Source organism: Anguilla rostrata, chromosome 3, assembly GCF_018555375.3.
Source record: "Anguilla rostrata isolate EN2019 chromosome 3, ASM1855537v3, whole genome shotgun sequence".
Lineage (NCBI taxonomy): Eukaryota > Metazoa > Chordata > Actinopteri > Anguilliformes > Anguillidae > Anguilla > Anguilla rostrata.
The window spans coordinates 4811134-4879453 of NC_057935.1; the positions used below are offsets into that span (position 1 = coordinate 4811134).

At 47.3% G+C, this 68320-nt stretch overlaps 8 protein-coding genes across 27 annotated transcripts in view; 7 read left to right on the top strand and 1 right to left on the bottom strand.

The window, feature by feature from the left end:
- nlgn2a (neuroligin 2a) overlaps positions 1 to 8557 on the top strand; it is a 131999-nt gene extending 123442 nt beyond the window's left edge. For both annotated transcript variants that reach the window (XM_064325606.1, XM_064325607.1), the window contains 2 exons: positions 545 to 911; positions 1546 to 8557. In XM_064325606.1, coding sequence (XP_064181676.1) covers positions 545 to 911; positions 1546 to 2380 — 1202 coding nt within the window. In that variant the 3' untranslated portion in view covers positions 2381 to 8557. The remainder of the gene's footprint in view (positions 1 to 544; positions 912 to 1545) is intronic.
- Positions 8558 to 14487: 5930 nt separating this feature from the next.
- LOC135249917 (endonuclease domain-containing 1 protein-like) lies at positions 14488 to 16642 on the top strand. The gene is made up of 2 exons (XM_064325608.1): positions 14488 to 15334; positions 15986 to 16642. Exons 1-2 carry the CDS (start codon positions 14987 to 14989, stop codon positions 16640 to 16642), a joined length of 1005 nt encoding a protein of 334 aa, XP_064181678.1. The 5' UTR covers positions 14488 to 14986.
- Positions 16643 to 19569: 2927 nt separating this feature from the next.
- Positions 19570 to 22094, top strand: LOC135252014 (endonuclease domain-containing 1 protein-like). The gene is made up of 2 exons (XM_064329914.1): positions 19570 to 20172; positions 20999 to 22094. The coding sequence occupies exons 1-2, from the start codon at positions 19825 to 19827 to the stop codon at positions 21587 to 21589; spliced, it is 939 nt and encodes a 312-aa protein (XP_064185984.1). The 5' UTR covers positions 19570 to 19824; the 3' UTR covers positions 21590 to 22094.
- A 2209-nt stretch (positions 22095 to 24303) lies between these two features.
- Positions 24304 to 26704, top strand: LOC135252015 (endonuclease domain-containing 1 protein-like). The gene is made up of 3 exons (XM_064329915.1): positions 24304 to 24644; positions 25496 to 25741; positions 26174 to 26704. Exons 1-3 carry the CDS (start codon positions 24339 to 24341, stop codon positions 26504 to 26506), a joined length of 885 nt encoding a protein of 294 aa, XP_064185985.1. The 5' UTR covers positions 24304 to 24338; the 3' UTR covers positions 26507 to 26704.
- Positions 26705 to 28610: 1906 nt separating this feature from the next.
- On the bottom strand, positions 28611 to 31383 carry ufsp1 (UFM1-specific peptidase 1 (non-functional)). 4 transcript variants are annotated; one of them, XM_064325620.1, is made up of 2 exons: positions 31242 to 31383; positions 28611 to 29755 (listed from the first exon to the last, which is right to left on the bottom strand). In XM_064325620.1, the coding sequence occupies exon 2, from the start codon at positions 29691 to 29693 to the stop codon at positions 28917 to 28919; it is 777 nt and encodes a 258-aa protein (XP_064181690.1). In that variant the 5' UTR covers positions 29694 to 29755; positions 31242 to 31383; the 3' UTR covers positions 28611 to 28916. The 4 variants fall into 4 exon arrangements, with proteins under 4 accessions (XP_064181690.1, XP_064181689.1, XP_064181688.1 ...); XM_064325619.1 differs by having other exon boundaries at positions 31131 to 31270; XM_064325618.1 differs by lacking the exon at positions 31242 to 31383 and adding an exon at positions 30468 to 30806.
- On the top strand, positions 30859 to 35163 carry LOC135249918 (zona pellucida sperm-binding protein 3-like). 11 transcript variants are annotated; one of them, XR_010328824.1, is made up of 9 exons: positions 30860 to 31440; positions 31669 to 31796; positions 32065 to 32168; positions 32535 to 32712; positions 33501 to 33618; positions 33981 to 34089; positions 34365 to 34477; positions 34704 to 34962; positions 34998 to 35163. XR_010328824.1 is itself a non-coding variant. In XM_064325612.1 (8 exons), exons 1-8 carry the CDS (start codon positions 30916 to 30918, stop codon positions 34881 to 34883), a joined length of 1452 nt encoding a protein of 483 aa, XP_064181682.1. In that variant the 5' UTR covers positions 30859 to 30915; the 3' UTR covers positions 34884 to 34985. The 11 variants fall into 11 exon arrangements, 7 of the variants coding, with proteins under 7 accessions (XP_064181682.1, XP_064181681.1, XP_064181679.1 ...); XR_010328823.1 differs by having other exon boundaries at positions 34704 to 34958; XR_010328825.1 differs by having other exon boundaries at positions 34704 to 34952.
- Positions 35164 to 37385: 2222 nt separating this feature from the next.
- On the top strand, positions 37386 to 56615 carry epoa (erythropoietin a). 5 transcript variants are annotated; one of them, XM_064325625.1, is made up of 6 exons: positions 47814 to 48704; positions 50715 to 50874; positions 51829 to 51959; positions 52313 to 52399; positions 52595 to 52759; positions 54449 to 56615. In XM_064325625.1, the coding sequence occupies exons 3-6, from the start codon at positions 51849 to 51851 to the stop codon at positions 54593 to 54595; spliced, it is 510 nt and encodes a 169-aa protein (XP_064181695.1). In that variant the 5' UTR covers positions 47814 to 48704; positions 50715 to 50874; positions 51829 to 51848; the 3' UTR covers positions 54596 to 56615. The 5 variants fall into 5 exon arrangements, with proteins under 5 accessions (XP_064181696.1, XP_064181691.1, XP_064181692.1 ...); XM_064325626.1 differs by lacking the exons at positions 47814 to 48704; positions 50715 to 50874 and adding an exon at positions 37386 to 37463; XM_064325621.1 differs by lacking the exons at positions 47814 to 48704; positions 50715 to 50874 and adding an exon at positions 44053 to 44146.
- Positions 56616 to 62057: 5442 nt separating this feature from the next.
- gigyf1a (GRB10 interacting GYF protein 1a) overlaps positions 62058 to 68320 on the top strand; it is a 36062-nt gene continuing 29799 nt past the window's right edge. For both annotated transcript variants that reach the window (XM_064325627.1, XM_064325628.1), the window contains exon 1: positions 62058 to 62326. The gene's annotated coding sequence lies outside the window, so the exon portion shown is untranslated. The remainder of the gene's footprint in view (positions 62327 to 68320) is intronic.

Genomic DNA, 68320 nt, shown 5'->3' on the forward strand with positions numbered 1-68320 from the left:
GGTCTCACGCTGCTGGGCCTGAGCGCGGGAGGGGGCTCTCTGTGGCTGTGGATGAACGATGCCGCTCGTCTGCGCTGAATTACCTCGCTCTCTCGCTCGCTCGCTCTGTGAATCTGCGCCGGGCTGTTCCGGACGTCGGGTGTATTTCGTGCACTTTTCTCGCCACGCAGGGAACACGGTGTTTCAGCAGCGTTATGGTGGAGGGAGCGTTCTGTGCTGTGAGGCGTCTGAAGCACCTGTTTCACCTTTTCACCTGCTTCCCTTTTCCTGTCTCTCTCTCTCTCTCTTCCTCCTACCTCTCTCCCCCTCCCCCCTCCCTTTCTCTCTTCCTCTCTCTCGCTCTCCCTCCCCCACTCCCCCTCTCTCTCTCCCCTCCCCCTCTCCCTCTCTCCCCCTCCCTCTCCCTCTCCCCCTCTCTCTCTCCCTCCCTCTCTCTCCCCCTCCCTCTCTCTCCCCCCTCCCTCTCTCCGCTCCCTCTCTCCCCTCCCTCTCTCTCTCCCCCTCTCTCTTTCACTCCCCCCCTCCCCCCTCTCTCTCCCCGCAGGTAAGGACATCCTGCGGGAGACCATAAAGTTCATGTACACGGACTGGGCGGACCGGGACAACGGCGAGATGCGGCGCAAGACGCTGCTGGCGCTGTTCACCGACCACCAGTGGGTGGCGCCGGCGGTGGCCACGGCCAAGCTGCACGCCGAGTTCCAGTCGCCCGTCTACTTCTACACCTTCTACCACCACTGCCAGACGGAGGCGCGCCCGGAGTGGGCGGACGCCGCGCACGGCGACGAGATCCCCTACGTGTTCGGCGTGCCCATGGTGGGCGCCACCGACCTCTTCCCCTGCAACTTCTCCAAGAACGACGTCATGCTCAGCGCCGTCGTCATGACCTACTGGACCAACTTCGCCAAGACCGGGTGAGCCGCCCCTCTCTCTGCGGTGCGGTGTGGCGTCCCCCCCGTTCAGCCCGGGGGAGGCGGGGTTAGAGAACGTAACGTTACGGTACTGGCGTTTAGCAGACGCTCTTATCCGGAGAGACGGGGTTAGAGAACATAAGCGCATAACTCTTACCTGAAATACATGAGCAACAGTACCAGACCTGGCTAACAGCTTTCCCCCGTCCAGAGAGTGTGTGTGCAACATCACTAAGTTAACTACATTACATTACATTTATCCAGAGCAACGTACGATAAGTGCATACCGAAAAGTCATTGGAACAACTACAAAACACAGGTTCCGATAAGGTACAATACTCTTTTTGTACAGTTATTCATAGCCGTGAACACACAGTTCACACAGTGAACGTTACTCTGACCTAACCTATGCTGTGACAAACTAGGAGGCATTGCAAGCTGGGTGTTAGCTAACTAACGCTAATCTAGAAACTACAAATCCTGAATTGGGCTTTTTGACCGTTCTCCTTGTAATGTTTCCCCACATCCTGTGTGGGTTTTCTGCATGCCATGGCGGTCTGGACTGCTGCGCTGTTGTTCGGTAGACGTGGTGCCTCTCTGATCTGGGTCGTGGGGCTTCTGGGTTCTGTTCCTCCAGGGACCCGAACCTGCCGGTCCCGCAGGACACCAAGTTCATCCACACCAAGCCCAACCGCTTCGAGGAGGTGATCTGGACCAAGTTCAACTCCAAGGACAAGCAGTACCTGCACATCGGCCTGAAGCCGCGCGTCCGCGACAACTACCGCGCCAACAAGGTGGCCTTCTGGCTGGAGCTGGTGCCCCACCTGCACAGCCTGCACGAGGAGTACCTGAGCTCCACCACCACCCGGCTGCCCCCGGACACGCCCCGGCCGCCCCACTGGAAGGGCCCGGGCCCCCGCACCATCCGCCACCCGACCCCCACCTACCCGCCCGACCCGGACCCTGAGGGCTCGGACCGGCCCGCCGTCCTGCACTTCCCGGGCAACACGCGGGACTACTCCACGGAGCTGAGCGTGACGGTGGCGGTGGGCGCCTCCCTCCTCTTCCTCAACATCCTGGCCTTCGCCGCCCTCTACTACAAGCGGGACAAGCGGCACGAGCTGCGGCGGCGGCTGTCGCCCCAGCGCGGGCCCGCCAACGACCTGGCGCACAGCCAGGAGGAGGAGCTGATGTCGCTGCAGCTGAAGCACTCGGAGCACGACGCCCACCACGACCTGGAGCCGCTGCGCCCGCACGACATCCTGCGGCCCGCCTGCCCGCCCGACTACACGCTGGCGCTGCGGCGGGCGCCCGACGACGTGCCGCTCATGACGCCCAACACCATCACCATGATCCCCAGCACCATCACCGGCATGCAGCCCCTGCACGCCTTCAACACCTTCCCCTCCCCGTCCCCCGCCCCCGGCCACAACAACACCCTGCCCCACCCCCACTCCACCACCCGCGTATAGTGGGGGAGTCCCCTGAGGGGGGGGCGGGGGGATGGGGGGGGGGGAGGAGGTTTCTCTCTCTCTCTTCGAGGAAAAAAAAAAAAAAACTCCAGATGCCACGCCCCTCAGCAGTAGGAACCCCCCCCACCAATCACCAGCAGCGCCCCCTGCTGGTGTTCAGTAAGAGACGCGCAAAAGAACAGTCTTTTTTTTTGTTTTCTTTTTTTTCTGAAAAGACACAAGGGGTCCAGTCAAAACCCAACACTCACCATCTTCTTCTGTCTTTTTTAACTCCTGCTCCTCTTCTTCTGCTCTGTTCTCTTCAGCGAGGGCTGGGTGCAGTGTGGTGGGCCGCCATCTCAGACAGGTCTGAGCCAGTGGGAGTGATGTTTTTATAAATATATATATATTAATTTTTCTCTGGCGTGCGACCGAAACTTGACCCCGCCCTAACGTCCGCTTTATGGCGGCTGCGTCTGTCTTTGCGCCGGCGATCAGCCCCTTTACAAACCCCCCCACTCAGATATGCTCTCTCTTTTCCTTCTCTCTCTCCTTCTTTTCTTCCTCTCTCACTCCTCCCTCTCTCTCACTCTCTCTCTCTCTCTCCCCCCTCCCTCTCTCCCTCTGCCCTCTCTTTCTCTCATTCTCTTCCCCCCGTCTCTCCTCCTCCTCTCTCCTCAAGCACAGTGTCAGTCTTCCATTTGCCTCTTTACCGTAGACTCATGACCTCATTTCCTTCCGTGTTTCCTTATCTCTCGGTTCTTTGGTTCCCGGAGTCTTTTACATTACGTTTAGGTTTTTCTTTCTTATCTGCCTCGGTTTGATTGTTGCTGTTTTCCTTTTCTCTTGGAAATATTGAAAATATATATATATATATATATATATATATGGTTTCTCCTGTAGGGAACTATGCATGAAATATTTTTCAAAATGAGAACGATGCCGGGCAGGAATGCTCAAAATTGAAAATCTTTTTTAAACTGCTCGTTTTGTTCTTTTTACAGAATTTTTTATTTATTTCCCGTAACAGTGGTTTACAAAAACAAAAAGAAAATTTCAGCCAAACATCACAGAAATTTGTCTTTTTCAATGGGGACGTTTTTTTTTTCCCGTAGATATTTCAAAAGCAAAACATGATACATAAAACGAAAAAAGATAATAAAGGAATTTGCATTCTTTTATATTTCACGCTGTATGTCTGTTGCACCAGAAGTCCTTCTAGGCCTTCACTAATACATGAAAGCAAACCTCCCTCTCCATTACTTTAAAATATGTGGCAGATCACTTTGCTGCCATCACGTCTGAATCTTTGGGATTTTTTTATCCTGTATTTAAAATATTTCTTCTTAATTTTTCATACCTCACTTTACTTTCCATACCTTCAGGGTACAAGACCGTGCTTAACTCTACAGAACACTGTTTGAGGATCAGTCTCTTAGTTCAGCTAGTCAGAAACTACTGATCAAAGACCACAGTTCCAGTTTCCAGAACTTTCCGGATCCCAGGACTAAGTTTTTTTTTTTTTTCTTTTTTTTTCTTTTTCTAAAAATAAGGGGCAAAAAAATCTTGCTGCAAAAATATCACTGGAGATTTGCTCAGGCATGCAGAAGACAAAGTGCGGCTCTTTCTCGCTGAGTCTCCCCAGACCGCGTCTGCGTTGGAGGCTCAGGCTCGAGTCGTTCTGATGAAGGAGACTCTCGCTGTAAGCCTGTAATTAGCAGCGGGCGACGCGAAGCTGTTTCGGCTAACGTGACGACCGCAAACACTGACCTCCTGGCCGGGGTGAGCAGCGACGCAGAGAGCGAATCCGCCCAGGGAGTGTAAATGTCGCATTTCCCCCCTGAGCAGAGCAGCATCTCTCCTGCCCCCCCCCCGATGAGAATTATTCCTTCTCTGGAAACTTCTCTGAACTGAGTCCCTTTCTTTCTCTTTCTCTCTCTCTCTCTGTCTCTCTCTCTCTCACATTACATTACATTACAGGCATTTGGCAGACGCTCTTATCCAGAGCGACTTACAACAAAGTGTATAACCATAACCACACACTGCCTTTGTCAGCACCCCATTTCAGTGCATGCATATTCTCTTGATGACAGTGTGTTTCTGTGGGTGTGGGTGTGTACGTGCGTGTGTGTGTGTGTGTGCGTGCCTGTATACGCATGTGTGTGTGTGTGCGTGTGTGTGTGCCTCTGGGCATGTGTGTGTGTGTGTGTGCTGAGCATGTGTGTGTGTGTGTGTGTGTGTGTGCCTCTGGGAATGCGTGTGTGTGTGTGTGTGTGTGTATGTGTACATGTGTGCGTGTGTGTGTGTGTGTCAGCACTCCTTCACAGGGCTGTGGGTAGTTAGAGTGCGGATAGAGGCAGGCCTCAGGTCTGTATGTGAGCTCCATCTCTCCTCTGCAGAAACAGAGACTCCAGAATCAGAGTCCTCCCGGCTGCTCCCATAATGCACCCCGTTTCTGCATCACACACTTCCCATCCTCGTAAACAAGCCTTTGATTCAGCACTGCTGCGCTCGCAAGTCTGCGTTGCATCTTACACCTCGACTAAAAGAAAACCTGCAGAGAGAAAAAGTAATCAAAGAGCCTAGACCAAGAAAACAAAATCACTGTTTTAAACTCACAACTTTTGTGAGCAGATTTAATCCAGCCCATAACCATGCCTCTCTTCCCCAGCTTTTTTAAATATCTCACCCCCTACACCCCAAATCATTCCTCTCTACACTGAAGCTCTCTTCTGTACCCTAAAGTTCTCTTCTGTACCCTAAATAACTCCTCTGTACCATAAATCATCCCTCTGTACTATTCTGTACCTCTCTGTACCCTTCTGTGCCTCTGCGTACCCTAAAGCAGTCCACTGTACCCTTCTATACCCTCTGTACCCTTTTATACCCCTCTGTACTTTTCTGTATCCCTCTATACCCTAAAACACTCCTCTGTACCCTAAAGCACCCCTCAGTACCCTTGTATACCCCCTCTGTACCCTAAAGCACTCCACTGTACCCTAAAGCACCCCTCTGTACCCTTGTATACCCCCTCTGTACCCTAAACCACTCCACTGTACCCTAGAAGGCAACCCTCTGTACCCTTGTATACCCCCTCTGTACCCTAAAGCACTCCACTGTACCCTAAAGCACCCCTCTGTACCCTTGTATACCCCCTCTGTACCCTAAAGCACTCCACTGTACCCTAAAGCACCCCTCTGTACCCTTGTATACCCCCTCTGTACCCTAAAGCACTCCACTGTGCCCTAAAGCACCCCTCTGTACCCTAAAGCACCCCTCTGTACCCTAAAGCACCCCTCTGTACCCTAAAGCACCCCTCTGTACCCTAAAGCACCCCTCTGTACCCTAAAGCACTGTTCTTCTCTGCCCCTGTGTGTCCCACGGGATGTCTGTGAATGGCAGGTTCTTCAGGAGAGAGAAAAACAGGACGGTGAGGTTTGGATGGACAGCCTGGTCAAGATGCCAGCAAAGTTGATAAGGCAGAGTGTTCTGGGAGAAGACTTTGGGAGGAAGGGGCGGGGCTGATAGTTCAGTATTAATACAATAAGGGGAATGGGGGGTCAGAGGTCAGTGGGTGTGGCATCTCTATACAAACTTTCTGTTTGCGGCGTTTGTTTTTTTTCCAGACGGATCTCCTCGGCCACCTCTGAACTGTACAGCCCCCACAGTAGCCCGGCCTCTGCATGCCGGTGTTGGGGGGTGGTGCTGGGGGGTGAGCACCGGGGTTTTGGGGGGGGGGGGGGGCGTGAGCACGGACATGTAAATGCATTTACCCCACTGTTCCGAATGCCTGCAATGGTGTCGATGGTCACTACATTGTATCTGCTTGTTTTGCTTGAAATGATTTTCCTTTTTCTCTTGGTGCATATGGGAGGTGAGGGGTGAAGGGTCAGGGGTCGTGGGTGGGGGGGGGTGGGGGGGGGGGTCGGGGATCATCACATGAGAGTGATCCTTTCAGCTGCACAAACGTAATACAATAAGACTGTGAGGGCCAAGAGCGACAAGGCTGGAGAGAGGGTGTGTGGTCTTGGATATACAAACTGAAATATCAGGACACCGGACCTTAAAAATGTGCGGATTCGACCGGACAAAAACAGGAGCCTCATCACACTTGCTGTGGCCGTGGAAACCGTGGCAACCAATCAGACAAGGCGATGGGAGGGAGTGGTTGTCCCGCGTGGGTCTTTGTGTCATTTTGACCCCTGTTGAAAAGAGCTTCAGACTCCTTCACGCGAGTGAGTAAATTAACGCTGCATTCAAAAATGAAAAAAAAAATAAAACCAACGAAAAACAAACGAAACGGAAGAGATCGGCGACAGAGGCCATTTTCCTTTTCTTTTTCAGTTCGATTTCTTGTCTATTTTGTATGCTCACACACTAGAGGGCGCCATGATGACAAATTGTGATTATTACCCTTCTCTTCTGTCCGAGCTGCAATCCTGAGCGGAAACCGGTGGAAACCAATCGACGAGGCGCGAGGGAAATGCTAAACTGTACATTTTTTAAGTGTAAGAACAAACCGACAAAAGTAACTATTTGTAAATATCAGTTTCTTGTTTTTTCGAGTGAATGAAAAAAAAAAATGCTTACTTTGTGACAAAAGACAACAGGTGCAAGTTCAGTAGTGGCTGTCGGCTAGTTTTGTTCACTGTAGATTTCGGTTGTCAATGTCGCTGTCGCCGTTTCCTTTTATATGATTTTGTGAATTCACGAAGGTGCACAAAATCGCATTTTTTCTGTGAATTTCAATCCTGCGAAATCCTTTACATTTGGTGGCACGTTCAGGATATGATTAATTAGCATCGAGACACTGGACAATTTCAGCGGAAAATCAAATATTTGTCATACCGTGTACTATACTGACACACTAACCATCAAGGCGAGTGCAGGAAGGGTCGACCTAACGTTAGACAGTCTGTCGAGTGGGTCTGTTGAGAATGAATTGTGTTCTCTCTGTCACACATCTGATTGGTCCTGTGCTTGTGTGTTCAGGGACTGCTTGTGTGTTCAGGGACTGCTTGTGTGTTCATATTCTTGTCCATTGTCCTGCTGTCTGGTCTGTTGACCAACCGCTCACAGCACTGTGTTGAGATGCTTTTAAGGTTTTTTGTGTTAGAGGCTACTGTACCTGAGCTTGCCTTAACTGATGGAGTGGCTAGCATCAGCAGCCCCCCCTGGTGTAGGAGGGTGAAACTGCATGCGTGTGTGTGTGTGCGTGCCTGTGTGTGTGTGTGTGCGTGCCTGTGTGTATGTGTGTGTGTGTGTGTGCATGCGTGCGTGCGTTCGTGAGTAAGTGCGTGTGTGTGCCTGTGTGTGTGTGTGTGTGTGTGTGTGTGTGCATGCGTCCATGCAGGTGTGACTGCACGTGTGTGAATGGAACACAAAATTTATTCTTAGAAATTCTTAGAAATTAATCAACACTAAAAAAAAAGAGAAAAGAAGATAAATGTACCTCTATTTATTGCCGGAACAGTGTAACAGAAATTTTAAATATTTTCCTACATTTCTGTGTACCCATTTTTTTAAAACCTTGTGCGACGGGCCCAGATTGTACAATGTATATATAAATATATACTGACCCTGTATCTTATTATCTACCACTCTATGACAAGTTATCTGACAAGTTAAGGATCTTATCGTCTACCACTATCTTGACAACCGGCAAGTTTTCTTATGCATAATTCGAGACTTACTTTGTGGCGTCCTTCAGACGGAACGGGAGAACAGAAAGAGTGCGTGCGTGCGCACGTACGTACGTGGAACAGAATTCAGGAAGGGATAAAGCTAAGGGGGAAGGGAGGGGAGGGGGTATAGAAAAAGAGGTGAAGAGATTCTTTCTGTCTTAAACGGTGTCTGTCAGACAGGACACGCTGAAGCACAGGCCCACCACCGCAGGACTTCTGCTGCTCCCTCCGGCGCCAAAGAGCTTTGCACCTGTTGTTTCGTTCCTTCTTTCTTTGTTGAATTCCAAGAAAACCCAAGACCTTGAGATGATGAAAAAAAAATGTTAATAATAATAATAATTAATAATAATAATAATAATGGATTTCAAAAAATAACGATTAAAAAAGTCAAGTAAAAAAAAAAAGAGGTGATGATGATGATGATGATGATGATATTTCTGTTTAATTTAGGAGTTACTACACACTGTATGCTGTGATTCCGATCTGGGGAAAATTAAAGATATTCATAGCCAGATGGCCGACTCCAGCTCTTTTCTTACGTTGTTGGATCCTGTCGTCCATTTTATTTGGTTGTTGTTTATTCATGACTTTTGCCCCAGTTTTTACAAACTCCTCTCTGTACCTGTGCCAGATGTAAAGTATGTGTCAAGTGGCTCTCCGGTACTGGGAGGGGTCCAGTGGCTCTCCTGCAGTTCAGTGGCTCTCCATCAGTCCAGTGGCTCTCCTGTAATCCAGTGGCTTTCCTGCAGTCCAGTGGCTCTCCTGTAATCCAGTGGCTCTCCTGCAGTCCAGTGGCTCTCCGTCAGTCCAGTGGCTGTCCTGTAATCCAGTGGCTCTCCATCAGTTCAGTGGCTCTCCATCAGTCCAGTGGCTCTCCTGTAATCCAGTGGCTCTCCTGGCGCTGGAAGCGAGCGCTGCGCTCTGCCGCGGCCCGAGGCTGTTATGAGTAAAGAGCTCGGTTTCCTCTTCCCGCGGGTTTGACCCAGAGCGCCGCTTGAGCGCGCTCTCCAGCAGCTGCCGGCCTCAAACCAACCGCGTTCACCGCAAACGTGTTCTCAGTTCTCCTGCTTCTGTGAGTTGTGGTGGTGGGTCAGTGGGTGTGTGTGGTGGGGGGGTGGGGGTGGGGGGGGGGGGGTGCAGATGGATGTACACCTAGAGCACTGCGCCTACGCGCGGCGCGGAGTGTGACACCGACAGCACGTCGTCACGGTAACTCTATAAACGTTGTTTTTGTCCGTGTTTGTTTATCGTGCATATTGTTGAAAGCAGTGAGTGTCTCTCACTGAGAGAGAGAGTCATGTGGGATGGCCTGAATTGTTCCTTTCTCTAGTCTGTGCAAGTTTCTTCTGCTCGTGGTGAGGAGCCCTACAAGGATTCGGGGACAAACTGCCACAGAATGTTCCATTGTATATGAGAGCAGCTTTGATTGTAGAGGGGGAAAAAGGCACATTTTCATGAATATGGTGAGGTTTCATTTCAAATCAGAAGATGTGTTTTATCGAATGTCTATTAATACCGTGTAACCTGAGTGACCTTGCTTTTAGAATATTCCAGCAGGGAGATTTTTCTGTCCTTTATCGCTTATCGAATCGAGATCATTTGAAAGTGTGCAGTGCGCACTGTTTGTAAGAACTCCAGGAGCTGATCCCCAGTGTGTAACTTAACTCATTTTTTTTATTTTCACAAGAATTACAAAGCAGCCACCTTGAAACCACCGAGTAATATTAACATATTTCAATATTTCACTGAAGCTTTGGGGTTATCTTATTTGAGAGTCACTTCAAAAGTCGTAAGTGGGTCCAATTTACTGTGTCTGCGGAACAGATTAAAACACATCTATTCTGTGGAGAATAGCCCTCTGTAGAACTGACAAGCTATTGCAGCCATTAACAACTCTGTGCGGCAAACGCACTCACTGATATCGGCGCAAAAAATATATACCTGTCACCAAATTCCACCTTTAATCCATTGTTCTGCCGACAGAATTTAACCTTAAATGTCTCGTATAATCTGCTTCATTAATCCCCTGTAAAAAAAAAAAAACAATGTAAGAACCTCAATTAAACCCAGCGGTGAAGCTGTTCATGCTCAAAAGACAAAGTGTCTTAAGTCTTTTGATACTTTTAAATTTGACACCTGGAACCAAATTACTTGTCCTGCCTTTTTTCAAAAAAATTTTACTTATTTTTTTTTATTTGACACCTGGAACCAAATTTGCTTGTCCTGTTTCCATTGTATCCGGGCCTGCAATGAGGGCTCCAAATGAGGTGTTATGAAGGGGTTTGGCCTTCGCTGGAGTGGCTGAAATCCTCTTCTCACCCATTCATGTTGTCATTGTGCCCCGCCCATGATCGACCTTGAGCCGAATGCAAAGTGTGGTCATTTTGCATTTCATGTGCTGAGCGTCTGCCCAATTCTGGACTCTCTTTAAATCCACAATCAAAACTGTTTGCTTTAGCCTTGAAATTAAAAATTTTTTTTATGGAACTGCGCACTGCAGTACACGAGCAGGATTTCATGCACGCGCACACACACATGCACGCACACACGCATGCGCACGTGCACACACTCAGACACACATACATACATATATATATACACACACACTCACATACACACACTCACACACAGTGATTTTGGCACATCTGTTCCCATTCTCAGCTCTCTTTCTGTTCAGTCATAGTAGCAGTATTCCTGCCAAGTTCATTTGTTTGAAATGTTTTGACTAATTTGGCAAGAATACCACTTTTCTTCCCTCCACATTATATATGTTCATTGTCCGCTTCGCTAATGGGTGTACCTCTAGTCATTTCGTTGCGTTTACTTTCTGTTAAGATTTCTGACCTGAAAATCCATGAATTGCTGGAGTTGATTAAATGGCTTCAGTCCCTTCTCGTCGAACAGCTGGTGCCGTACACTGAGGCCCTTTGAAGTCCTTTTGAAAAAGATCACATTTTGAACTAAATGTCTCATTCATTATTTTTAGTGCCCCATAGCAGTAAATGGTCTTAATTGAGCTCGGTAATAATATGATTGTAAAGTTTGGGGGAAACCCAGTCCCCGTCTCTGCTGTAGGTAATTAAATAAGTCGTTTTTAATCTTGGTTTTCCCCCAGTCCAAAAATGGAACTTCTCATCCGACTCTTTTAAAATAGTTTTTGAAATTGGTTTGTTTGATCTGGAAATAAGAAAAAAGAAGTATATACTGATTTCTGTTGTATCTATTCTTTCAAGCATAGTTAGTTTCCATTCATTTAAATGGTGTCTTGTTCTATTATGTAATGCATGAAAGTACATTCAAATGATTCTTTTTTCTAATTTCCTTGGGACGTTAAATACCTAATTATTATTATTATTTTTTCTGCTCCATTCCCACAGAAGGTTGTGTGTAATTTGCATTTAATTTGTAGCCATGTGACTGATAACCATAATTTCCGACCTATTTGCATGCAACGTATAGCCTGGGAGCTACACCATATTTGTCTGCTTATTAATGCGGGGAAATAATTTTGTGGAGTGAATGCGGAGTGAGCTTAAGGGAGCACTTCGCCGCTCTTTCTGGTATGCTGAATATTAAATGTTTCGGACCGTGTCCCGTCCGCTTTTTACACGGTGCCTGCAGCCAATAATTTTAACTTCCAAAGAAAAAATTCTTTTTTTTTCTGATTTAAAAAATGAACGACCGAGAAATTTATCATAAGCTCCTCTACCCACCCATCTTATGCTATAATGGTCATCGTGGTCGGTTTTCATTTTGTGCCATTTCCAAGGTATTGGACTTATCTTGAATTATCTAACACTTATCCTGTTTGGAAAGAAACCGCTACCTGGTCCCTTACCTGTCGTCTGTGATATAATTTTGAGATTAGCTCCGTTAGCTCAGATTGCCGATAACAATTTCTGGTCTCTGCTTAGAAGGCAAATGGGTCTGTAGCGACACGGGCTAAAAGAGTAATGCACTGATTAGGGAACTGCGTTTGGAGCTTAGAGGTTATGGGTTCGATCCACAGTGCGGGCGCTCTACCCTTGAGCAACGCACTTAACCTGAAATATTCAGCCGCGTAAATGGATTTGTGTAAAACTGTAATCTGGCTAAGTTGCTCCGGATAAGAGCAGGTGCTGAATGTAGAATTTAAATATAATAATGGGGGAGCATTCAGATGAGCCGTAACCCTCCTCAGGCTGGAAACATACTTGAATTTTCCTCATGAAGTGGTTGCATCCCGGGCGACATAGTTCACATACTTACTCGTCCGCGTACTGTTGTCTGACTGGAGGTTTAAAAGGTGTCTCCACTAGGGGGCAGATCAGGGCTTCTCTTCCAACGATTCCGCCAGCCGTCCTGGCTTCCTGGCGTCAGTCAAGTCACTTGGCATTTTACACGGGTGTCGCACCTTGCACACTCGTTGCGTACATTTTTGAGGATGTGTACCAAGAACGCTCTGAGCAACCTCGGGATACGCGTGACGGCCATCTTGCGTGCACGTTCACGTGATTTATGGCACGTACGTTTCCAGCAGTAGGGAGTGTTCTGGCATAAGGTGCTGCCGAAAGGCTGTCAGCGCCATCACCAATGGCACCCCGGTAGCGACTCGATTCCAGACGGGATATAAAGAGTCAGGACACCAAAAAACCCCCGCCCCAACCCGTTTTCCATCATTTCACCAATTTGCATACATTAGTTGCTGATTTGTTTATTCTTAATTGCATCAGATTTGGAAGCTCTGCTTTCTTGGGAAATAATTTGAGACGGTCTTTTTTTTTTTTTTTTTTTTTTCCGAAGCTGACGTTAAAAAAAAACATTCTCCCGACTCGTTGCTGTAATGACATTAGTGTAATCCAATCTTTTGTGATAATTAATGTTTCCTTTTAAAAGTGCCGGGGAAATGGCGTAGCAATAAGGCCGAAATTGATGAAAGCCAGCCAGCAGCCATTACCGTGGCTTATTCGTTTAAAAGTTGAGAAGATTGCAAATTGTTTGCTAATCCTAGAAAACAAAGTCCCGGAGAATTACTGAAGACTAAGTTCTTATCACTGTGTATTATTTTAAAGGAAGTTCTAAGACACTTTGACTGTCAAAGTGAGCCAGGCCAGTTGGGTTGGGCAGCAGCAGCAGCTGGTGATTTTCTGACTGGGTTGAGCGTGGGACCTCCTGAGCTCTTCCCAGAATGCATCTGGAACAGGACGTTTGGAGAACGGCGTGGGGAGAGGTGGGCTCCCTCTTATCGTGATGGAAGGTCCCACACACCGTCCAGACCCACCTCCCAGGTGTCCTCCACCTGAGTCTTGGCTGTTGTTGATGACATCATTGCTGGGCTGGCACACGGCACTGATGGACTGGGTCAGGCCTCACCAGTCTACCCCAGCCTGCGTGGGGCTCCCTGGGTCAGGTTTAAAACCCCTGCCTTACAGCATGTCACTCTCCCGTAGTAACTATCAGTTTATTTGCTTGCATTGTTAGTCCTTCATCACTAGATGGCAGTATTTCACCTCCATAGCGCAAACGCATTGTTTGACCAAAAATGTAACAAGACTCGTGCGTTCAGGACGTAACCCAAATTGCATTTCCAAAATGTAACTGAAACGCCTGCATTTAAAAAAACTGCTTAGTTGCCGTGGAAACAGCCGGCACGCCTAGCCAGCCAGTGAACGCGATGACACGGCACATTTTTTGGCTTCTCCACGACAGGTACCGGGTTATGAACAGTCACCAAAGTCACCGGGTCAGGTATTAAAAATGATCTGTACTGGGCTAATCTATTTTTTGTTTCTCTATTTAATGATCGTTTTCTTCCATTAATTATTTTTGTGTGAAGTACATGACGATGCTAAAAGTTGTATAAAAGAAAGGTGATGATGAACAATGGCATTAGGACAAATTCCCAAAAGCCATCCTTCACTGAAATGGTACTTTCACGAGAGCGAATTATTCGCGAAGGAGAGAAAGCAGGAAGTAACTCCCCTCCCCCCGACTCCCCCTTGTCACTCTTTATGCTGACTACATTTCCAGTAAACGATTTTGAAAGAAAATGAACAGGGAGCCACTTTGGTTAGGAAGTGAATGCAAATGGCGCCGTTGCAGATTGAGGCCCTGTTCACAGCTGCTTCTCTCAGCTGACTGTGTAAAAAAAAAAAAAAAAACATTTCATCAGTAAAAAACTACTCAATGCTGCAGGGTGCTGTGACTGCAGGCTCACCTCACCCTGGGGTTTTTGTCTATTCTGGGCCTTCTTCGCACAGTCCAGTGGAGTTCCTGGAAATATAGCACTTTTTAAATTTATTTCTAAAGGGAAGTGCGTCTGCTGTATTGTACATATGCCTCTTTTATAACCATTTCCTCTTTGTAAATGTATTTTTGATAAGAGTTGGAAGGAAATCAATAGACTGAAAATGAAGTGAAAAGAGATCTGTTCCTTTTTTTTTTTAATCTCATAGCATTTTGTGTGCCATTTAGGCCCCTGGGTCAGGATCCATGCAGGATTTCTTCCTTTTTCTTCGGGGAAAGAGTTTTTCCTGGGAAAAGAAGAGTAACACAGGAAATTGAGAGCTATAATGCAAATCCAAAAACTTTTATGGCTAGCGAGAGGCAGTCATGTCAGTGTTATGCACACCGAACATCACCGTCCACTGAGTTTGGTAACCATGGACACAGGAGCGCGGATGCCTCCACTGTTGACTTTGTAGGGTTCTTATCTCAGGACGCCAAGTGATCCCTATTGGTCGGTCACTTCACCCCCCCCCCCCCCCTTCAGCCAATCACAAGCGCGGCCTGCTTTGCATACAGGAAGAGTTCCGGAACTTTCGGTGTCATTCTGCTCCCGTGGCTGCAGCTGTCCGTCATCCCCCCCCGGTCCCTGCGGCCAGATCCCGCTGCAGCCTGAACTGCCACAGGGCCTCCCCCCCCTCCCTCTCTCCCTCCCACCGCTCACCTCTCCGTCGCCTGGATGTTCCCGCGAAGCGGCTGCCCCCCCTCGCCGCGGCCGCTGCCCCCGCTGCCCCCGCTGCTCCTCCTGCTCCTGCTGACGGGTGCCAGGCTGGCCCAGGCCTCGGTGGGGGACACTTTCGGGGAGTGCAGCCAGTTCCTGTACATGCGGACCCCCCCCGCGGGACTGCCGGGCGGTGGCGGCGGCGGCGGCGGCAGCTTCCGGAGGATCTGCCAGCGATACGGCGACAAGCCACGCTACGCCACGCTGTACGACCGCGCCCGCCGCCTCCCCGTCTACTCCGCCTACACCTTCAAGAAGTCCGACGGGCAGCGGAGGGTGGACACGCCGTGGATGTACGAGCCCCAGGTCAGTGCGCTGCTGTCAGAGTGGACACACACGCACACATATGATGTACGAGCCCCAGGTCAGTGTACGAGTCAGTGCGCTACTGTCAGTGTAGACACACACACACACATGCACGCACAGACACACACGCAAGCACACAGACACATGAAGAAACACACATACACACACACACACAGACAGACACACACGTATGCAGACACATGAAGAAACACACATACATACATACACACACACAGACAGACACACACACTCACACACACAGAAACACACAAACATTACCACACACCCACACACCCCCAGACAGACGCAGACATACACACGCAGACACACGCACACACACGCATACATACACTCACACATTCACAGACACAGAAACACACACACACACATACATACCCCAGATCGGCTTTAGCTATGTTTACAAAATGGTTGGGTGTGGGATGAAGGAAAGCAGCTGTTCCTTGTTTTTGGCTGTGATGCCGAATAAATCCCAAAGGGGTGTAAGAGCAATTTAAACAATAACACAATCCAGCGCTGTTTCTGCCTCTCTCAGTCATCCGAAATGTCCTCCCTCTTCCCCAACACCCCCTAACCCAAATCCCCCCCACCCCCTAAAACAAATACCCACCCACCCCACCCCGGTTCCCGCAGCTGGTCTCTGAGGAGGAGGGCGGGAACATGAAGGTGCTGCCCCCCGACGAGGAGCTGGACCCCCTGCTGGAGGAGAGCCAGGTGGTGCTGCAGGACTTCGTCGACGCCACCCTGTACCAGCGCAGCACGCTCAACCCGGACCAGCACCAGGCGGACGACGACGACAAGGCGGCCACCTACACCCTGACCAACGTGGTGCCCCTGCTCGCCCCCTTCCTGGAGGAGTCCTGGACGCCGTACCTGGACGTCCTGCGCCGGAGGCTCAACAACTTCTGCCGCGGGACGTCCTACGTGGTGACGGGCGTCGCCGTCTCCGGCGGCCCCACCATCCGCCGCGGGAACACCGACCGGCTGGCGGTGCCGCGGTACCTGTGGTCGGCCTACTGCTGCCCGCGCTTCGACAGGAACTCGCCGTACGCCGTGCGCTACAAGTTCCCCTCGCACGCGGCCTACGGGCTCAACCAGCCGCCGGTGGGGGCGGCGGGGGCGGCGGGGGGGCGCGGCGGCGTCCTGGAGGTGCCGCTCAAGACGCTGGAGGGCCTCCTGCGGAACCGGACCGACGCCGGCCCCGGCCTGGCCCTCTTCCACCGCGACTGCGTCTCGGAGAACGCCGCCAAGAAGAGGAGGAGGAGGGAGAGCGTCCCCGCCACGCCGTGAGGGTGTGTGCGCGCTTTTCTGCACGCCTGTGTGTCACACGCTTGTGTCCTTGAGCCTGACTCTGGCTTGCGTGTTGAGGACACGCATGGGTCGCGTGTCACGTGACTGCGCACGATTTGTGTTGTGTTGTGCACATTCATACACTGCGTGCCTTTTAGGTAACCCGTTCTTTACAGTAGTTAGTAGTTAACAACTACATTAATGTCAGTTTATGTGACCTTATTGTTAAGAGTTATCACACTTTCTATGAATGGTCTGACATAAAAGCTGTATAACATCTTCCTAAGCACAGAACAGACATTCAAAATGGTTATGTCAATGAACAGAAATGGTACTTCTTGCATCAGCAGTGACATGACATTCCTTTTGAATCGTTGGGGCTATTGATTTATGTCATTATTATGAAGGGTTACGCAGTGCTTTTGAAGTGGCTCTGTAGTGTTAATATGAAGGAGTTTTGTATGTGGGTAATTTCCGGCTAATGCATCGAGCGTATATATTCTTCCTTTGAACAGTTGTTTTGCGTCGGGTTGTTCAAGCACAGTTCGGCACTTCACAAAAATAGAATTAAGAAAAGAGGCTGTTCATCAGCAGTGCCAACTGAGCAGTACCCGCAACAGAACCAGCATAATGGTTTTTATTACACTATTTCCTCAGCGGTCGGTGTCCTGCAGAATCATTTTCTCATTATGGTCCTTCCGTGCACAGCCATTTTCTCATTACAGCATGTTCCCCATAGGATTTCCCCTTTAGTTGTCAAAGAATGCTTTCTCCGCCTCTGTATCTCGCGCGCGCTGACTGTGTGTTGTAATCTGGGGCAAACACGAACAATAAACGCACGTAAGCAGAAATGTTTTCCGTAATTTTTGCTTCTACAGTAGCTGATTTCACAGTCTTGCTGGGCCATAAATCGCACATCTCACATCTCAAGTTCCGTTGTCCCCTCTCGCTGGTCCGCAAATGTTGTACATTAATGTAAATATAAAGACCGAGTTTTCCAAAAAGGTCACATACAGGGTTCACGGAACACCGATGAGCACATTGTTGGTAGGAGCTAATTCAATAAGGAACCCTGACTAATTTAACCGTTTAAAGAGTATGTTTTTTGTAATGTTTTTTTTTTTTCTTTTTCAAAATTCAAAGTCAGTGTTCTAGAACTCCATTGCTTTCAGTCACCAGCAGTGATTGTGACATCAGCATTAGAATGTTCAGTGAAGAACATTCTAATCACATATTTGTGACCATAGGCCTTGAAGGGTTAAACAGCCGTAACTTTGGTGGGAGTACCAGTGTTACCCGGTTATCGCATACTCCAGTCCTGGCAGTAATGTGACCGCAGTCTTCATTTACGCGGCCCGGGAGACACTTTCTCAAACTCCACGCCTGCAATTTCGGCGAGTGCATTTTATCAGCTGAGCAGCTTCGCGGTCCCATAAAGTGTCACCTTCTCTAATGGCCCTTTTAAATAATTCTGCCCGCGGTTTGGGGAAATAAACTCTAGGTCTGTCTATTCTAGAGCGTCCTGAACAAACCCGAATCTTCGCACACTTTCCCCCGGCCTGATCCATCAAACGTTTTCAAATTATTTTTAAAGCCCGACAGGCAACCGAGATGCATTTAGAACGCCCGGAACGAAAAGAATCAGGGACTGTAGAATGCACGCAGAATACATATGGACTGATACCACCTTCAATAGAACTGCATTACATATGCATTACATGTGCCTGCATAAAGGCAAAGCCACAATCAAATTCATTCAGATACGACATGCATGAAGTGCACCATAGATATTGCCTCTCAAATTTCCAGACCTTTTTTTCCCCCCTCCCGCTATCTAAGCAGCCTGATGGCTTTATTATGCGAGACAGAATACTGCCCTTGTTCTGTTCTCCGCTTCCCGAGATACTGCAATAAAACACACCGAATTGCTCATTCAGATGTCCAACAACTGCGGCGATTCCATTTCCTGCGACGAAGTGGGCCGATCGTTATGGCCCGGGCGGTAACTATGGCAGCCAGGGAGACGACACCTCCGGAATTCATTCGTTCGTCATTTTGGTAACCGTCCGGTCCCGGCGATGTCATCACTTCGTTAATCCGAACACATTTTCAGATTCTGCATTTCGTTGCTGCAAAGGGTTTCATACGGTGATGAAATCCAACAGCATTACCACGCCTGGATACGTTACTGCGGCTCACCCGTTTGCAGTCGCCTGCACTGTTCAGTATGCTTATCTGACACTTCAACAGTCTGTTCTATGATGTGAACATAAAGTGGAATTCCTAATAGCGGCAATGGGGGGTCATAAGGGGGACAATCTCATCCTTCAGCTTGTCTTGTTTCCTGGTACTTTATTGAATCTTCAGAGAACCATTTACACCGTTCACTATCTACAGAAACCAAATTACTAGAACTGTATAGTATATATAATAAAGTTTATTAGCGGATAGCCCCTTGAGATGAATCATCTCATTTTCGAGGGGGTCCAACACAAAACATACAATTCAATACAACAGACACTATCACATACAACATACATAGAGGCTCTCATTTACCGACCCGACCACACGTCATTCCCATAAACCCACAACACCCACACATATATAATTATATAGCTACTTGACATTTTGAATATTGAGCTACAGTAACTGTTGACTTCCATCATCCCACACCTAACATTCTCCTCATCACCGTAAAAAATGTTTGCAGCCTTGTTCTGATTGGCTGTTCGATTTCACACGTGGCACAGAGCCGGGCGGCCAATGAGAAGGCGCGTGTGTCAGGTGCACACCTGGCTTTGCATAGATGACTCTGATTAGAGGAGCAGCAAAAGCAGCGAATGTGTTCTGAATGATGACACGTTCTTATCGCCGTTGACCGCAGCTCGACCGGGGACCAGCTGGGCCTGACAGGAGTCTGACGGGGACACACGGACACGTTTGACCATCTCTGCATCAGCCGGTCTCTCTCTCTCTCTCTCTCTCTCCATCTCTCTCCATCTCTCCGGCGCATTTCTCCTTCGTTCCCAGCCGTAGCTTTGTGCTCCTTCTCGCTTCAGCGTGCGGACGGATTCTTCCTCTTGCGCTCCTCCTCCTCCTCCTCCTCTCTCCTCTCTTTCTTCCACACCTTTCCCTTCTCCCTCTTCTCTTTTTCTGTCTGCCCGCTCGGAGGCCCTCTCTCCATGACGTCGTCGCGGGCGCCGGGCCGGGCGCTGGGCCTGGCGCGGGCACGGGCACGGGCGGCCCTCCCGGCGCTGCTCCTGCTCCAGGCGGGCGCGCTGGTGGGGGTGGCGCGGGCGAGCGTGGAGGCGCACCTCTCCCCGGAGTGCCGGGCGTTCCTCTACAGGGGCACGGCGCCCGCGGGCCTGGAGTCCCCCTCGCTGCGGAGGATCTGCCAGCGCTACGGCGGGCGGGCGCGCTACGTCACCCTCTACGACACCGCCGGCCGCGCGCCCGTCTACTCCGCCTACACCTTCAAGCGCTCCGACGGGGAGAGGAGGGCCAACGCCCCCTGGATGTTCGAGCCGCAGGTACGGGGGGGGGCCGCCAGATTTACACGATATGCACCGCACGGCTAGGAGCGCGATCGGGAAGGGGGGGAAGGGGGCGGGGCTTTCAGATTTGATGGTGTACTACCGAGGAGGGTGGTGGGTGCTGTTGGGAACCAGTGGGGGACCGAGGGGGGGGGGGAGGTGGTTGAATTCATTACAAACTGACGATTTTTTCAGTTAGTTACATCGGACATTATATTGTCCAGTCGGAACCACCATCTGGACCTATACAACTATTTTGAAAAATCTGGCAACCCTGCACAGGTAGCCATCCAAAGACATATGGGCTGTGTTTTCCACAGGCCCTGTGTTTTAAGGGGTGTCCAGCTCTCCATAGGTCAGTCGTGTGTGAAATACCTTCTGTGTACCTCGTCTGACTACACAGCAAAATGTCCAGTGTTAAAGCAACTCTAACAGAATGCAAATGGTCCTGTACTGCTCCAGAGAAAGGCCATATGTACTCTGTTTGGAGTTTAATTAACACTGGACATTGTGCCGTGCAGCCAGCTTAATTTGTTTTGCATGTTTTCCTCTGTCTCTGCGCAGACATTCTGAAAGATACCACTGACTGACATTTCACTAGAACACACAACAATGCTTCTGTTTCTTTTTTTAGGTCAGTTTTGTGGATATAATCTGTATGTACTGAGTGAGGAAACCGGATATCCGGAGGAAACCCTCGCAGACACAGGGGAGAACATGCAAACTCCACACTCCGCAAGGCCCCAAGCCGAGATTCGAACCCGCAACCTCTATTTTCTAACACATTCATACTTTTTCCTCTTTTTTTCGCTGGTTTCCACAGCTGTCCGCGTCTTCGGGAAGCCGGGAGATGCAGCCGATGGGGCGGGGCGAGGCGAGCCGGAGCCTGGAGGACGCCCAGGCCGTGCTGGAGGACTACGACGACGCCGCCGGCTACGAGCGCGGGCAGCTCAACCCGGACGAGCACCAGGCCGACCCCGGCGACAAGGCCGCCACCTACGCCCTCACCAACGCGGTGCCGCAGGCGCGCGAGTTCCGGGCGGGGCCGTGGGCGGAGCAGCTGCACGCCGTGCGCCGCCGCCTCAACAACTACTGCCGGGGCGTGGCCTACGTGGTCACGGGCGTCACCGGCGCGGGCCACGCGATCCGCCGGCAGAGCGCGGACCGCGTGGCCGTCCCCGCCTGCATGTGGTCGGCCTACTGCTGCGTCGACTTCGACCGCAGCGCCCCCTACGGGGAGCGCCACAAGCTGCCGGCCTTCGCCCACTACGGCCTCAACGACAGGCGGAACAACCAGGTCTCCGAGATGCCCGTCGGGAAGCTGGAGGAGTTCCTCAAGGGCTCCACGTACGTGGAGAAGAGCTTCCGGATCTTCGCCGACGACTGCGTGCCTCCTCCCCCCGTGCGTCCGTAGCTCGCTCGCCCGACGGACCCTGGGTCAAATACGCATTTTGGTTTTGGATTCAAGTACTGATCTTCTGTGCTTTGCTGATCTTGTCTGGTGTATTGGAACCAATGAAATACTCTCAAAAATCCCCTCTCAAATGATCTCAAATGGCAGGCTCAATTACACCAGGCAAGATCAATAGAGCACAGAAAAGTATTTGAATCCAAAATAAATACGTATTTGACCCAGGTCTGCTTCCCAAAAAAAAAAAAAAAAAGCCCATGAGGCTGTACTCAAATTCAAGGGTCCAGTGCTGTTAAATACATTTCACAAGTCTGGCATAACTTTACAGCCAATTAAAAAATAGTTCTAGATAACTTTCTGAGAATTATTACATTAGTTTTTTTCCTCCCTGGTACTGAATCTTTTATTTCTCCCAGAAGATTGCAAAATAAAAAAAACAAATAAAAACGGGATTGCTTATTGTTTAAACAGAAACACATTTGGGTTTCTGCAGAAAATCAATAAAAACATCGCCGCACCAAATGTGTAGCTTTTTTTGTTCATTTATTTCCTTTTTTTAGAAACAAAGTGCATTCAAATGACTTAGAACTGTCTGTGTTCACCACAATTACATTACGCATTATGCTTATCACCTTTTGTGTGTTATTTTCTCTAATGAAGAGCAGAGTCCGGCAGATTTGACCTTCAGTTACAATTTAGTCACTGGCAGATGCTTTCAGCCAAAGAGACTTAGGAAAGAGCGAAAGTGCTTTTTTCCGATAGATATGTCAAATTAGCATTTTTTGGACAATTGCTCTTATTAGTCTTTTGCATACATAAAGTATCCAAGCAGAAAAAGAAAAACAATAAATATGATGTCCTGACACAGGGTACGTCCTTTTATGTCTTTTTTATATTAAGATATGTCAAAATTGCATTTGAATGTGGAAAAAAAAACTCATGCAAACGATTGAGAACTTTCGATGAAACGTGTTACAAACCACGATGTACAGTATCACCTGAAAGAAAGGAGGGGGGAGGACTGTAGCCTATCCCAGAATGCATTGGGCGAGAGGCAGGAATACACCCAGCACAGGTCTCCGGGCCCTATTGCAGGGCCCAAACACTATTCCCTCACACATGCATACCTACGGGCAGCTTGGGTCCATTCAGTCCTCCCAGTACCCCAAACTGACTGTACCCCAAAAACACCAGGCCTGGGATAAATACACGTATCAATATAAATTTGTGAAAAGAAAAGTTTTATTTAAAGATTTTGAAACGCATATATCATATAAATAGAATTTAAATGTAATTAAATACCCTTCGTAAGCACAATGATTGAAAAGGCGTAAAGAAGAATCACAGAAGTAGCTCTGAACACAATCCAAAAAATATTTTTAAATATTCATGAGGTAGTTGTGATACGTTGGATTACAAAAAAAGAGTTTTAGCACACTGCTGCTTAACTTTAATCCGGCATTCAGAAGAGGCTTAAACGTGTGCTTAACCCCAGTGCCCCTCATTTATAAAATCCTCCTGCTGTAATTGCAAGACTTATTACCTCCTCGAGAACAACTGAATATATTTACATTTTTTTGCATTCATTCTGTGAAATAATGTTTGGTTTTTTTTTTTGTAGGATCCCTGTTTTAACATTTACTTTAGCTGAAAATACATATTTGAGAGGTGGACTCCGCACATGAAATTCAAAATACAACTATTTTGGCCCAGGCCTGTTAGACACAGCCAGCTTCTTTTTCTTTTTTTTTTAAACTGCTCCTGGTGCTTCAGTGCTTCTCAGTGCGCCTGGCATTCTCAGGGGAAAACACTGTAATCTCCTCCCTGAACACGGGCTTTCGGCCCGACCAAGCGCGTCATCTTCGGCAATACGGCTTCATTACATTACAGGCATTTAGCAGACGCTCTTATCCAGAGCGACTTACACAACTTTTACATTGTATCCATTTATACAGCTGGATACATACTGAAGCAATTCCGGTTAAGTACCTTGCTCAAGGGTACAACGGCAGTGTCCTTACCCGGGAATCGAACCTGCGACCTTTCGGTTACAAGCCCAGTTCCTTACCCACTGTGCTACACTGCCATCCGGCTTCAGAAGAAGAGGGAGTGACGGATCGTGCCGCGCCTCACGTTTCCGACGAGAGACACCGCCGCCGCCGCCGCCGCCGTCTCCAAGCCCCGCCCCTCGTCCTCCCGCTGCACGTGCCGCCCCCCTGGGCGTGTCGGTCGCGTGTAGCAGGGAGATACTCGCGCGCACGGGGCAGCGCGGCGACTGATTTACATATATGGAAACCGCTATTCATCATCATCATCATCATCATCATCATCATCAGCAGCAGCAGCAGCAGCAGCAGCAGAGCGAAGATGCCAGATCGCTGTTTCCTGGTTCTCCCTGTGGAGAGAGAGGTGGAGAGGGAGGGAGAGAGAGAGAGAGGTGGAAAGGGAGGGAGAGAAAGAAAGAGAGGTGGAGAGGGAGAGAGGTAGGGAGAGAGAGAGGTGGAAAGGGAGGGAGAGAAAGAGAGAGGTAGAGAGAGAGGGAGGGAAAGAGAGAGAGGTGGACAGGGAGAGAGAGAGAGAGGTTGAGGCAGTGGGTGCAAGGGTGCGAGAGGCTGGCTGAGTATTCGGGAACAGGGTTAGAAAGACAGAGAAAGAGACGGAGACAGAGAAACAGAGACAGAGAGACAGTGAGCGAGCGAAGGAGAGCCGTATTGAAAGAGAGTGAAGGTCAGTGCGTTTGGGGTCTGCCAACATGGGCCTCCCTCTGCCCCCCAGTGTCCTGCTCCTCGGGGCGCTGTGGTCCGCCTGTCCCGGCCAGGCCGCGGTGGTGCCGGACTTCAACCACGTGGAGCGCTGCAAGGAGGCCCTGTACATGGGCACCCCGCCGCGCGGCTACTTCACCGCCAAGCTGAAGAAGATCTGCCAGCGCTACGCGGACAGGCCCCGCTACGCCACCCTCTACGACCCCCGCGGGCACATCCCCGTCTACTCCGCCTACACCTTCAAGAAGTCCGACGGGGAGAAGCACGTGGACTTCCCCTGGATGTTCGAGCCGCAGGTGAGCCTCCCCTGTTGGTTCCGTGACTACCCGGGCAGGGCTTCCTGGGCCATCGCGAGCCATAGCCAGGAGGACCTCAGTGCTGGTGCCAGTAGGCAGCCATTATGCCATGCAGCGGCATGGCGGTGTCAAAGTGGAATATATATTTTTTGTTTTACCTGCGGTAGCTGTGTGAAGATGCTGTTCACGTTATAGCCATATTTCATTTTTAGTTCACAGGCAAAAAGAGACAGAGAAACAGGCACGTAAGCGTTCACACAACCTACAGGTGGCGAAGATAATTACCGGTGTATATTTATGCAAATTCAGACGACTGGCATAATTTGTTTGCATTACATTATCATATTCCTCAAAGGAACTTTATGACGCATGATAATATTTGGGGGGAAAATGGCGTCATTAATTATGCAGTTTGTTCTCACAAATGAGACAGAAGATGACAGCTTCATTTGGGTCGCACTCCCTTGTGAAAACATGTGGAAGCCTCTGTACCGATCTGTCCTCTCCTGAATAACTCCGGAGTCTACCTCTCTACCTGGCTCTCCCTCTCTCTACCTCTTCCTCTCTCCTTCTCCCTCTCCGTCCCTCTTTCCCTCACCCCCCCGTCTCTCCCTCTCTCTTTTTCTTTCTCTCCCTTCTTTTTACCTCCCTCCCTCCCTCTCCCCCCCTCTCTTTCCCTCTCTCCCTTCTTTTTCCCTCCTCCCTCCTCCTCCCTTTCCTCTTCCCCCCCTCTCCTCTCCCTTCTCTTCCTACCCCTCTCCCTCCTTCTTTCTCCTCCCTCTCCCTCCTTCTCCTCCTCCCCTCCTCCTCCCCCTCTCTCTCTCTCTCTCCCTCTCTCTCCCTCTCTCCAGCTCGGCTCTGAGAAGGGCGGGAGCAACATGGAGCCCTTCCCGCAGACCCACATGCACATGAACTTCGAGGACACGCAGGCCGTCCTGGAGGACTACTCCGACGTGGTCCAGTACGAGCGCGGCCACCTGAACCCGGACGAGCACCAGGCCGACCCGCTGGACAAGGCCGCCACCTACACCCTGACCAACGTGGTGCCGCAGATTCGGGAGTTCAACACGGGCCCCTGGTCCGACCACGAGGACCAGGTAAATGGTAAACGGACTGCATTCATACAGCGCTTTCATCCAAAGCGCTTTGCAACTGATGCGTCTCATTCACCCATTCACACACACACACACACACTCACATGCACCAACGGTGAAAGGCTGCCATGCAATGCGCCAATCATGTGTCTTAAATGTTTTTGTAATCTCGGCTATATTGAAAATGAGGGCCTGGCCCTCAATTGTACCCCCGAGAATTAAATAAAGGTGGTGGTGGTGGTGGTGGTGGTGGTGATGATGATGATGATGATGATGATGATGATGATAATGAATCAGCTTGTTGAGTGCAATTAGGGTTTAGGTGTCTTGCTCAGGGACACTTCGACCCACCCCAGGGTGGGGGATCGAACCGGCAACCCTCCGACTGCCAGACAGCCGCTCTTACCCCCCTGAGCTATGTGTCGCCCCCCCCAGGTCCGCAAGAGGCTGAACAACTATTGCCGGGGGGCGGCGTACGTGGTGACCGGCACGACCACCTCCGGCAACACGATCCGGCGGGACAACGTGGACCGCGTGGCCATCCCCGAGTACATGTGGACCGCCTACTGCTGCGTCGACTTCGACCGCAACGCGCCCTACGACGTGCGCTACAAGCTCCCCGCCTTCGGCGCCTACGCCCTGAACAGCCACGTCAACAGCCACGTGGTGGAGGTGCCCGTGAAGAACCTGGAGAAGTTCCTCAGGAGCAGGATGGAGGTGGACACGAACTTCCAGATCTTCTACAACGACTGCGTCCCAGATTTCTGATTTTTTCTTTTTGTTTTGCGCTTCGTCAGAAACTGTCCTCCCCTCAATTAGATATTTTTTGGGGGGTTTATGTGTGTTGCTTGGCAAATGGTTACTGCATCATTGCATTCTGGGTTATGTCTCAATGATAATTTGGCTATATTCATATACTTAAGAGTAATATTTAATCATCTGCATTGAAGGGTACTTCAATCTCCAGAGCTGTTGTCTGCCTTTTATTATGTGTGCCTGCGTCTCTCACGAGTGAAGCATCTTCACACTCAGTTATCTGTGCTCTACATACGCAGACATGGCTGGCCTGTAAGCAGACGACCAGAAACTGGTGTCTGAAATGCATATCTTATCTGTCTCCATTTTAGAAATGGCCAAATCTCCTTAATAAGTAGGCAAACAAAATAATTTGACTGAATGGAATTTAATCTTCACACAAGTGAAGGCTAGGTAGCTATTTTTTTAAAACTACAGCATATACTCCTATCAATATGGAAATGTCCTGGTAGTTTTATTGAGGGGATTGTTTTTTTTTTTTGAACGTCACCCTTTGAAAGCCTTTATCGTGCCGAAGTGACCACCGGTTCAATTTGCATATTTGAGCTTCATGGTCCAGCGCATTCATACAGAATGTACTTTGACCTCCTTTGCACTTCCTATTTCCACACAGTGGTGTAACTATCTGCACCGAATTACTGCACACGGCAAAGTGACAGGCTGAGAAACACACACTGCCAACTGTCATTTTGGTTCTTCAGACAAAAAAACTGCAGGAGTTCCATTACATTACATTACATTACAGGCATTTGGCAGACGCTCTTATCCAGAGTTCCTGACCGAGCAGGACGCTCCGCCACACGTGCTGGTCAAATGAAATAATCTGTTTGCTGAACCTGTGACTCGTCCTGTTGAGGCACTGCTGTTGTGCGTGGACGGGCGCTGCGCTCAGGTCCGTGCCAGTGCCAACTGTGCCCGGTCGCTCCGCAGGGCATTGCCTAATTGGGTACTACAGCACACTCTCAAAACAGGCGCGTTAAAAACCAGACATAACCGTTTCGTGCCGTTTTTCGTAGCACACCTCCACGTCTAGTTAAGAGCAACGCGTTTTGTGTTACTTTCAACACAGTGGGCGTTTGAAAAGACTCCCTTTGTAACACATAGCTTGTGTATTTGTAACAGAAAAGCAGTAACACAAAAAAATGAATTTTTTTTTTTTGTTACTACTACTTGATATTAACGCGTCTTTTCTGAGAACGCATCAGCAGGGAAGGATGACTTTCAGTCAAGGGGAGAAGCATCTCATAATGCACCAGTGTTCTCCACCTCCCCCCCCCCCCGCTCAATTTGTCTGTTGAAATGAATGTGAACAGTCTTCCTCCACCTCATGTCTGTGTGCGCCCGTCGGGCAAGCTGCAGTGTGGTAAGAGGCGGCCGTTGCCATGGCGCTGCAGAGCTGAGCGCACGCAGGTCTGCGCAGTCCCGGTAGGCTGCGATGAGCGTCGCAGCGGGAGCATCATTTTGCATTCCAAACAGGGGAGAAAGGGGATTAAAATATACTTTAAAAAAAATAAATTGCCTGATAGCAGCAAAAAAAAATTAAATCCCTTATTCCGCCTTATTTCACAGCTTACGCATTATGTAATCCTTTTATGCAGAATTAATTTCACCAGACCTGCCAAAAAGTTAATTCCTCCTTTTAAGGCACAGCAGTAACACTGCACCTCACAACTCGACCCCACATGACCAGAGTCCCCGCAGTGATTGGCTGAGAGCCGTTCACAGCGACTGCAAGAGAAGAAGAAAGCTTTCGAGCAGACAGGTTAATTGTGACACATGTTAATGTCAAGATCAAATATTGCGATTAGGCACTATGGGCCAAAGCAGCTGAACGTGTGACAAGCTGAACTCACATCAAGAATGAATCCAACGCCGATAACAAGCTGTCTCTGGCTGTCTCAGAGAGCGGATTAGTTTTCGTATGCGGCAATCAATACAACTGTTTTGGATGAATGCCTTCATAATAGAAAGCAGCTGCAGCTTTCCAAAGTTCACCACAGGGGGGTGCAAGAGAGCCATCAAGGCCAGAAGACAAGACAACCCTTCAGACAGGCAATTAAGTGTCATTTCAATCATTTTTATTTCAAGTGATTGACAGGAGTCCCCCAGCATCAATACGTAGGAGGGCAATAGCAAACTGACAAGTCAGTCCAAAATTGACACATCTATTTGAAAGACCCAGTGCAATCACTTTTTGCTTGCATTCAAAGTGCTAATTAATCCACAAGATAAAGATGCATACTTTCTCAAATTAATAAAGAGGAAAATAATACAATTTCCTATAAATGTAAAGTCATTTCTCTGCCTCATACCACTCCTCTCTTGATATACATTTCATCCCTCCATCATTACACTTTCCCTCTCACTCGTTTCTTCCCTTCCTCGCTGTCTGGGGCAAGCAGAGGTTGTAGAACGAGCTGTGATCCAGGGACTCCACTTTCTTCCACGAGACCCACCGCAACCTTTGCGCCGACTCCCTGTCCAGAGGAGGGCCGCGGTAATGCGGGTCGATCACCAGCAGGTGGCTCCCTCGCGCACCCGTCGAAACGCCCACGATCCCCTTGGAGGAGTTGTCCCTGTCCCCTCCCATCATGACGGGGCACCCCTGGGTCTGGAAGTGCCGGTGAAGCTCCTCCGCCACGCCCGCCAACTCCGACCCCCCCTTTCGCGCGTGCACGATCTTACAGGGCACGTCGTAGAGGTGGTCCAAGGCCAGCGCCGCCTCGAAGGTTCCTATCCACTCGCGGGACCCCCGGAACGCGGGGGGTTTGTCCCCGACGGCGACCAGCGCCTGCTGTATTTGGGGAAGGCTGGGCGTGGGTTCGCGGGCCTTCAGATGCGGCCGGTTCAGAAGCAGCCACGAGCAGATAGTCTGCACGGTGCGATACCCACAGCCCCACCCCCGATCGTCCAGCCCGTCGCAGCCGTAGTGGAAATACAGATACTCCCCGGCAACGAGGGAGCACCTGGTCGTGTCCGACTCCGGGTTCGAAAGACCGACGTGCGCGTTCCGCAGAAGATCCCCAGCAGTACAGCTGTGGGTCGACGCTGTCTCTGTGTCTTCTTGCTTTTGTTCCACCAGACCTCCCCAATCAATCTTCTCACTGTGTGGGTTCTCCTGTTCCACGGCATCACTCATCTCTTCAGTTCCTGTAGTCTTTTTTATTACCTGCAGGCAGCTAACCTCTCAGAAAAAGGACTCTGAAAGTAAAAAAAGAAAAGAAAAAAGAAAAAGTTAAATCATTTTTACAATCCCACACATCATTTCAAAACACAGCGGCACTGAACAGTGGTAAAGTGAGGCTTCTCAGACCCCATATTGGACGGAGCCGTACCGTGATATCCTTCTTTTAAGCCCTGAGACCCAATTAAATTACTAAAATGAGCGGTTGGGAGGGGTCAGATTTGAAACAGTGATCACGTGCCTCTCAAATCACGCTGTCAGGAATTAGTACAGGCCCACAATGTATTTAGTTTAAATAGAAGTAGTAACATAGCTAGGTATTTTCATTGAAAAAGCCATTAAGCTGCTGGCTATATATTAGCCATTCCATTTATTTTATTACTGTCAGTATCATTTTTATCCCACGTCAAATTTCATGTCAGATAAAACAAATATCAATCAATGTGCACTTGGTGAATATTGTCACAATCTTTATATTCTAGTTATAGACGGCAGTATATAACTTGTAAATCCATGTTTGTCGTCATGTCAAACCCAGTGTAAGCAATAAATTAGCCAATTTCTCACCTAGCCACTATATTTCGCATTTAAAAATTGCATCATCTTTATTCCACCGAAAGTCTGGCGCACTTCGGGTTAACACTGAATTGCGTTCAGCACACAAATTCATAACCACAATTGTATTATTTTATTTCTCTTAGTAAAGCTGACGTTAAAAACGAAACGCACCGGTTGGTGGTCACGCGGTCCGTCGCTAAATATCTTCCCCACTGACTTTAAAACCATCGATATGAATGTATCGGTTCCGATGTCTTTTAAGATTCCTGAGTGTAGGTTATTCATTTATTTCGTGTGTATTCACGATTATTATAAATTCTGGTAACATTCAAAATAGCCAGCAACCCTATTTTGAAAGGTGTGTCGAGTATATTAAGACAACGTTATTTTCTCACATTTGTCAGAAATAATTACTCGTGTAGGCTTTGACAGCATGAAATGACTTGGCGTTGTTCTGTATCAATAATTTCGTTTTAAAATAAATATAATGAAAAACGTAGTCTCCACACGTGTTATCAATTATTGAAATGCCAGATTATCATCTGTTCCCACTGATTGGGCGCCACAGCTTCCGTGCCGTAGCCTATATATCAGAAACTGCCCGCAATATGGTGGTCCCATGTGTCAGGCCAAGCATAAATATTTAAACATCGGTCCTTTAATTCCAGTAGTCATAAATATGTCAACATCAAAGCTGCTACAAGTTTCCTGGCTGGCTTTAGCTTTTCTGTGTGTAGCCTCGGATAAGAAACACAGCCCCTGGTTGGTACAGAGAGATGGTCGTCTCGAATCGATTGAAGGACAGGTCCACGAAAGGAATAAGGAGCACGTTACCAACTGGACACTGCAATCATATCACCAGATAATGTCCTCTTCCCATCCGCCACGCAGTACGCAGCTAGCCCCTCTCAGATTCCAGGCACCGCAAGGAAGCGCCGGGCTGACCGTGAAATGTGGGGAGACGAAAGTCCAAATCGTCGTGAATAAGGAAAGTTTCGGAAGAGGCCTCGATTTCCCCCCATCTTCGCTCCGGCTGGGCGATAACCCTAAATCGGCGGGCACCTGTGCGCCGGTCCCTGAAGACTCGACATCCTCGGAAATTGTCATAACAGCGGGACTGCATGATTGTGATAGCGAATATAAGGTGCGTTCATAACTTATTTTAATCTGAGTATTTTGGATTTTGTCCTTCGCGGTTATTACTCATGTAGACCTTGCGCATTGATTTACATTGGAGTTAAATCACGTGCGAAGTAATTATTGTGGGCCTAGTCATGGTAAAATTCCAGCTGAAATGATTGAAGAACGCTGCTATTATGAAAGACCGGCATATGCATGCAGGGGTTCATGTAAGGGTGTCACCCTGGCGTAGGTGAGCGGTGATTGGCTGATTTACTCCAACAAGCTGGTGTTCGCCCCTCCCCCCACCGTCATCTCCACGGGAAACCTGATCATCAGAGGGGCCCGGATATTGCTGCCCATCGAGTGCCACCGGAGGCGGTGAGGAGCCTCACTTCCTGTTTCAGATTGGAGTGGACACACACCCCTGATATAAGATCACCATTTCTTTACAAACCCACGAGTGCACAGCATCAAAGCCTGGACGTCAACAGTGCAAGGGTGTCTGTCTGTGCCTTGACCTGGCAAGCTGGTGAACAGTAGTCATTAAAAAGGAACTCATTATGATTACTGTTGTGGGAGGGTTCATCTGTGTTGGTCTTGGATTTGAAGTGTGTGTGTGTGTGTGTCTGTCTATCTGTCTTGTCAGGAGGCAGAGAGGGAGGGGGGAGACCGTGCGTCCCACCTGGAAATCGTTCACCTCCACAGTCAGAGGGGCGGGGCTTCTGCGTTTCTCTCTGCGTGTCATGACGGGTGAGATGCCGATTGGGTAGAAAGAGAGGGGTGTTTGGCGGATGTAGGGCCCTGCTGGGTAGTTCACGAAGCAGGATTGCTGAGTTAGCTGGACAACTGTGCTAAGTGAAACCCAGAACGGCTCTTTTTACTGAGTCCATGTTCCAGAATTTGGAGGGTTCTGGGTTTTACATGGGATATGGCTTGTTACTGTGGGTAATGTGTTAAGACTGAGGGTTGGCATGTATAATGTAAGCCAAAAATATTTTTCATCATGTGCCAGTTTTTTCTGAAACCATGGAAATATTCCAGGTGAGAATTCCTTTGAAGAGTGTTTACACTACAATTGCTCAAGTTGTCGACCTGGCATTGTGCATTGCATTCCAGAAGACTGGAGTGGTCCCCGCAATTCCACTGTCTTCCAGCAGGGGGAGCCTGTGAATCTGGAGGCAGCTGTGGACGGGCAGTGGCACCCACCTCTGCGGATTTACGTGGACCGCTGTGTTGCCACCCTCAGCTCGGACCCGCTGTCTGAGCCCAGCTACGACATCATCTCTAACCATGGGTGAGAGCTAATGACTGCACCACCGAGGGCGGTGGCGTTGGCTCCATAGATTGTGTGCATGCATGAGGGAAACTGAGAGAGGGAGAGAGAGAGATGGAGGTAGAGACTTCAGTCTCCTTTAATGTACAAAACAAAAAGAAAATGAGAAACATTTTCAGAGAGAGTAGAGAGAGAGAACAGCTTAGCATGTTTACCTGGACCTTAGCACGTTTAGCAGTTTACCTGGGAGCGCGTAGCACGTTTAGCATGTTTACCTGGGAGCGCGTAGCACGTTTAGCACGTTTACCTGGGAGTGCGTAGCACGTTTAGCAGTTTACCTGGGAGCGCGTAGCATGTTTAGCATGTTTACCTGGGAGCGCGTAGCACGTTTAGCATGTTTACCTGGGAGCGCGTAGCACGTTAGCATGTTACCTGGAGCGGTAGCACGTTAGCAGTTTACGGGAGCGTACACGTTTAGTACGTTTACCTGGGAGCGCGTAGCACGTTTAGCATGTTTACCTGGGAGCGCGTAGCACGTTTAGCATGTTTACCTGGGAGCGCGTAGCACGTTTAGCACGTTTACCTGGGAGCGCGTAGCACGTTACCTGGAGCGTACACGTTTAGCATGTTTACCTGGGAGCGCGTAGCACGTTTAGCATGTTTACCTGGGAGCGCGTAGCACGTTTAGCACGTTTACCTGGGAGCGCGTAGCACGTTTAGCATGTTTACCTGGGAGCGCGTAGCACGTTTAGCATGTTTACCTGGGAGCGCGTAGCACGTTTAGCACGTGCCTTGTTTTTTTTCTGCAGGTGTCTGACCGACAGCCGGTTTTCCGGCTCCTCCTCCCGGTTCTTCCCACGAGGCCGTCGGAACGCCCTGCGCTTCCGCGTCCGGGGGCCGCTCTCCCTCGGGAATTCCCCGGGGCAGGTCGGGCCGTTTCGGTTACCCTGACGTGCTCTGCGTTTGCAGCATTAAGTCTTAACGTTTACCGCCCGCAGTGTTTGTTTAAGGCTTATCCATTCCGACGGGGCATTACCATAAAAGGTCGTGTTCAAAGGGCGCTCCAGAACTTGCTGGGGTTGTCAGAAGTGATGGATGAGCCTAGTGTGTGGGGCGTGAGGCTGGCTCAGCCCACCAGGAGGCAGCAGTGTGTTCAGGCCACTGTGTGGTCTTGTTCTTGTTTCCTGACAGTGCGACAGATATTTGTGATCCCCACTAGGGGGCAGCGGCGAGTTGGCCTCATGCCACTCTGACTCCTGCTCGTTCTCGTTCTGGGTTCCTGACTGCAGCAGATATTTGTGAACTGTCACTTGCGAGCAGCGTTGGCAGAGAGTCCCTCCGACCCACTGAACAAGGCCTGCTTCTTCCACCCCGACTCTGACAGGTCAGGACCCTGCTGTACGGTGCTGGTGGACATGGTGATGATGTCACAAGTGGGATTCTTCGTTGATTGTCTGGAGATGGTGTAGGAAGGGGGAACTGGGAAGGTGTAGTGGTAGTAGTATTAACATTAACAGTAACAAGAACTGTTTTAGGGCACCTTTTATCCAACAAAATAAGCAGCTGCAAGCGCATCACAGTGGAGTACGTAAGACGTTAATAAAACTAAAAAAAAAGGGTCACGTGAGCTCGAGCCGCGCAGATGGCCGGCTGAGATTTGTGTTGTGGTGCAGTTGGCGAGCGGCGGACGGGGATGGAGCCGTGTGCCGCTGCTGCGAAACGGGCGACTGCTCCAGCTGGATGCCAGTCGAGGCGGACGGCATGCCAGAGACGCCCTTGGCATCAGGTACCCAGATGACGGGTAGTTCTGGAACGAAAGAACAAGCTCTAAGGATTTGGTGAGGCGAAGCTGAGAGCTTAAGTTTTAGCGAAATGTGAAAATTGGTGAAAGACGTGCCACTAGGGGGCAGCACTGACCGCAGAAATGCTTTGGTGGTTCATAGAGGCGATCCCCCTATCCCTCTATCCCCTATCCCTCATTCTCTCATCTTCTCTTCCCTCTCTCTGAACAGAGGGGGTGGTGGACACTGCTGTGGGTCCACTCCACGCGCAGCTGCGATCTGATTGGCGGGGCCTCCTGTCAATCAGTGATGAGCTCCGCCCCCATTAGCCCCTCCTGCCTGTTCCAGACCAGTCCTGTGGGAGCTGTGGTTGGCCCAGAGTGGGCGGGCACAAGACCGGCGGCCCTCTGAGACACACTGCTGGTGTGCCCGAGTGTGTGTGTGAGGAACAGCGGCTTGACACTCATTCACAAGCTGTGTGTGTGTGTGTGTCTGAGGTACAGTGGCTTGTCACTCATTCACAAGCTGTGTGTGTGTGTGTCAGTTCATCCTCATTCAGCAGGCCTTTCACACACTGGCATACAAGGCATGTGTGAATATTCAGGGCAGTCCAGGTCTCGACACTGTTGCGAATTGTTGTGAATCACTATGAAGGTGCTCGCTAAGCTAATAAACATAAACTCAGTCTTCAGTGTGGGTGATTTTTTTTTAAAATTTCTCCAACAGTGCGTCTGGCACACATCTGTAAATAAATACAATTTATGGCTCAGTCAAACCTGATTCAAGAGGTCTACTGGAACAAAAAAAATAGTATTGCGGGTTTCCTGGTCCACGGTGCTCGTGTTATGATGTTTGTCCACTAGATGGTGCTACCCTGCTGGAAAGAAATGCATACCGAAAGTTGATGGTACTTTTTTCATGCCCCGTTTTACAAGCCAGTCCACATGTCAAGGTTTGACAGCTTGACAATCAGAAATCAATTAGATTCAGGAATCTCAAGGCATCGATGAACAAGAAGTTTTTCTATTTCCAAAGACTCTAAAGCTGGAAGCCCAAAATTGCCTGGAGAAGTCGATATACCACTGTCAAAAGGAGCAAAACAAACAAGCAAACTGAAAATAAACAACTGAAAATCTAAAACGTGCGCTCTCCTGCGATTGGCTGTTCAGCTGTGCGTATGTGTGGCCAAGCGTGCCTCCTACTCTTTTTCCTGTCAGAGGAATTTTAATCTTTACATGACACGTGGGCTGGGTAACCAGGGGCAACCATGGTCCATGTCTGGGTCCAATCACAGGGGTTCTGTAGATGTTTAAAAACTGGCAGGTGTATGATGTCTTTTACTAACAGCATCTTTACGCCCTGCAATGGAGGATACTCAGATGCCAAATCAACACCGATGTGTTTGTGTGCCACAGTTACCATGGAGATGTCCAATCTTACCTGAACGGGACCAAGTTTTTTTTTTTTTTTTCAGTTAATGAAGTTTTAGACCTTGAGTTGCGGCATCAGTTTTAGTCCTAGGCCGGGTGGGGGAAAGAGAAAAAAAGGTAGAGGAAAACTGGGCTGGGAAAAAAGGTAGAAGAAAGGATAGAGGGAAACTGGGGCGGGATAATAAAGGTAGAGGAAAAGGTGGAGGAAAACTGGGGCAGGATAATAAAGGTGGAGGAAAACATGGCTAAAAGTACATGCCTGTTTACCCGGAGTGGATCTCGAGGATCCGGGCAGGACGCAGCTCTGGCCCCTGATTCTGAATAAACAGACCCGACCCAAATCAAACGAACGCGTGCGCGCGGAGACTGCGGCCTGTTTGTGTCGTCCCGCGTTGCGAAACGAAACATGAAGTTGGTTTATGAACCCGTCAGGTTTTTTTTAGATTTTCTCTTTTATTACCACGTACATTTTCCACAGCCTGCTTTCCCAGAGCAAACTAAAACGCTGCCAACTTTATCGCAGCGACGGTTTTGTTTGAAGAGGTTGTGGTATTTCAAATTCGGGTTCAGTCATATTTGCATCCTGACTACTGACCTTGGTTTTGCTTCTGTACTTTGAAAATTCTTTTTTTTTTTTTTTTTGCAGGATTTTCCCTCTCTTTAAATACATATTCATGTCCTGATGGATGCACTGCAGTTCCCCAAGAAGCAAGAAAACGTTTTGTCTTCAAACCCCGGAGATGGCCCTGTGCCACCCTCCGCATGGTCCAACCTGCTGTTCTTAAGATAACTGCGGCTCGGCCACTGTGAGGCCAAGCTCACAGAATACAAATTCTGCTCCTGTTGTATTTATAGCTCGACATCCTCTGAGCCAGAAGTAATCAAATTTCAGCAAGTGAGTCGATTGCATCACTGATCCGTTCTAGGACTGAAGAACTGATTATTAGCCAGTTGAGTGCTAAATAATGTAGCAGCAAACTTCATTTCCTCGCTGTGCCTTCAAGGGAAAATCTCGGACCATAGTTCTGGTGATTTCCGAATAACCATTATTTAAGGTGCTGCAATGTGTCCTATTGCTGTTCGTCGGTGTGGGAAGTGATTGATGTTGCATGATCAAGTGAAAATGCGAAGACCCAACCCCGGAAAGGCAAGGTTTACAGGTTAAACGTGACTTCAGTATCTCCTGGCGTGAAAGGAAAGCTTCTGCTGTTATTCGTCCACCTTTATCTGCAAACAAGCCGCTCTTCAGCCTGTTGGAACCCTGCTAAAGAGCAAACTGATATTTTTAGGCGGGAGAGGGGGGGGGGGTTGTATTCCAAAAAAGCAATCAACTGGACAGGCGTTTGTGGCCCTGGCCAAGTAATTGTGTGGCTTGGACATAACGAGAAATGTCAACAGGTCGTCCGTTTCAGAACGCGGCCAGGAGCTCAGCGGGGGCTAACCGAAAGTCACCCTCTGCTCACCCCGCTGTCCTTCACTCTCTCTCTCTCTGAGCACTCCCGCGACACCCAAACAACGGAGCTTCTGGGCGAGAAGAGGGCACAGGGGTGCGGAAAAAGAGGTAAAGAGGACTTTGGGCGGTTGGGGGGGGGGGGGCGGGGGAAAGCAGACATGGGTCAACCCGATGGGGCGTTTTTTTTTTGCAATGTATGCAAACTAATAACAAAATATGGGAACTAGCTTGGCATGGTTCGATGAAAATGTGCTGAGTAGATTAGCGGCAAAAGTAAGCTATGCGATGGGGAAAAGAACGGTCTGTTTAGCCTGTGTAAACGAGGAAGTGTTCACACTGGCACACTGTTCTGGCTAGCAAAACATGTTCTGCAGCCGTCTGTGTTAGCTGAGCTAACATTGGTCCGCTCACTCGGCTGTTAGCATGCTGTTGTTTCCACGGCGATGTTGGTTGTAGCCGGTCAGCGCGCGGACCTGACGCGAGCGAGCTGACGTCCACGCGGTCCTCGATGCGTTTAAACACGGGCTTTGCAGAGCGGTTTCTCAAGGCGACGGCAAAAGTGTGGAGGAGGGAGAGCGAGGAGGATAGCTGCCGAGAAATGTGCAGCAGATGAGACGCGGTGTTGAGGGAGAGACAGACGAGATGAGAAAAGAAAGAATAATAAAGAAAGACGCGCAGTCGGTTATTTACGATGCGTTTTCTGCGCTGGCGAAGGCCACTGCAGCGCGAACTTGAGCACAGGTGGCGAGGGGTCAGCGTGGAGGCGGGCCACTGATCAGCACTGCGATTGCCTTCTGGGACGCCTGTAGCTCTGAAACAATAGCTTCCGGGAGGCTGTGGTCCTGGCTCCTGCCCCCCCCTGCGCCTCCCCCCACCCCCCCACCCCCCCATTCTTTCATGTGTTTTCCTGTCTTGTGTCGCGCCACGTTTGCGGCGGTGAGCTAGCCCATCTGGCCGCCGTCCCATCCGAAACTCACAAAAACGCTGTGGAGAAAGCAGCCCGCTTTCACTGTTTACTAATGAGTGGGATATCTCTCTCTCTCTCACAACCTCCTCTCTCCTCTCTCTCTCTCTCTCTCTCCTCCACCTGTCTCTCTCTCTCTCTCTCTCTCTCTCTCTCTCCAACCTCTCTCTCTCTCTCTCTCTCTCTCTCTTCTGTCTCTCTCTCTCTCTCTCTCTGTCCCTCTCTCACAACCTGTCTCTCTCCCTCTCTCTCTCTCACAACCTGTCTCTCTCTCTCTCTCTCTATCTGTCTATCTGTCTCTCTCTCAACCTGTCTCTCTCTCTCTGTCTCTCAATTTGTCTCTCTCTCTCTCATCTTCTATCTTCTCTTCTCAATCTCTTCCTCTCTCTCTCTCATTGTCTCTCTGTCATTCTCATCTCTTCTCATCTCTCTCCAGTCATGCTTTCCTACTCCTCTCATCTTCTCCCTATCTCTCCCTATCTCTCAGTGTCTCTTGCTCTATCTCTCTCTCTCTCTCTCTCTCTCTCTCTCTCCCCCCTCTCTCTGGCTGCTCATCCATTTGTTTGTCAGACGGGGGAAGTGAGGTGCACTGTGTGAGCGCTGTCCTTGATTTCTCTCCCTGCCCAACCCCAACCCCCCCGCCCCACCACCCACCCACCCACCCCCCCAACACCGCGTCTCTATCCCAATTACAGCCTCCCGTCCATGGAGTCATTGTGACTGGACGCTCCTGACCCCCCTGCCCCCCCCCCACCCCAGGGCTTCGACACATGTCCTAGCGCACGTACCGCGTCTCTCTCTCTCTCCTTTCCACTGGTTTGGCAGAGACGTGAGCAAACAAATGAACGCAGAACAAGCAGCCAGAAAGGCGAACGGAGACAGGGAGTCACCAGGGGGTCACGGGGGTGCGTGTGTTGGCGGCGTTGGGGGGGGGGGGGGGGCTGGGCTCCCCTCGTCTGTCTAAAGAGCCCCCGCCCCGGCCCGAAGTTTCCAGGATCACGGCGGGGGGTTCGATGTCTCTGCGCGCCACAGTAAGAACCAGGGGAAGCAGGAAGGAGAGGCCTCCCCTTTAACAGGAGGCCGAGGCCTTCCCTTTAAACTCACTGGTCGCAGGCCCGTTTTTTAAAAAAAAACAATTTTTTTTATGGTGTTATTTTTATGGGCAATCATCGTGGAGAGAGCTGAGCATTTAAATGCGAGCGCGTGATTGCTTCAGCCCTCCTGCAGATTTCCTTTTCTCTCCTGCGCGGACGCACGCGCGGCCCTCGAACCCACGCCGCTCTTCCACGAAACTGCACTCGCGCTCTCTCTAATGCGCTCTGCTCCCGCACGAATTCTCTCACTTGCAGAGTAGACCTAGAGAGACCACTCCAGAGAGAGATACGGAGAAAAGATTGAGAGAGAGAAAGAGAGAGCAAGAGATACGAAGAGATATTGAGAAAGAGAGACGGATCAATAGAGGCCGACTGGGAGAGCGGTTATTTGCTACGTCTATTTACTAGATGCCGGTCTGGGTTCGAGCTCGTTCAACAGGTCCCTGTTGCCAGTCCTCTGTGACAGAAGCGTTTGCTAGTCGGATGAGCGTATGCATTAGGGTTAGGGTTAGGGCCACAAGGTGTCTCTGCACCTGTGTGCACCTCGTCTTCCTGCTCAACTCCCCGACACCTGCCGGTTCAGCCGCTTCGCAGTCGGGCCTCTGGGTGCCGTCGGTGCCGGAGCGCTCTGCGAATCCTTCGTCTCAATCGGACCGTGCGATCAAACGTTCTGTGCAGTGAACTGACTCAGCGGGACGTAGCCGCCGATGCATTTAATTGCGAGGCGGACACTGGAAAATTCCCTGGGCTGTCGTACATATATATATATATATATATCCCCTCTTCGGATTGCACATGTCGTCTTACGCTTGTTTCACTGAAAGCGCATCTCGAAGAAACGCGCAACATCCTTTCTGTTTAGCCGTGGCGCCACGTGCACCCTTTCCTTAGAGGTCCCAGAAAGACGTGGGCACTACTGCTGCTGCTGAGCAACCCCCCCCCCCACCCCCCCTCGCCACCCTCGGGCTGGTTACTCACTGCTCTCTCTCTCCAGGAATATGTACACTCTGTCCCCAAGATTATGCAGCATCGTAACCACACTGAACGAACTCTCCAGGGCGGCCTAAGGACAAGCCCTGATTCCCCTTGTGCAATTCAGCTATTACACGGGGGGGGGGGAATAAAAATCACTGACATACATCCACATCTGGAAATCTGAAGCGGGTTCTCTCCTGCTCCTGATACTCGATAGATCCTGCCCGGTCCTGTATTAAGAAGGCAATCATCACGACATTTTCCTGTTGATTTTCTGCATCACTCGACTACAACACAATACTGTGCTCAGTATGTGGGACGTCATACCGAAATCTCACGTTCCGACATGTTTAGTAACTCCGTATGTAAACGTGACACGCGTGTGTAATGTATTTGTTCCGCAGAAAAGTATGACGGTAGACGGCCATTTTTTTTTACACGCGTCAGTGATTAGCTGTGCGCTAACAAGCCCCGGACATTTCAGGAAGCGCTCTTTGGCGTGTGTGACGTGACCGATTGTAGCAATACGTTTCAAGGGAAAACAATCCTAGGAATTTGGTCTGCCTTATCTGAGGTGAACTCTCATACCCCCCCCCCCCCCCGACAGAACTTGCAGCATTTTCTTTGGAAACCTACCAACATCCTCCTCCCCAAACTATACGTTCCATTGTGCTGGTCACTCTATGTAATATCCGCATATACTGACGCAGTGGAATTGCGGAGACTGGTGATGCTTTAACATGCTGGCCTACTTCTATTACACCGCGGTACATTACGGGCACTTAGGAGACGCTCTTATCCACCCCGACTTCCGGAACTTACGCACAGCATTTACACACTGCATATATTTATGCAGCCGGATATGTACTGTACTGAAGCAGTGCAGGTTAAGTACTCAAGGGTGAGTTAAGTGAGGTTAAGTGCTCAAGGGTACAATGGCAGCATGCTACTATACCACACTGTACTACTATACTACACTACTACACTATTCTACTATACTACACTGCTGTTGTTCTCAGATTCATTTGTAATATGGTGCCTTTGAATGGGGAGGTACCAATTGTGAATGGGGGGGATCCTTTTGTCCTATCAGAATAAAGTATGCAAGGTTTGCAAATTAGGTACTATATAATTAAATATGCATGAATTTGCACATGATGCCCATCACTTCTTGAACTCAGTTACGTTGCTTGCTTTAATGTGATAGCTAAATGGATGGTAATCCACAGAGCCTTTTCTCAAAATATTTTATTTCACGTAAATGTCCCAAAATAAAAAAAATATCTATTTTGCTCATTTTTACATATATAATGTGACATAATGAAAATTGCAAAAGATATCAATAGGTTTTGTACCTTACCGGCTATTTCATTTATGAAGCAGCACGTGAAAATTTGTAGCTGCGCCTACTTTTTAAATTGTGGCAACTTGTCTGGGAAATGGCAGATGGGTCATTTTGAGAAAATGGCAGTTAAAGATCACTTTGTGCCTCGTGCAGGCGCTGGAGGTGGTAAACAATAATCTGAAATAAATATTTACGATTGTTTCTTTTACAATTGCTTTCTACGTTTTATAAAAATCTTGGGTAGTAATGGAGGCTAAATATGAGAAGACCTCAAAATGGACACCTGGAACCCCATCACCCCCTGTTCACCTGTTGTACCTTGGCCTTAAATGGAAGACGCCAAATAAAATTAGGTTTCACCTACTTTTCGGGAAGGGGGACACACAGTTCACAGGCTGACAGCCCGCAGGTACACTTAGTAATTCATTTACTGTGCCACAGGTTATCCTGCAACAGCCTTTCTAAATGGCTGCAGCCAGTCAGTTCTGTTGCTTTGTCTGTCGCGTGCATGCAAGAATACTGTAGCGTGTAAACGGATTTTTGGACGACCACCTGCTGGTATCAGGCTTAATTGTCGAGACGTGACACAGCGTCCCTGGCAAAACAAACCTGTCACCTGAATCTTGCGTCTGAGATGGACAGCTTTCTCCCAGCCAGCGTTGAGACCTTGTATAAGTTTTTTTTTTTTTTATCCTATACAGCATAGCATTATGCTCGCTAACAGTCATTGTGCCCTCCTTTTGTATATTTTGCTTTTTTCAGACAGGGAGGAAGCAGAGAGGGTAACAGAAAGGGAAGGGATCAAAACCCAGAGGTACCATGGCAGGGAATAAACCCCCAAACGTGCAGGGGGGGGGGGGGGGTCCGCATATGGCTTAAGAGATGGCATTCATTTGTCGTTCATTTATCTTAATGATAAATTTGCAGTGAACTTTTTGCTTTGAACTTTATTGCCAAAACATTTTTGCATTGGTTTTTGTTTATTTTCTCATCTAGAAAGGCTGTAGGCTACTCTGATTTGTTTATTGGTTTTTTTGGGGGGGGGAAATTAAGTGTAGATTTTTGGCTGAAATCTATTTATTAATTTAAGTCCAACAATGTGCACAATTCTACCGGATTCTCCCCATATGTCCATCCCTCGTCCAACTCCCACCTGCAACTATACAGTGATCTACAAATGTAGGCTATATTCTAACCTGTTGGGCAAGGTTTCCAACATGAATCCAGCAAACTAAAAAAACAGATTGGCTCCTCTCAATGTTTACCTGTAATGTGAATGAAGACCATTTGCAATAGGCCTATATCCTTTAGGACATTTGTTCAAAATAACTGTGCCTGTGTCTTCAGATTCAGAAGATGTAGCCTAGTGCCTTTTTAAGCTTTCCGTTTGCAGTTCCCAGTTGCAGAATGCTCTTTACATTTGAGGCAGACGTGTCCTGGAAAGACTGGTAGAAGAATATTTACGTCTTAACTATCAGCATTTTTTTTTTTTTTTTGTGTACTGTAAACCTCAGGCGGGGAGCCAAGCCAGAGCTCCTGCTGATATTCAAACACCCCCCCACGAGGTGGGATTCGTTGGGCACTCGCCAGCTCTAGCTAACGTGCAGGATGTTTGTTGTGTTGTCATTTTTCCACAAGCCACACCGGGTCTCGAGAGACCGTCCCGCGGAGCCTGTAGGAAAGCCCCCCTTTCCGCCCCGGAGCAGCGCGAGGGACCTGACGGCCACGCACGAGCAGGCTGCCGCTCTGCGCCGTCGGCCCCCGTACAGACACGCTGCCGACACACTACCTGACATCTTGCTGCCAGAACATATATATATTGGCTATCAAGACAAAAACCAGTAGGGGGCCTCTGGTTCCCAGATTAGATGTGTAGTATTAATAGAAAACTTCCTTTCGCTTCCTTCAACTTCAGTTTCATAGTGTATGTGAGATATTAAGCCAACGGGGGCTATAAATATAAATTGATTTATGTACTTTAATTCAGTTTTTTTTTTTAACTGAGCAATGGGCCAACATGTACTTTCGTGGAAGAAATGTTGAAAAAATGGTTCATTCATTAAAAAAAACTGGAATGGCAAGATACCATGCTTTTTAAGGGTCGTTATTTATTTACATTCTTTTGGCTATTGTTTAATAACATTATTTCGCTGACAATGGAAAGAATAGCAATTATTCAAAGCACGGGAAATAGTTTGGACAATCATCAGATAACAATGCCATTTTATTCTCATGCTCATCAATAGGGGAAAAAAATCAAAAAATCTAACGCATCGTTTCCTACCGGATAAGTGTACCGTCAAGAAATCCTTAAAAGAGCTTCGGTTGCAATTAATGGGCAATAGACGGACCAATTGGCGAAACGATGAGGACCCTGTGAGGGAGAATGCGGATTTTGATATGGAGATATCCAGTGAGTATTATTATATGCCTCAATACTTTCCAGTTTTCTTTTTTCTCTCTCTCTCTCTCGCTTCTGCACGGGGCGACATTATCCCTGATGTCAATGCACGACGCAAAGCAGTGAACAGACGCTCATTCTTATCAGCTGCATCACGGCGTCGCACTGAGCAGTGGAAGTTAATAAGTCTCTTTTTAACGTGGCCGGCCAAAACCGTGATGCAAACCAAGGTAGATGGTAGTACTGATGGGTTGACTTGCTCTTGAACGCACTCTAACTCTTGGCTGAATTAAAGACAGGACGTGCTGCACGGGGCATAGGCTGCGGGAGAACGAAGCACAACACCCCGCCGAATTAGTTTGAATACGAATAGACTCACTGGGTACCGGGCCACCTGTTCGGCAACCCAATTAGCCTACCACCACCACCGTTTTGGAATGTGTTTTAAAAATGACGTGCCATTTTGCGAATGTTTCTCACTTCAGGTAAGACCTGTGACATTTTATTGTTATTAAAGGGAAACTGCACGAGAAACCATAATCTGTGAGTCTGTAATCTCAGACTACAAGGAATATGAGTTACATCAAAGATCGCGTGGTATTGCCGAACTACAGAATTTACGTGTAATTTTTTATTTTACAGTCATTTAACTCTTATTCTATTCCATACGGATTAAATGTAGCTCCCAATCGTACATTATGTTGAAATTCGTAAAAGGATTGTCTACTATTGTTTTAACAAATTGTGAAAATAAGGCATAACGGTGTTTTTCAATCCAATGTTTTCAAATCTGAGTAGTTCATATTAATAGCATTTAACGTTTAAAATATGAAATAGTAAGTCAGACTTTTGTGTCGATAACGTGCAACGTATCATATCAACCGTGCGTCCTAGCATTTACGGAATGGGTTTAACATATTTATAACGGGATTTATTTGCCTCACCTGTAGCCTACAACCGACTGGAGACGGGAGTGATGTGGTTTACCAAATAAATAGAAGAAATTGATTTTTTTTTATTTATGTACCAACGGTTACCAGAACCGCAAGTGAGTGGGAATTGAGCGCGTGATAGTAGTATAGTCCAGTCTAGGGTAGAGAGGTGAGCGAGAGGCGAAACGCAGATCACATCCTTTTAAAATGATCAGTTAGGCGGGATCACGTTTTTAATGGCGTGGACCTTCCTTGATGCAGGACCGATACAGGATTTTGTATGTCGATTAATAGTGTTAATATAGCTATGTTTTTAAACCACGTACGGAACTGCTTCAGTCTACAAATATGTTTTATTGTATTTTGATTAAAAATTGTATGATCTGTCATTTTCCCCTCTAGAAATCGCTTTGGGGCGCGTTGTGGGGGTGTTCAGCATGCTCTTAGTAGATCTGTTTTGAGCTGTAGCCTAAGCGAAACACAGATTTCATAATTTTTTTCATGTAGCTATTTTGTGCGCTAAGTGCTTTTGCTAAAACTTGGCAGGTTATAGTCATCTGCACGTGGGCGCAGAACTTCGCCTGTCGTTACCAACAGGAATGATAAACGTCTGAACCGTTCCGTAAATGACAGCATTTGTTTAATCGGACCAAGCGTCCCTCTTAAATTAATGAACAAGATGGTCATTTCATTTGACAATAGCCTGTGCCGCGACAGGCTATAGGAGAAATTCAGACCAATACAAAACGGAATCAATGTCTCGATTCAGAATAAATGTACGGTAAAACTGTTGTAGGCCCTTGTCAACTTGGGTACTCTGTGTCAATCAAGTAATTACAATGGACATGTGATTGTCAGTCTGACGGTGTTTCAGTGACTCTGCGCGTTTGAACACTGCTGATGTTATTGCTGACTTGTAAGGATTTTTCCCACCTCAACATTTTGATGAGTCACTTTTTTGTAAGGATTTCCCCCACCTCACCATTTTGATGAGTCACTTTTCAAGTCACTTTTTTTTTTTTTTTTTTTTTTGGAAGGATTTCCCGCACCTAACCATTTTGATGAGTCACGTTTGTGGCTGAGGCAACTTAAAAACGAGCGGCGATTCATCAATATGAATGGGAATGTTGTTCAATGGACTTAAGCGGACTTGATCCTGAGTTTGGTTACTCTGTTGTAAGTCGCTCTGGATAAGAGCGTCAGCTAAATACCTATAATGTAATGTAATGTAATGTAATGGATGGATTGCCCGCGTGACTGACCTGGGGGATATATGGAGTCAGGGATTCGCCGGTGTCACATCCTCGTATGCCACGCGCATCAACATCAGCCTAACTACTGTTGCTACTGCAATGCTCAATTAGCATTAGCAAAAGTGCGCGAAAGTGCACGATTGTTGGCGAACTGCCGTTTATACGCGCGTGGCGTTTTACCGCGCGGATCACTGTCTGCCTACGCGCGGTTGTCAGTCCAGGTATTCCACCTTAAGGGCAGAGTCTGTATTTGACAGGCTGGCGCTACATATGTGATTTCATTACACAACAGAGCAACATTGCGTAATGAATCCCTGTTTAATATCAATGTTGCGTAATCTGCAGGGATCAGTTGGTGTGTTCCAGAAAGTTAAACCCTCTCTGTGTGAATCTTCTGCCCAAAAGCAGTGAACTTGCGCTCTGTAATTATTGTTATTATTATTATCATTATCCATCCGTTATCTATACCCGCTTATTCCTGGGCAGGGTTGTGGAAGGTGCTGGAGCCTATCCCAGCGTGCATTGGGCGACAGGCAGGAATACACCCCGGACAGGTTGCCAATTTGTTGCAGGGCATATTATTATTATTATTATTATTATCATTATTATTATTATTATTATTATTAATAATAATAATATTAATAAGCCATTCATTTTAAATGGCCTATTCCTGGTCAGGGTTACAGGGTATTTTGCTGGGCAAGATGCAAAATACTTTTCAGTGTCTGGCCCACATTACCACTGCTCGTCCAAGAGGAATTTTCAGCCTCAATCTGAAAAGGGCGTGAAACTCTCTCATTCTCGTTATCCCTCTCCTCTCTGGGTTGACTGTGCATTGTGTTCTCCTGTGTCTTGGTAGCCTTCTGTGTATATAAGTCTTGCTTCTCTGTCACTCAGTACGGGATCCTACTGTTGTGCTCCCTTGTTGTTTGGTCCATGTGTTTCGTGTATTTCAAGTTCCCCTGCTTGTTTCAAGTTTTTTTTTTTTTTTTGAGTGTTTTGAGTTCCTTGTTGTGTTTTTCTGTTACAAGCATTTTCAGAGTTTTTGGAATTGCCCGTCGTGGCTTGATTTTGGTTTCATGTTGGTTATCTTGTCAGTAAGGTCTTTGTTTAAAACTTACCTTTTGGACTTCCTGTGTTTTTACTCTGCGCTTGGGTAGGGTTTGAATTACGAGGGGGATTGGGGGGGTCTGACCCCCCTAATTAAGACCTGGACCCCCCCAAAAGAGGTAAAAACAACAGGATGGGATGGAGGGAGGGGGTTGAAACATTTATATATCCTTACAATATATTTCCTATCAGTGACGTCACTAGACACCAACCCTAGTGACGTCACTGATGGGGAAATGTATTGTAATATTTCCGATTACAGGTAAGAAGGATATAAATGTTTCGACACCCCCGACCTGTTGTTTTAACCGCTTTTGGGGGTCCAAGTCTTAATTAGGGGGGTCAGACCCCCCCAATCCCCCCCGTAATTCAAACCCTGCACTTGGGTCCTACCTCAACAAACTCTGACGCCCTCGTTAGTGGATCAGGTGCCTGGAAGTCCACCTGTACGTTGCGTAGCAGGCATGTAGCACGCTTTTATCCAGAGCGACTTATCCAGTACACAGCTGGATGTATACTGAAGCAGTGCAGGTTAAGTACCTTGCTCAAGGGTACAACGGCAGTGTGCCACCCAGGGTCGAACCTTTAGGTTACAAGACCAGTTCCTTATCCGTTATACTGCAGTGCCGCCCACGTGAAATGTCGTCCTCCAGCTCACATGCGCAAGAGCCTGACTTGTGAACAGTGTCAGGACATGAAGCCACAACGGACCTCACATGTTTTAGGAGTACAGCATGTGCAACAACAAAAAAAAAAGCATCAAAATGCATCATTCAAAAATGCATTTACCACAGACCCAGAAGGCTCTGCATACACATTCTTTGAATGTCAAGCCACATGGTTGGGTATGGACAGGCCTGAGGCCTCTTATTTTTTTTTTTAATGTTCTTGGATTTAAACTTAAACATACTTTTAAGGTCATTTCCCAATTTGTGCTTATGCTTGATTTCTACAAATAACTGAGACCGAAAAAGGGAATTTTGTTACGTTGGGTTAAAGTGGCGTATCTGCGTCTTGCACACCTGCTATATATTATCTACGTCTCGCGTGATATATTAGCTACTCGCGTGAATGTGCTTTACCATTACCCCTTCTTGTGAATGCGGCCAATGATGCTCGTTTTCCTCTAAATAAGTTTGTAATTTCAAGATTTCCTGGACTTCACGTCTAAAATTGATTATCAGCTAAATGTTATTCTTAAAGCGTGATCAAAGCTCACTTCGGGGGATTCGCGCGCAGCCCTCAAACGTGCGGTTACCTCCACATAGCAATCAGGTAATGCACTTAGTCTAGTTAGTATAAAACTTGACTTAGAGATACGGTCATACCCACGTCAAAGAGCGATTTTATAAATAGCTGGTCGTGTTTTTCCGCCTAAGTCTCTATTTAGGATATCATTTGATCGTAAGACAAATTTTATAAAAGAGGACGCCGCGGTCTTCAAAGTGCGCCCAGGGGAAGTATTTTATGCTTATCAGCTTCTTGCGTCACTACGCTGGCCCATCTGAAAGACTGTATTGAATACTGTCTGGGAGCTGGGATACTTAAGATGTCCACATGATCCACAGTTAGAAGAAACGATTTTTTTTTATTGTATGATTTTTAAAAAATTTTTAATGGATGTTCCTGTAATATATGTGCATTTTTAAAGCACGCGACAACTGTATCGACTTATTGTGAAGAGGACTGGATTGCGGCCGAATTGTATCTGTACATCAGACCTCAGAAATACTGGCAAAAAAAAAACGCTGAAGACAGGAAAAGACATTTCAAAAGTGAAACGAAAACAACAGGTTGGCCGGAATACAATGGTGATGTTTTTTGTTTTTTTTTGTTTTGTTTTTTTTAAGTGGATCTTGGGAAGACGATGGTATCGGTGTTCCAGAATCCCCCCTCAGCCGTTACAGTTTTGTACGTCAGAGCTTAACTAACCTGCGGATGGCTACACCGCAGCAATTCGGCCACCCCCGACCCCCGTACCCAGCCCATTTACCAGGATGGAGGAGCTTTGTGTGCACAGATCTTTAAAATGTGCGAGTTGTCTGATAACATGGATGTGAATAAGATGAGCCGACCATTGGCCAATATGATTTTATTGGGGAGAGATGTGAGGTCAGAATTGGATTGGTGTCTTCCACTGTCAAACAAACGATTTTTGTGTATCTTGATCACAAGCCTGATTGCACTTGCGTGACTTGAGTGGCCGAGAGTGTATGCGGGCAGGAGTGCGTTGGTGGCAATAGATAGGGGAGGGGTGGGCAAACACTGTGTGGGACACATTTAAAAGCTAAACAGATCGAACAGAGTATCCATACCGCTAGCATTGCACATCAGTGGTCTTGGACTCGGGCAAAGGACAGTTGAGGAAATTATAGTCCTAAATAGCAGATAGTGAGTCATGTCTTGCACACAATCATTGGCAAGGCACCAATATACTGACAAATGTTCTGGACTTTATTGCCATTGTTTCTGGTCAGGACCTGAGAACTATTGTGGATAAAAATGTATTAAACCGATAATAGGAAAAAGGGGTTTTATTGCACAATTGTTTTTATAGTATTGACCTAAATTTGTTCTGGTCAAATAAATCTTTTGGCCTTTGCCATGCATGCCAGACAAAACCAATGATTAATTATTGCCTACTATAGCGCACCAGCCTCCTGCACAGGCACGCAAGAATATCTTTAATATCTTAAAGTGACTACAGCAATGTTTCTTTCGCAATTTAAACTGTAAGACTGGTATGTTGAGCAGTTTTTTTTAAATCGTACTGGCAGTGTCAATATTGCATGCTTGATCCATCAAAACCTGCTGTTTCAAGCATTCTAAGGAAGGGGGGGATGTTCTCAAAAGCACTTAAAATACATTTTGACTGGATATATATAACCAGGTTGTACATTTTACTTCCTTACTTTTAAGTCTGTGAACGTTTGCGAGTGATCAGTGACCTTTCTGGTTTTATGCCGTAGTAGGTTTTCAGAGCCAGTGGTGGAGGCCACCTGCTTTTTTTTTTGCAGTCCGTATTGTGGAAATCCACCTTTAAAGCCTGTTATTGTCCTTGAGAGTGCAGAAATTCGAAAGATCGGAAACTAACAACAGCCCCACCTGGTGACCTTCGCCCAGAATTGCGGCACTTCGAAGCAAAAGGGCCATCCAGCATTCATTCAAGTTTTGAGGGATTGTATTTTTTTAAATGTTTTATGTTGTATTTTGAAATATCGATGTATCAGCGTATGAGCTGTGAGTCACAGGCCGATTTTTCCAATCTGCATTTGTGTTCTTCAGTGAAGTGCCTGACCTGAGTTGTCACTTGAGAACATCCAGCAGCTGTATTCACAAATAATGCTTCAGAAATGCGTGCCTGTACAAGGACATCGGCTAAGCAGGAAGACGATGGCAATTCAGTGTGTGTCGCCATATTGGACCTGCTGCTGGAGAAAACTGTGTATGTGTGCAGAACTCGGGGAGTTTTTGTGCTTTGTGTGTCCGTCAGTGTCCCTGCTGCGTGTAGTGAAAGTAGGTTGAAGTGCAGGGTCGTCCTTGACCTAAATTTTATTTAGCTGTCATTGCGGACTGGGGTGGGGGGGGGGGGGGGGGGGGGGGGGGATTTGTGATTGTGGACTACGGGGGTGGGGATTTAGTTGCATTTTTTTTAAAACACACGCGCCATGCCAATACTACTGCCCTCTACAGTGACAAGACGCCTAAAAGCTTGCAGTGAATGATTGACCATTGAAGTATGTGGGTCTGAGAAATCAATTAGTTCTACTGCCGTTTCAAAATGAAATATTTTCAATGTAGGGTTTTTTTTTTTTTGCCACTTCACGTGCAGTTACGCTGTCTGCAGTGTTTGGGTCAGTGACATCAATCTGCACTGTCATTCTACTGCAATGCAAGCACGAACGTAATGTTTTCAGGCAACGGTTTGTTGGTGTGTTGCTCTTTTTAAAACTCATCACTTGAGCTGCCGTCACTTCCAAGCCTATTAATAGGCCAACATTTATTGTGGTCATGCGGTTGGCTATGCATGAAGGAAGGCATAGTTTGATAATGTCATTACTATTAAAGTCAATGTGGCAGTGCAAGGTCAGGATTTAGGCCCCCCCCCTTCCCCTTTTACAGGGCACCAGAGGGAGGGGCCCTGGTGCCACTGCACCCCCAAACCCACCCCAGCTCCGCTCATGGGAGGAACACACATTGTCATGTTGGAGGGTTGCTGGTTCGATCCCCGCCCTGGGCGTGTCGGGGTGTCCCTGAACAAAACACCTAACCCCTAACTGCTCTGGTGAATTAGAGGCATCAATTGTAAAGCGCTTTGGATAAAAGCGCTATATAAATGCAATCCATTTACCACTTACCAATCCGTGCCCCTCCCCCAAACTCCCCCCCTGCGCTGCAGGACTCATTGCTGTGCTTCTGATGGTGCTGGAGTGGACCCGACCAGGCCTGCCCACCCCGCTGCGGCCCATCTGTGACCCGCGGGTCCTGGACCGCTTCATCAAGGAGGCCCGCGACACGGAGGCCGCCACGGTGAGACTCGGGGGCCCAGCTCGAATCCGGAAACAGAACCTTCCGGAACCTCGCTCAGAGCCGCGCGTTGGGCATTTTGGTCCTGAGGGAAACGTTGTCTGTTCTGGGTTTGGTTCCGGCTCCAGTGCTAACTGAATATTACATTGGCAGATGTGTCAAGCTGAACAGCAGTGTTTACAAATAAGAGCATAAGCAAGCTGTTATAAGCAGTTATAAGCTGTTATAAACATACAGAGCAAGATGGAAATACATATAATACACGGTAGATATTGTCTTAATTTCTTTTTCCCTGGTTCATTTTCTCCAATTCTCTCTCTCTCTCTCTCTCTCTCTCTCTCTCTCTCTCTCTCCAGCGGGTTTGTAGGGAAGGCTGCGGTCTTGCTGAGCCGCTGACCGTTCCCCTGACGAGCGTCGACTACAGCATCTGGGAAAATAAAAATGTGAGTTGTTTGCACGTGTTGTGTGCTTTTGTGGTTGTCGTTGCCCATAGAATGTGTGTACTGGTGGCGGCTGGTTTGAGAAACACTGCTGCCTCCATGGCTGGTTTCAGTAAGTTTAAAATTCAGCAGGTGAATGTGCTGTTTAAAGTGTGTGTTCATGTTTGTGTGTGTGTGTGTGTGTGTGTGTGTCCTCAGGTTCAGGAGCAGGCCAGGGAGGTGCAGGCAGGACTGTCTTTGCTGGGGCAGGCCATCAATGTGGTCCGAGCATCCGTCACCAATAGTGCGCTACACAGCCTCATAGAGAACAGCTACAACAACATCCGCAGCATAGGGCAAGTGCTCAACAGCCTGAACATACAGGTGAGTCAGAGAAACGGGAATGGAGCTGGGCATGGGTAAGATATGGGTAGGGCATGGGTGAGATATTGGTAGGGCATGGGCAAGGTCATGGATAGGGTATGGGTGAGATATTGGTAGAGCACGGGCAAGATCATGGATAGCGCATGGGTGAGATATGGGTAGGGCATGGGTAAGGTCATGGATAGGGCATGGGTGAGATATGGGTAGGGCATGGGTAAGGTCATGGATAGGGCATGGGTGAGATATGGGTAGGGCATGGATAAGGTCATGGAGAGGTCATGGGTAAGATATGGGTAGGGCACGGGTAAGGTCATGGACAGGGCATGGAAATGCTGGCAGTCCTTTGGCAGAGCATGTACCTGCACTGGTGAATTGTTTCAGCTGCTACGTGGCTGTGCAAATGTTCTAAACTCAGGCAGATTGCTCTAAATACGTATGTCTGAAAAGCAAGCGCATGACAGTAGTAAAACCACTTGGAGCGCTGACAGGCATTTCAGAACTGCAGGACTCTTGGGAGTGGAGTCATGATTAGGTTTCAGTACTGACAGAAAGTCTGTTTCCTCTAAGGTTGCTCTTGGAACCAGGGTGTAATAATGACAGAGAAAGAGACATTTTTAAGGTTGTATTTTCTGCAATATTGATACAATCCTTGTATAGAATACACTGAAACAATATTGAAACAAAGCACATTGGCATGATACTGCAGTGATTCTGAATATATGGGCAGGCAGACTAATACTGCTTTCAGATGCTGCAATATATATTTTTTGAAGAAAATCTACATCTGTGAAATATATTTATCAGTATATTTCCCGAAAACTCCATATATATATATTTGCGATATTTTACAGAATATTCTGTTTCTGTAAGTTCGTTTCTGCCCTTTTTTGAGGGGGGTGGGGGGGTGAATAGCGGGATCGGACCCTGGGTGACTTCACCGGGGTTCTCACACCGTGAAGGATGCTGGGATACATCATCAGAGCTAGCAGATGGGGTGGCCCCTTGGGAGGGGATTTCAGGCCAGAATTAGATAGTGGCGCACGCGTTATAGCTGTGGAAATGTCACCGACCGGACACTGGACATGGGACAGATTCCCGTTGGGGGTGGGGGTGGGGGGGGGGGGGTGGCAGGGCAGGGGGGTGCGTTCTTCCTGAAGCAGTCACTGAGGCTCAGATAGCTCTGTTCTTCCACTTAAACTGGCAGCAGAAACAGAGAAAAGGAAACGCTTGCTCGGGGTCAAACTTCAAACGCACGAAAGTAAAATCTCACGAATTTGTGAGAAAATGGCCGCCGGTCCTCGTTGCAAATATGGGCACTGCCACGGTAAAATGGAATAACATCTAATCTCAGATCACAAATTTAATTAAATAAATACAGAACAAAAACTGGTCTCAAACCAACCACAACCATTTATTTATTTTTTACTGGGGTCCATACATCTTCTTTTACGTGGAATTTGCCTGGAACATATGTTGCCATAACAACTCCATTGCTTATTGCTATGTTTTCAGTTCAATGAATGTGATAATGTTCAATAACTGGGTGAAGACAAATGGAGTGAATTTCATTTCCTTAATTGTCTCCCCTCCCATCTTCCCCTTCTCCTGATCCCCCCTTCCCTCACCCCCTCCCCACTGTTCTGCCCCCCCCCACCCCACCCCACCCCAACCAACCAACCAACCAATCAGGAGGCCCCATCTTCAACAGGTGGGAGTGAAGATACGTGGCGTGTGACCACCACGTCAGAACTGTTTCACGTCCACACCAACTTCCTGCGTGGCAAAGTACGCCTCCTGCTCTCCTCCGCCCCAGCCTGCAACCAGGACTCAAGCTGATTGGAGCTCATTGGGGGCGAGGAAGCCGGATGATTGGACCTCCTGAGGGAAAGGGGGCGGGGCATGGACCCTGATTTAACACGGGGCCTGAACTTCATTGAGAGGAAGTTGTGGACTGAGGGAATGCCGGTTGAAAAAAAAACTCACGCGGACGACACAACGAATGGATTAATGGCTGACTTGTCCCAGAGGACGTGTAGCAGGTCGCACTTGTAGCGCGTGACACGACGCTCGCGGGAGTTCAGACGGGCAGGCAATGACGGATTGGGGTGCCAGTTGAAAACACTGCAGTAGAACGGCCCCAGAACCCTGCGCTCACCCCCCCCCCCCCCTTCCGTGTGCGCCTGTGCAACTGGACCCAAACGTTTGGACCCACGGGAACTGCGACAGGACCCAGCCCTCTGCACTGCACTGCACCCTTCGCATCGTCAGCTGACCTGTCCTTGCTGAGGAGCCCTGTAGTCTCCAGTCCGCACGGCTTACCGCACCACACAACTGAATTAATCGTTGCTGCGCAATTGTTGTTCTCATGTCATCCATTTGTTCTTTTCTTCATGTTTTTTACATCACTTTTATAATATAATTGTTGTTATTATGTGCTGTGTGTGTTTGTGTGTGTGTGTGTGTGTGTTTGTGTGTGTGTGTGTGTGTGTGTATCAGTGTTGCAGTCTGAGTCTGAGTCTCCAAGTTGAAGTCTGCTTTGAGTCCCCTGTGTTCCACTCCTTCATGATCAAAGGACCGAAAAACTATTTTAAGGGTCTGAACTAAACAAAAAAAAAAATCACTCTTTGAAATTGAGTTTATTGGCAAGCTTACTACGCCCTGTCTGTTGAGTTAACCCCGTCCTTCTAGAAAAGCACTAGCAGAGAAATCGCTGCTTCATTTGACAGTCGCCCAACTTTGCAATACAATGGTCAAGGGTATATGTATATTCAATAAAACGGATAATAATGTGTGTTTATTTAAAACACCTCAAATCTGAACCAGATCACACAGGCTTAGCGATCTGGTTGAGATTTCGGAAGTTTCATATAAAGTGGAGCCCTAGCTAACACAACATGTTATAAGCCTAATAAATCAACAACCCATTTTTCAGTTAGATTTTTTGTATTGGAGTCAGTTACTGGCAGAATTCACGGCAAAACGAGAACAAAAGTCTGATCTGCATTTGCGTGTCAATGTCCTGCCAATGTCAATTAACCTTTGCACTGAGCGCCGAGCTAGCCACTGGCATGAACATTCGTCCCACAGCCATCCCTCAGCCTCACAATTCAAGTCTTTTTTCTTTTTTTTTGGTGGCTGTGAGTTATGCCGGAGTACTTTGGGACCACCAAAAACCCCATCTTGGGCTGACTGGGCGCGAGACATGCGGTGAACGAGATCACGCTGGCTCGTCCCACACCGCTTACTTCTCACGCGTCCATTCAAACGGGCGACAGCGTTCCTGAGTGTCACTGCGACAGCGTGTTTTTGAAGAGCAATTTCCCACCCCCGCTCAGTAGCCCGCGTACATCGGAAAGGAAACCAACCTAATGACAGCGGTGTTTTGTTATTGTTTCTTCTAACCCTCAATTCAGGGGCTCTGTTTTGGCTAGCTTGCATGCCTCGAGTGATTAAAAACATTGAGATTAACTGACTGGTGAATGACGGGGATAACAGCTTAATGACAACATTTGTAACTGAGGACACCTTCAACGTCAGCAGGCTAACTTGCTAGTTATCGATCGCTATGTTTGTTATATTGTCGACAGCCGAATAATATTTAGCCGGTTAACTGTTTTTCAAACATAACTAACTAGAAATGTTAAAAAGCAACCATCTTACTACCTTAGTAAGCCTTTGTTTACTCATGAAATACCAGAGAGAATGTTTGTCATAACTCAAAACTGGCTAGAAATCATTTGAGTTGTGAAACCAAAGGCAATAGCCGTCAAAAGAGGACATGGTTAGTTTGCCCTAAGAGATAATGCATAACTCGAGTCAACAGTCTTCCTGTCGAAGTCTGAGTCTTTGTGCTCGAGTTCGAGTCGAATCATGAGTCATGAAAATTGAGTACTACAACACTAATACATATTGGTCTAAGGGGTTTAAAAGTGAATATTTAGGAGTTTGCTGTCAGAGATTTGTAACCATATTGCACTGATGAACTTTGAGTATATGATACAAATAGAGAAAAATATTTATGATGTTGAGCTAAGTGTTACTGTTGGTATGTGCAAATGCCTGTGTTTCTGAATGTGTGCGGGACTGTGAATGTTGGCAGGTAGATGTACACTACATGGCCAGAAATATGTGGACACCTGACGTCCAACATCTCATCCAAAATTATGGCATTAATATGGAGTTGGTCCACCCTTTGCTGCTATAACAACTTCCGCTCTTCTGGGAAGGCTTTATACTATAGATGTTGGAGCACTGCTGCAGGGATTTGCTTCCATTCAGCCAGAAGTGCATTAGTGAGGTCAGGCACTGATTGGGCGATTAGGCCTGACTTGCATTTGGCTTTCCAAATGATCCCAAAGGTGTTGGATGGGGTTGAGGTCAGGACTCTGTGCAGGCCAGTCAATTTCATCCGCACCAATCTCTACAAAACCATTTCTATATGGACCTTGTCCTTGGGTATTGTCATGCTGAAAGGGCCTTCCCCAAACTGTTGCCACAAAGTTGGAAGCAGAGAATCGTCTGCTGTGTCATTGCATTAACATTTGCCTTCACTGGAACGAAAGGGCCTAGCCCAAAACTTGAAAAACAGCCCCAGACCTAGGGGTGTCCAGATACTTCAGGTCATAATAGTGCATCTACGCAATGGAAGTTACAGAGTTGATTGACAGGGAGGTAGTGTCCCGAGTTCAGTTAGGGTGACAGGGAAAAAGACAGAGATAGAAAGAGAAAGAGAGAGAGAGAGAGTCAACGGGTCTCCGTGAGAATCAAGTAGCATTGCAGGTTTTATCTTTGTGTCTGACTCATGCGAGGGAATGCTCAAATACAGTCTTCCACAGATAACACAACTGCCAGGAAAAATATTGATTGGTTTGACCATGGACTTCCTGCCTGCTTCGGTTCTTCTCACACATTTCTGCTAACGGGACACACAACAGCCTGGGAACCGACTCGTTTTCTTTTTTAATTGTGAGGCACTTTGCCAGTCTTGTTTGCCGTTTTGTTTTGATATTATTTCCTTTTTTCAGTGTCTTTCGTTCGACCTTTGTCGCAGAGCAATTACTTCTGAAGGATGTTTGTTCGTTTTTCCTGTTTCTTTTTTTTTTTTTTCCTGTCGTCACGCCGCTGTTATCACAGAGCTGTTTGGTATTTAAATAAAAAATATTTTTCTTGGAATAAAAAAAAGGTCAATGACAACACGAAGAGGGGAATTCGGTCTGGTTACTCACTGAGCTTCCCTTTACTTTCACGCATTGGGATTTAAGATAAATCTTTACTCTGAAGCGGAGTCTAATTTTTCTGGTGATGCCAAATGCCAGCTGCCCAGTTGCGTACTGGCATACTGGGGCGACCTTCTAGTTGGCAGGAAGGACTTTTTTTTTTTTAGTACTCTGAGGGAAAAATGGCTCCCTTTGGCTTTTTAACTGTGCCATCACCTATTCCTTTTCTACATTCTCAGTTTATGGGTTTGTCTGTCCAGATTTTTTGCATGGCCATATGTACACACATCTGAACCTTATTCAGATTTTTTCTAATCAGTTAATGGATGGCTTTTTTCCATGACAACATGATATAACAGTGAGTTTACATTTTTATGTGCATTTTAGGCATTTAGCAGATGCTCTTATACAGAGTGACTTATGCACCTTACATTCTTTTTACATACATTTTTACATACACTCTTTTTATATACAGGCATGGAGGCGTGCCTATGAAGGTACAATCCCTTATCCCTGGGGTGGCCCCTTACAGGTACATAAAACTGCACCCTTAGCCCACAATGCATTATTCATTTGTACCTTTGTTCGCTCGTGAAAGGTACTTATTAGTACCCAAAATAAAACACTGTTGTACTTCAATGGTGTATTTGACAAATTTGTTCCCCAAAAATAACAGAAATGTACCTCCCCAGTACCTTTATTACTGAGAGCGTAGGGTCCATTCGCGCAGCTGGATATTTCACTGTTGGGCGATTCGGGTTTAAGTGCGCCGTGCGATCTGCGGTGGTGCCCCCGTCTGGGAAGCGCTACCACAGGCCTGGAGTTACGAGCTCGGTTCTCACTAAACCGCATTAGCCACCCTGCAGCGGAGAGTGCGCGCGCCGAACCTTCTCTTCACACCCGCTATCGCGCTCATCTGATGAACTGAACTGAACTCAATCAGGAACAGAGGAGACGCGTTTTGTCGGCAGTCTAAACATCTCGCTTCCTCTTGCGGCCCGAATGCGTGGCTGTGCCTCTCTCTCTCTCTCTCTCTCTCTTTTCGGAACCACTTACCTCAGAATGGCATTTTAAACGCTCAGGGTATTCACCTGTCGCACAAGAGTATGTCCAGAATTCGTTCTCTGCCAGGCTTAAGAGGCCCTGGCAACAAAATGTACTAAAGCACCTTCAAACACAGTGGGTCTCTGAAAGATTCTGTTGTGCCAGGTAGACTTTTCTCAGATCAGCTAAGCCGCTTACGAAAATTAAAACTTTCTTTTGATTTTTTTGTGATATTTTTTCCTTTCATTATTGTTTTTTTTTTTTTTTTTTTAAGTCACCATATGACTTAAACCACTTTTAATCACTAGAAATTGGAGAGTAGCCAGTTTGATCCCCAGCCCTCCGGGTAAAAAGTAACAAAGAGTCCTTGAGTAAGACACCTAACCCCTAATTGCTCCTGACCAGCTGGTAGGTGCCTTGCATGGCTGCCTTTAACTGCTGGTGTGTGTGTGTGTGAATGGCTGAAAGGCATTAATTATAAAGCACTTTGTGTAGTTGTAGTTACTGGAAAAACGCTACATAAATGCAGCCAATTTACCATTTAAATGTGCATTTAAGACTATATAATTATTACCTAGCCAGTTGTCAAGATGAGGCACTCTATTTTACAAGCCAGGGGTCTGCAACTCTGGTCCTGAAGGGCCACAGGCTCAGATGGTTTTCTTCGTTACTCTGCACTTAAACTATTAGAGAAGTAGACAACACAGTTAAGTCACTTCGTCTGGTTACTTGGGTCTGAGCTGGGTGCTGATTTTAAGGTGAAAATGAAAACCAGCTGAGCCTGAGGCCAGGGGTGCTGTGTTAGGATTTTGGTCAATTTCAGGAGCCCTGACTGATAGGGGCTCTCAAAATATTTTCTGGGGTGGTTGGGGCCCAATGTGAGATCTTTTCTCGGGACCCAAAATCCCTGGTGGTGCCCCAGCCGGCGGCTCTCCTGGACCAGGGCTGCAAGCTCAGTTCGTCAGAAGGGAAACACCAGAACAAGAAAGTGGTTCTTTGCTCTCCCCTGCCCTCCTGTGGACATAAACCCTTATGGCAGCTTGAACTAAAACTAATGCAAAAATCTTTAAAAAAAAAAAAAAAAAACTCTTCTTACATAAATGCATACTAAGCAGGATTTTTGATTTGAAAATATTACAAAATAACTATGCTAAGGCACATCTATTATGCACTGGCAATCTCAGTCATTACACACTTTAGTCGAATTTGTGCACCTTTTGTCTGCATTTGTTATTCTAAAATTTGTTTGAGATGTACAGTACGGAGTAGCTACCATGCAACGTTCCCACGCGCTAAGGCGTGAACTCGGTGTAAAGATCGTTATCTCTCTTTTTTTCAATATCAATTTGAATATCTCTGATCTCCTCTTCGCTTTACATTTGTACAAACTCTTTTTTGTACCTTGGCAATGGCTTACATTCAATATTAATCTCAACTTTTCAGTATGGTTTTCATAAAGGATTTAGACAAGAAAGTCATTTCTAATCTAGTTCACTGTCCACAAAGCATGAATGGAACAACCAAAATTAGACATGTAATTATAAAATGTGACTTACTGACACTTTCATACAGGCATGGTACAATGATTCTTAACAATACTGAAATTGAACATTACACACATTTCACATCCATATTCATGATGAGTTAATCAAGGCAGATTTCTTTCCATAGCTCTGCGGTTTAAGGTTAATTGGAAATGGGCTGCAGGAATATCTTATTGTCAGCTAAAAGGATTGAGATACTGAGGGCTGATGTTTCACATAGCCTCTCCCTGTAAGTGCATAATCAACATCCACCTCGATCAAACTGTGCTGCATGGTAATCTTGGCATTACTCGTGCTTACATTCACATTGTAAGTAACTGGGGCGACATAGCTCAGGAGGTAAGACCGATTGGCTGGCAGTCGGAGGGTGGCCGGTTCAAACCCCGTCCTGGGCGTGTCGAAGTGTCCTTGAGCAAGACACCTAACCCCTAACTGCTCTAGCAAATGAGAGGCATCAATTGTAAAATGCTTTGGATAAAAGCGCTATATAAATGCAGTCAATTTACCATTTACATTGCACACGTTAACAACTGCTTGCTTATTCCTAGAAGAAAGAAGAAAAAAATAACGGTTATGTACCTTCAGGAATGACGCAGCTATCCATTACAATATTCAATAGAAAATTAAAAACCAATAGGTCATTTTTGGATTTGAAGGTCCCTATCGCCACCTACTGTCCTGCAGCGAGGATCATAACATTACAGTTGTCTTCCTCTAGAGGTCTGCGCATAACCAAAGTGACGTGGACATTATTAGTTATCGTATTACCTGCATGTAACATGTTATTATCTGCAATGAGGCGAGAAATTAGGCAGGACCCTGTAAATTAGCTAGTTGAAACCCACCGACAAAATGACGTGCGCCACGCCGGAGCTCTGATACCGTACGTACACTACCACGAGTTATTCTTCAGCTGAATGTCTCAACTTTACCCACACGATGTAAAGTCAAAAGGGTTCAACTCTGTATGGTCAAAATAGAGTCGACAGCTCATGCTCCCCACGGTTCGTAGGAGACTTAAAGGGACGGAACAAACTTTGATAACAATCTGAACCGGAAATAGTCGAAGGGATGGTTTTTACGAATGGATCTGGAACCATCAGCGCATATACAGCAACGCCGTAGATCTATTTTGGGCTATTTTTAACCACAGATGGTAACAATTTTTCTCTTGAACCTGTCTTGGACGTTGAATGCATGTCAAATCTACAGACACAGGGCGAGCAAGCACCCAGTTCCCTGTCTGTGGGTTTGCTAAGAAAGCCACAAACCCAAATATTATAGGTAGATGCACGAGTCACCGAACAGGAAAAGTCCGCTTGATATCCACTTATCACCTGCGCGCAAACATATTTAGCCACACTGATCCAAATGTAACTCGTGAACAGCAAGTGAAACAAGGGTGCGTGAAAATATGTGACGACAAGGGCTGTTCCCGTGTAAAAAAAGAAAAAAAAAGAAATCTCCAGCCAGGTTGTGCTGTGTCACGTGGTGCGAGTAGGACGGCCATTTTTCTAAAACACAAACAACAAGAGCAGCGAGCGAGCCTGGACATAAACACGCAGCGACCGTTGGAGAGGAGGAAAAAAATAATTAATTAAAGAAAAAAATAGACCATACATTTTACATAAAATATTTAACGCAAAGGTTCACCGGAGAACGACGTCAAAAAGGAAGGACGAAGACAAATGCGTACAATTGAGGACTATACACAAAAAAATCTCGACTGAAAAAAAACATTGCTTGCTATCTTCAGAAAGAAGGTAAGCGCCAAATTCACTTCGTTGAGCGCAGCAGGACGCTAATTCTTCTTCGTGCTAAATGATAGCTTCCTAACTAGCAAAAACCAACCAAATAACACTAATCGCTTGCGGCAGGGTCTAAAGAGTGACCGGGTGGATGCGTGTGGCGAAATGGTTCGCTGCCCAAGTGTTAACGCTGATAGTATTTTTCAGTCCGCGAGGTTTTTATTTTTTGTTTGTTTTATAGTGGCCGTAGTAGGCCACGGAAAGCAGCGGGGTAGAGTTGGAAGGGCGGCCCGTCGACGAAGGAGGTGGGGTGGTTTTGTGCACTCACTTGGACACCCCGCCCCCTTCGCCATGTCTGTTTGGCGATCCGGGCCTGTACCGATCGATCAGACACAAGTTAGAAGTAATAATACACATATTACCCTCAACTTGCGGATGATTCCCCCCTGGTTTTCACAAAAGCATAGCTACCTAGCCGTCTACGTGTAAGTAACGTTGTTAAGTATGCGAAATCGTGTCGAGTTTGGTGAATGAAGCGTGCCTGACACGTAGCTACCCTCGCAGATATGGCTAACAGGCTATCGGTCTAACATGGTGCAAACCCTTTTCGGCTAGCTACGTCAGAAAACTAAGGCCCTTGTTTGATTTTATCTGTCTTGGCTGTTCGTGAAGACGATAACTTGGTGCTTAACGTGGACCGACTAGCCAAATTGACTGCGTTGCCCGAATTTGCATGATATGGCGATGCTTTTTGTAGCATTTGTTAGCTAACACGCGTTTGTACGCTAACTGCTTGCGAGGACATCCAGAAGAACGGTTACAGTTTTGCCGAAAATTGTGCTAGCTGACTGTTGGCCTCTTGTGAACTGAGTTGTTGGTGTTCAAGCATCTGTGGCGTTCTCTTAATCATGTTAAATTCACGAATTTTGATCTATCAGTGGCTGAAACTGCACACGGAGACGGTTTGCCATTCAGTTGATGTTCTCCGTTCCTCGACGGTTGCACTAGACATCTTCGAATTGAAACGGAGCATTGCCCGTACTAGCAAGTGCACAGTATATATTTTTTGCAATTGTTGAAGGGGTTGATTTGTATAGTAATTTACGCTTCAATTATGTTCTGATCTGAGCAATTGGACTCCAGTGTAATTGATATGGGTTATGGTGTTTGTTGCTGACAGTTGCTTCCTAAGATTTATTAAGCCTTATTCACTCATCTGCTCAACAAATAACTACTGCTTCTCTGAATATTTACTTAGACACGTGCCTCGTTCCTGAATACCGACCTGACGTCCAACTTCAGAAGTAAACCTGCAACCTCTGTGCTAAAGCCTAGCTTGTTTAACACGCCATGCTTTAGGCACCGTATGCGTCTTCCAAACAACCCAGAATCTGTGTTTTTATCACGCGTGTCTTTTACCCCCGACCTTTTAAAGTCGGTGTTTGCAGAAAATGACCTTCCTGTGAGACTATCAGCGCCGGACTGATGACTTTGTGTACGGTGTTTGCATACCGTGCCACTGGGGTCGATGTCCGATCCGCACGATACAGTCAAAAATGTCTTTCATGTTCCGTGGTAAATGTCTAATGGATTAAACGACGGTGTCTTTTCAGTCCATTTTGCTCGTATTAAGCATCTAATATGTCTATCTTAAGAAGCAACCCGGCGAGAAAGGAGCAGTACGTTTCCATGCTGAAAGTGATGTCTCACGAAAACGTTTATATTTTGTGCTGCCTTGCGTATAGATATTATACATATGTTTGGTCTTTCAGTGAAGTGGGATTAGATGCTTAAATGATTGGAATTGGTTGAAGAGATGTGTAAACAATGGGGAAGATCTGTTCCTTGTGTACATAATTCTGAATTGATGGCTGGTCAGCTTGCCTCCGTCAGTCCATTAACTGAAGTAATGAAATGTATTTCTTTAATTTAGTGGCTCATTGTCTTTGATTTATAGTTGGAATGTTAGTCGGGTGTATATACATATATATATATATGTGTATATATTTTTGGTCTTGCTTGCGGAAGTCAAAGGCCTTATTGTATTCTAATAAATGTAAAAAGTTATTTTGTATTCACGCTGTTCTTGGAAAGGCAGTCAAAATGTAAAGTTATTTGGTGTGTTGTCTAATGATCAAGTCACCAAAATAAAAAGCCCCTTTGTGTTTAGTGTCTGATACTTTGGAGTGTGTCTAAAGAACACTTTATGTATTGGCTGAGGTGGGTCAACGTTGCGTTTTATGCTAATCTTGCTGTAGTACTGTATGGCCAGGTACTTTGCCGTACAGTTTTCAGCAGACACTTGTACAGTTACTCGTAAATATCAATTTATTTTTTTTGCATACAATCCATTTTTATAGCTGGATATTTTAGTGACACAATTCAAGTAAAGTCTGATGACAGTTCTGTACAGTCCTCCCATTTTTAGGGGTCATTTGCTCCTTAAAGTGTTTGTGGTGCTGAATGAAAAAATAATATCCTAATCGGGATGCATTAGTGTGTGCTGAAAACTTTCAACTTTGGAGCATGTTGATCTTTGGGGAAAAAACTGTTTGTGTGGGAGCCCTGCCTGGTCAAGGTGCAGTGGGAGTTACCCCAACTGGGAATCAAACCCGCAATCTTTTTGTTTACAAGCCCAGTTCCCTAAACATCGTGCTACACGGCCGCTCAAGTGTCCCGTGTGAAAGCCGTCCCCTTGTGCTCCGGCGTTCCTCGCACAGGTAAACGTCGCGTTTAAAGACGCAGGGTGTAGCCGTTACTCAGATTTGACGGCAAAATGAAAGTGGCTTCTTGGGCTCTTCTGTGACGGTGAAGATGCGTGTTGGGTCACAGCAAGGAGGTCCCGGGTTCAAATCCCGGGCCACAGCCTTTCCGGGTGCTTGTCTGCATGTTCTCCCTTGTCCTCCCACAATCCAAAGACATGTGGGTTAGGTTACCTGGGGGGGGAGGAATCAACCTACACTGTATAAATAAAGGGTAAATTAAAAAATTAAAATGTCCTACGTGGCCCAGTGTGGGGCAGTCTGATGCTTCATTGGGGTCACATCCTCCAGCGTGTCTCGCTGTTCCTTCCCAAAAGGGTCCTCCTATTCCGGTTGCGTCCCGTTTCTGCTCTGCCCCCCACTACAGAGCTCCACACTACTGTCAGCACCATAGACATGCATATTTAGCTAGAAGGAGAGCACCATAGACATGCATATTTATCTTGAAAGGAAAACACACCTTCAGCTAACCTAAGCTTGTGAACTCCCGGAAGTGAGCCTGTACTGCGCATGCTGAGGGCAAAACATTGAGCTTCCCATTAAAGTGAATGGAGGAAATCAGAGTTTTGAAGGCAAAATAAAACTTCCCCGATGGTATTTTGAAACAAAAAAATTGACCAACGAGGTGCTCTTTGGTTGTTCAGACAGCTTGGTTTTCTACATTAAATTCAATGGGCAGCAAGCTCTTTTTCCCTCAACATGCACAGGCTGTTTCCTGTTACTTCCTAGCCTTCACTGCCTGGCCCCTCCTACTCTCTCCAGTTCCTGTGTACACTCTATGGTCTGTCCCCTCCCACAACGCTCAATTTCCTGTGTACGCTGTATGGTCAGGACAGGACAGCACGGTCGCTATCTTCCGCCTCGGTCTGAAAATACACGTTTACAGCGCGTGCATCTTGGCGCCGCTGGCCCTGTACTCTGATCTTTGATCATGGGTTTGCTCAGTCCTCCCTGTGTCACGGTCCTACACCAGCATTTTTCCACGGCGTGCACATGCTCCTGAGCAGAATCATTTCTGAGCGCTCATAATGACGCATCCCGATTCGTCGACGTGCTCCTGAGTTATTTTTCCAGTTGGGAGCACTGCAGAGCCCAGTATGTGACATCTAACGCTGTGTCCTCAAGCCCGTTTACCAGCTAGGGTGCTTGTCATTTGTGGTAGGTTTATGTACTGACCACTGCTGTCTGCTGCGGCTCTGATGAGCTCTGCATCGCTGCCCTTCCTCGAAACCTGTGTGTGCACTTTATGTGTGTGTTTTATGCGTGTGCTTTATGTGTGTGCTTTGTGTGTGTTTTATGCTTGTGCTTTATGTGTGTGCTTTATGCATGTGCTTTATGCGTGTGCTTTATGCATGTGCTTTATGCATGTGCTTTATGTGTGTGCTTTATGTGTGTGCTTTATGCATGTGCTTTATGCATGTGCTTTATGCATGTGCTTTATGCATGTGCTTTATGTGTGTGCTTTATGCATGTGCTTTATGTGTGTGCTTTATGTGTGTGCTTTATGCATGTGCTTTATGCATGTGCTTTATGCATGTGCTTTATGCATGTGCTTTATGCATGTGCTTTATGCATGTGCTTTATGCATGTGCTTTGTGTGTGCTTTATGCATGTGCTTTATGTGTGTGCTTTATGTGTGTGCTTTATGTGTGTGCTTTATGTGTGTGCTTTATGCTTGTGCTTTATGTGTGTGCTTTATGCATGTGCTTTATGTGTGTGTTTTATGCATGTGCTTTGTGTGTGTGTTTTATGCATGTGCTTTGTGTGTGTGTTTTATGTGTGTGCTTTATGCTTGTGCTTTATGTGCTTAATGTATAGGCTTTATGTATTTGCTTAATGTGTGCTTCATGTGTGTGCTTTATGTATGTTTTATGTGCTTAATGTATGTGGTTTATGTATGTGTTTTAAGTGTTTGCTTTAGGTGTGTGCTGTATGTTGCTCTTGATAAGAGCGGCTGCTGTGAGCCTGAATGTGATTGGCTCTGGTGGTGCATCCACATGCATAAGCTGCCAGTTTGGGGATTTGAGGATTTTCAGTGGGTGGTGCACAAACCGGGCAGCAGTGCATGCAGGCACAACTGTTACCCAGGCTGCTTATCATTCCAGCATCATCCCTTAGAGGCATGGCTGAATAACGGAGGGGAGCCAAAACTAAATGGGCAGTGTAAAAGAAAGATGGTGAAAATGTCAGTGAACATTTTTTGTAAGTGCAAAACCTTCGATAAGCAATATTCTTTTAGAATGGGGGTTGGACTTCAGCCAGATGCTGGACTCTCGCAGGGAAGCGTGTTTCAGATTCTCGCTGTTGCTGTGCAAGCCCGCAGGCGCTAGTCTTCCAACAGCTGTCGAGCACTTTGGGTCTGACCGCCCCGGGCCCAGGCGTCATGGCCCTCTGGAATGTGGGGATGTTTTTTGTTTTTTTTTTCTTTCTGCAGTTTTGGTTTTATTTGACATTTTTACCACAGTTAGGCGTAAATAGTGCAGTGTGGCACTGGAAGATTTGGCCTAATTCTCGGTGATTTTCGTCATCGGCATCTGCAGAATAGGATCATAGTGGAATCTACGATCGAGATCAAGCAAAAAAATATTTTAGTATTCATACATTCAGTTTTTTGTTTGTTATTGGCACATTTAAGATGCATATATCATGCTTTTCCTGGCATTGCTTATTGTTACTTTTGGAAAAAAAAAAAAAAAAAATTAACAGCAGCTACTTCGTACAGAATCGCTGTGTCATCAGATTTTTTAAAAATTTTGTGAATTAGATTTAAAGGGAGAAGGGCGTGGCGTTTGTGTTTGTAGCAGGAGGCCGGGAATTTGCGTGTGGAATATTGACTCCCGAGTGCCGGAATGGTTCATTTGAAAAGCGAATTTGTTTGCATTTTACTGACTCCAAGCCGATTGACAATTCAGCTTCTGAATTGCTGTTTACCCCGTCCCCTCCGACTGCGCATTCGCTGCTGCGTACAACTGCGCATGCGCAGGTGCAGGGGAGCTCCTTTATATTAAATTAAATACAACATTAGTCAGTGTTTGTTCCTGATGCGTCTGTGTGCAAGCTCTGATGCGCTAAGGTAAGCTGAAGATTTTCAGCAGGATTGAGTGATGTGGTTTTGAAAGTGTTATAGGTTTGGTGTTATTTGGTTGTTAATATTAGGGAGGGGTGAAGGGGGCGGATTTATAATCAAGGGACAATGAGTGGGTGTTCATATAATATGGCCTGATGCATTAAAAAAAAAAAGGCTGTA

What these genes read in the sequence shown, in the direction of transcription:
- LOC135252015 (XM_064329915.1), top strand. Translation starts at nt 24,339, where the DNA reads ATGGGCCTCCCTCTGCCCCCCAGTGTCCTGCTCCTCGGGGCGCTGTGG. An exon ending in CCTGGATGTTCGAGCCGCAG is followed by an intron (nt 24,645 to 25,495) that starts GTGAGCCTCCCC and finishes CCCTCTCTCCAG; the next exon opens with CTCGGCTCTGAGAAGGGCGG. An exon ending in GGTCCGACCACGAGGACCAG is followed by an intron (nt 25,742 to 26,173) that starts GTAAATGGTAAA and finishes CGCCCCCCCCAG; the next exon opens with GTCCGCAAGAGGCTGAACAA.
- LOC135249917 (XM_064325608.1), top strand. Translation starts at nt 14,987, where the DNA reads ATGTTCCCGCGAAGCGGCTGCCCCCCCTCGCCGCGGCCGCTGCCCCCG. An exon ending in CGTGGATGTACGAGCCCCAG is followed by an intron (nt 15,335 to 15,985) that starts GTCAGTGCGCTG and finishes CGGTTCCCGCAG; the next exon opens with CTGGTCTCTGAGGAGGAGGG.
- LOC135252014 (XM_064329914.1), top strand. Translation starts at nt 19,825, where the DNA reads ATGACGTCGTCGCGGGCGCCGGGCCGGGCGCTGGGCCTGGCGCGGGCA. An exon ending in CCTGGATGTTCGAGCCGCAG is followed by an intron (nt 20,173 to 20,998) that starts GTACGGGGGGGG and finishes TGGTTTCCACAG; the next exon opens with CTGTCCGCGTCTTCGGGAAG.
- ufsp1 (XM_064325620.1), bottom strand. Translation starts at nt 29,693, where the DNA reads ATGAGTGATGCCGTGGAACAGGAGAACCCACACAGTGAGAAGATTGAT.
- epoa (XM_064325621.1), top strand. Translation starts at nt 44,068, where the DNA reads ATGGGCAATAGACGGACCAATTGGCGAAACGATGAGGACCCTGTGAGG. An exon ending in GCGACACGGAGGCCGCCACG is followed by an intron (nt 51,960 to 52,312) that starts GTGAGACTCGGG and finishes CTCTCTCTCCAG; the next exon opens with CGGGTTTGTAGGGAAGGCTG. An exon ending in TCAACAGCCTGAACATACAG is followed by an intron (nt 52,760 to 54,448) that starts GTGAGTCAGAGA and finishes CCAACCAATCAG; the next exon opens with GAGGCCCCATCTTCAACAGG.
- LOC135249918 (XM_064325609.1), top strand. Translation starts at nt 30,916, where the DNA reads ATGTGTCAGGCCAAGCATAAATATTTAAACATCGGTCCTTTAATTCCA. An exon ending in TCGGGAATTCCCCGGGGCAG is followed by an intron (nt 33,619 to 33,980) that starts GTCGGGCCGTTT and finishes TCCTGACTGCAG; the next exon opens with CAGATATTTGTGAACTGTCA. An exon ending in TGACAGGTCAGGACCCTGCT is followed by an intron (nt 34,090 to 34,364) that starts GTACGGTGCTGG and finishes GTTGTGGTGCAG; the next exon opens with TTGGCGAGCGGCGGACGGGG.